Raw genomic sequence first — 72,089 nt, forward strand, 5'->3', positions numbered from 1 at the left:
AATACAAGTTCACAAGAAAGCTACACAAGGGACTTGTACGACGTTATGAGGGACCATTCCCAATCATCAAGAAAATAAGGAAGGTCCCCTACAAACTGGACTTACCCTCCAAGTTCAAACTTCATCCAGTCTTCCATGTCAGCTGCTTGAAGCCTTACCATGGTGATGAAGAAGAGCCAACACGAGGAGAGTCTAAGCGTGCACCCTTGGGCATAACTACCACTTTTGATAAAGAAGTAGAAGAAATCTTGGCGGACCGTGTCATCAGGCGAAAGAGTCATATGCCACGCCAAGAATACTTGATCAAGTGGAAGGGATTGCCCGAAAGTGAGACAACTTGGGAACCAAAGGAGTCGTTGTGGCAATTTGAAGATCACATCTGAAGGTTCCATGAAGACACCGCGTCAAGGACGTCGCGAAGCTTGGTGGGGGAGAATGTCACCACCTAGGGTTTTTTTGAGAATTTCCTAACCTTCTAGAAGCCTCCAAGTCCTTTGTAATCTTGTGGAATTGTGTAGAGTCATCTAGAAGGGGCGTTATAGACAATTCTAGAGTAGTGTTCTAGAAAGGGCATTATAGACAATTTTAGAGTAGGAATCTAGAAAGTTCTTTACCCTTGGATTGATGACAAGTGTCACAATCCTAACCATTCTTTGTACCAAGAGCTCCCTATAAATAGAGGGGCTCTCATTTGTATAAATCACCAAGCAATAGAGCTAACAAGTTCTCTAGAGCATCTCTCTCTATCTTCTCTCTCTAGCTTTGTTCTCTATTGTCTTGAGTCCTTTAGAAGGCTTACTTAGGAGCTTTGTGGAGAGAAAGCCTCCTAAGGCCGCACGGGTCGAGTGAAGAAATTCTAAGTCCGTGACACGTAGCTGTTGATCAATAACATCACTATAAGGTATGGTGCACAGTACAAAAAGATTATCGTATTAGCTATTGAAGTCCATTGTGATCATAACTTGGAAATTTCTAGCTTTTGAGCCTAGCATGATATAAAAGATTATCATATATGAAAATTCTGGATGATTTTGCAACATTTATGATCCTTCTTTCTTTTCTTTTCTTTTTTTGACACATTGGGATTATGAAGGAAATGGGTTTAGGTGCATACAGGTTCTCAATCTCATGGTCCTGAGTTTTACCAAGTAAGTTTATGATATGAATTGAACTATTATAAGAATTCAGGAAAAATTAGAAAAGGGAAAAAACAACTTATATATTTCCTATCTACTATACAGTAAAAAATAGAAAAAATTATATTCTTAAATCAGTGTATAAAGCACACTTCATAAAGTGTTTACATAACATAATTTGGTTTGAAAGATAAATTTTAAAATTTGAATATTACAAATTATCAAACATTATCATTTAAGTTATATAAATGTTGTGCTTATATCGATTTGAGAATAGAATAACTCAAAAAAATATATTTTAAAAAAAAATTCAGAAGAATGTCAAATTTTTTACCTCAACCTAACAAGCGAATTATGTTAATTTCTTAATTAATGCACGGGCTATATTGGAAACTATTCAAAACCACCAAGTTTGAAACATACAGTCTCTTCGAATTCAAATGAAAATGCTCTATGGAACTCATTTTCCAGTTACGTTGGGGTTGGAAAATGGCTTCAAAAGCTCATACGGCATAACCCTAGCTCCTACTCTATTCTTCAAACTATTCTTGGCATTCCTTTCATCAATTATCTGGTCAGGGTGTGTTAGTGGAGGACAACTCATTCATTCACGTTATTCGCAAATCACTTTACCCAACACAAGCATGTGGCCGACACTCAACATCATGCGTTGCCAACACGATGACATGCAACCATCATTCAACATGCCATGTACTATTCCAACCAATAATGTAGTTTGTTTCTTTCATTCATTCCAAGCTTGACTTCCCATCACGAGTAGTACTTGACGAATATTAAATTCACACGTCTATGAAGATTCCAAGCAACTTGAACCCCTGATGCTTGCTTTTATAACCATGCACTACTACAAACTTATACCACAAGATCAGGAGGAGATGATGATGTTTCACAAAGATTAATATTTGATGACTATTGCTTTAGAATCTTCTTGAGTAATAATATTTCCCTCATGACTTCAAAGCTTGAGCCAAAAAATTGTTGGGATGACAATTCAGGTAGTATATTGATAAGAGAGATGCTCATTATCTTCACATTACATGTAATTTATTCTCTTTTTTTATCGTTCTATTTAAGCACAAATATTGATACATCAAACCACATTGACAAGAAATTAAATTATGAGATCAAACCGGATTTGGTGTAAAAGCTTGCTTTACACCATCTAATAACAACACATTAGCCTTGTATTCATTTTAGAAACAAATGAGACACATAGGGTTAGGGCAAAAAATTAAACTAAAATCAAGTCGATTTCTCATCTTCCATTTGAGACTAACCTATCAGAATAACCAAGATCACTCTTTGTAAGCAAAACCAGATCTTCACAGGCTTGGTTGGGCTAGCAAGAGAGCGACAATTCCAATAACTAGCTATTCACTCTATCGCTCATCCGCATCACCTAATCATTTCTATTTTTTCAAAGAAAGAAAGAATGAATACTTTGCATCTCTCTTTTGTGCCCATGTATATTGTAAATATTGCTCAATTTTACTGTAATTTTCAGCTCACCTATGTTCTCTCCAAGTTTGTAAATGTCTTTGTTGTAAGGTGAGATAAAGGAAACCAAGAGTGGGTTCATGATATTTATATACTTATTAGCTAATTTATTAATTTTTGTGTTTTGTTAGCACTTTTCCTTCATCTCGTCCTGTTTATTCTCAGTAACATGTTAAAATTTCTTACATCGTTTGGATTTCTTTCTCAGTTAGTAGGAGAGAGAAAAGAAAGGGAAACAAATTTTTATTTTTATTTTTATAAAGAATATCATAGGCCCTCTTTAATTCTCAGTTTTGTGTTGGTTAATTTTTTATATATATAAAGAAAATTTTTGAATACCTATAAAGAAAACCAAAGGAAATAACTAAAAAAAATAAAAATAAAAAATAAAGTTTGTATATGAAATCCAAGGTATTAATGTTATCCAAAATCTTAGTTTCGCAACTTCAATTCCTTTTTCTAACACATATTTTCTTAACATCCAAACATTTTCTTTGCATGCCATTTTTATACAACATCTTTCCTATTGTTAAATTTAAGTTTAACTTAATTAAGTCTGTTCAAAAGTTGAGATTTAATTGAGGAGAGAGTGACTGATGAGCTATGTTTGAGGAGAAAGAGAGAGAGAGCGAGCGATGAGTGGGGAGAGAGAGCTTGAGATTCGTTGCATTTGCATCCATCGTAACAAAGAAAGAGAGTTGACATGGTTGTTTGCTATTGAAGGGTGTAAAATTTAGATTTTCACATCATTCGGTTTCTAGGCGGCCCCTTTTACAAAAGTTTTGAATATTTGAATCTTGTACCTGTAAGAATAATGTCTTCCTATAAAATTTAATCTATTTAATTATATAAAAGCCGAGTTACAACTGTCTAGGTGGCATTCATACCATACAAATTGGGAATGAAAGGATGGAAAGAGAGACTTGCACCAATTGATGCCACGATTCCAAAGCAGCGGTTCGGTCTGAAACTCCCGAAACCAAACTGCTTCTACGTATAAAATGTTTCAGATTTGGACGTATTGGTTGACCCTCACTTCCTAATCCTATGTCCCTTCCAAGCACCTCAACCCCACGACATGACATTGAAGAAAAGAAAATTCTTGCATTTAAAATCCTATTGTCTTCCTCTTTCGATCCCATTTTTCTTCATCTAGAACGTACTCGAGTCTCCAGCACTAACAAAAGTGCAGAGAGAAAGAGTAATCCCAGGACAACCTCTTCTGGCTAAGGCCGGGTCTAGTCAATTCGTCCATGTTAATGTCTTCCTCTTCTGTGATTGGGTGGGAATACCTTCGGAGTGAGATTTTTGGGTGGATGGAGTAGTAGTTGATTCAGAAGAGGAAGAAGGAGGAGGCTGATGAGTGTGTGACGACATAGTTTCAGTCTCTTCCACCATTATCTGAGAGTCATGTTTTAGTAGCATTCGATTTCAAGCGCCATTAGTTGGTTAATTCGAAATTTGCAAATTAGTTGAGTTAGCTTTTTCATTTCCTTGAAAGCGATAGGCAATGTCATCGGTGACGATTTGAGTTTCATTTTCTCTTCATTTCTTCAGTTCTCTCAACTGAACGGAGGCAATATTGTACCTCTTTTTATTCTCAATGTCTTTTTAGTGCTTGAATTATAATCACGAGATTGACTAAAAGACAAAAGGGGATGATAAGGATGATGTTCGGATGAGGTCAAAGACTCGAATAGGCACCCAAATGGTTTCCAGTGTCAGCCACCGACTCGGTCTGCATGAGGAGCCACATCTTGCTACTGTTGGAGTAGTTCTCGATGAGGGCCTTGACTCTCTTTGCAAAAGCACGTGCATTTCTTCGAAGCATAAGATGGCAGATGGAGAGAGAGCGAGGATGGGATTGTAGAGAAGAAGCTCTTTGAAAAGGATGCTGAGGAGCTTGGATTTGTGGATAAGGGAAACCAAATGACGCTTGAGAAGAAATTGGAAAAGTGTGAGGGATGGAATTTCTTGGGTGAAAATGAGAAGAGATTGGATAAGGTTCCAGAGAGTTTTGGGGAAATGAAGGAAGTGGTCGATAATGGTCGCCATTTTTTTGGCTGGAAAGCTTGGGGCGGAGATATAGCCACGAAGGACCAAAAGAAGAAACTTTGAGTGCCCAAGAGATTGAATATGATCTAGAAGAGAGGATTTGTGGTGGTCGATGGAAGAAAGCTGTGATCTAAGAGCAGAGGTGAAAAGAACAAAGTTGTTTGTTTGAGACACAAATATAGACTCTGGAGAAATAAAATGAAAAGGGGCTATAAATTGGAGAGAATTAAGATTGGTTGGTTTACCTTCAGTTTGAACTACAAATGGGCAGAACATGTAAAGCCATCAAAATAAGTCTTTTTTTTTTCCGTATTTAACCCCTTTTTTTTTACGTCGTTTCAGTATCAAAAGGCAACATTATTTTACGTTCAGTTTTTTTTTTTTTCATATCAAATAATTGTGAAGAAATCTCAAATTGTGTACTACATTAGGTAAGTACTGTAACTTGATTTTGTATAATTGATCAATTATTGATCATTGAATAGACTCTGCAGACCGTTATATCAGGGGTCATATTGAGTATGGATTTGAATTCTTTTTGTATTTTATTGCATTCAATATGTTTGTATATTACTATATATTAAAACTACATTTCAATGAGTTTAGAATCTAGATACATATATGCATGTAGGTTTTGAGCATTGTAGTGAATCAATGTTTTGATGGATCAAGTCTTCATGTCTACAACAGTGAGTCTGTTATTGTTTGAGTTGTTAAAAAAATCTAATGATATGTTTAAGATTCTAATTTGTTCAGATATTTGGCGATAGTAATTTATCATGAGTTTTGCTATATACAAGCACAGTCGCGCACTAATCTGTGTACCAACACTGATTTATTCATACTTAAAATTTAAATTAACATTGTTTTCAATAAAATCTATTTTTTGACCAATCACATTACATTAGTGCACAGATTAGTGCACAATTGTGCTTGCAACTATACTTTTCCATTTATCATATCGTTTTATTCATTACTTCCATTGTGATTTTAGTTTGCACAAGTGTCTGTTCTATGGTTTTAAACTTTATAGTTAACAATTGGTATCAACAATTTCTTTATATATTAGTTAAGTAATTAAGATTTAAATTATATAGGAGGCTTTATGTAATTTTTATGGACATTAAAGATAAAACTATACAAGTATAAATATTTAAAGATCTCAAACTAACATTTTTCATTTGATCACAAATAATAAATTGAAATTAAAAATAAAAAATAAAAGCGCTCACATTGTGCGGGATTTAAGCTAGTAATAATAATGATAAAAAGAAGGATCCAATTACTGATCAATGAGGATGGCATTTCAGAGCTATGTTATCTTTCTTCTCTACTCATTCACTAAGAGCACGCTTAATGGATTGTCCAAAGTTAAAGGAGAATTTTAGCTAATATGAAGAGGAATTTAGCTTTTGGCTATTTCATTCACATAAGTCCTCACATTGGAATAGTTATTTTTTTTTATTATATAACAATAAAATAATATAACAATAATTTGGCTTTGTCTATTCATATCAAATTCCTACATTGGATTATTCATTATATAGTAATGAGTAATTAATAATTAAAAAAGATTTAATTTTTTGTAATTACTAATTTAATTTATTTTATCATATTTTACCAGTCTATCTATTATATGTTAATTAATAATTATATTCTAATTAAATTAAATTACTAATTAATAATTAAAAAAATCTACTTATTCCTCATCCAACTATAGCAATTCTTTTTTATGTTGTTTCTATTTTTATATTTAATATTTTGGTTTCTTCTATCGGTAGCATTGCTGTTTTTTAGGACTCATTACATTTCTTCCTTTGCTTGGATTTAACTCTTTAATATAAATTGTGTTTTATGCAAATGAATAATAAAGGGGGCAATTGAGAAAATGAAAGAAAGAAAAATATAATAAAATACACATTTGGCCTATGTATAATGAGTTTCAAGTTTGGAAAATCTTTTAGAAGTAATTGTAGCGGTACTTTAGCTAATCCAATGGGACATTATTTCGGGGATTCTGATGGCAGCAAAAAGGAAAGATTGAGAGCTTTTAGTAACTACATTTTTTTTTCCTTCTCTTATGTGGTGTTTGGAGCCAGAGAGAATCAAAACAAGCCTAGAAAAGTAATAATCCTATCGATTCGTATCGTGAAGAGCATCACAAGGTAAGACAGCTCAAATTTTCCTTTTTTTTTTTATTTTCTTTTTGTTGAACTTTTCTCAGCAACCAAGTAGAACGTTACTTTTTGTGGATTTCTGATTTGCTTGTTCTTTATACCACTAGCATCCTTCATTCATTCAATCGGGGTTTGCATTTCTATGTTGTAAGTCGTTTTCTTTTTTCCGAATACATTTGTTTCTATCTAAGTTACTTTTTTCGGGGGGGGGGGGGGAGGTGATTCTTGAAGAATGAGGAGGAGGAGGAGGAGGAGGAGGAGGAGGGATGTGATTTACACAAACGAAAGGAAAAGAAAGAAATCAAATATTGCTTTCTTTTTAAGGGAAAAAAAATTGGGTTTTGATAGAAACTACGACTTGCACAATCTTTGATTCTTTTCATTCGGGGGCTGTTGTGCATTAAAGCATGCACATAAACCAGAATCGGTCGGTATAATGAGATCACTTTCAAAATGGCTTAAGCCCGCAAATGTTTCTTTCTTGTTCAATTATTGACTCGTAACTCACTTTGTTGGTCTTCTCAGATCCTGATCCTCTATTTTCTTTTGCTTCGCTTTACTCTTCCTCTTCGGGACCAACCTGTTTTCTGGAAAATCCAACAGAGAAACGAGGAAAAAGAAGAACAAAAAAACACTCATGTTCTCTCTATAGAGAAGATATCACCACTTTCTATCGGTTTGCATCGTTTTAAGTTTGATGTTTGGTTGATAGGCAGTACAGCGATTTTAGCACGACAATTGGTTTGGCTTCCTACAGCAATGAGAGTCGTGGGTGAAATGGTGAAATTCAACCCCGAAAAAATTAGACCCAACATGAGCAACACAACGATTTAAAATAAAGATAACTTTATATAGTTTCCCATGAAAGAGAAACGGTCCAAATTTGACCAGATTTTATAATAGAGTCACGATTTGTTAATCAATATGCTCCTGTTAAGCCATATTCACTCTCACGTTTGACTACCCCTATTTCATCTATTTTGTAGTGTTTTGCAGCTAGGTATTAGAAAGTATAATGGAGAATTTCGTAGGACTTGGATGATGTGATATAGCTATTTATAGATATCTGAAACCAAAAACGATGCTTTCTTTGTTTTTAGTAAAAAATCGAGTTTTTTTCTTGTTTCAATCTTATATCACAATTTAGTTTTTGATTTTCATATGATCACAATTTAGTTTTTGATTATTTGAGTGCTATTTTCCATATGGTTTAAAGCAACTCATGGCTAAAGAATCTCTCCTCTATAGACTAAAAAATAGTACTCAAATAATTTGTGATCAGGTATTGGGAATCTTAAGTCATAAAGTAGGCTAAAAAAAGTTTTCATTCATGATAGGATGCACATGACGAAATGCACTAAAGGAGAGTATTTTGAACAAGGACATTAGTCGATATGGAAACATTGAGCTGAGCCCTGCTGCTGGAGTTCTAAATTATAGGCAATTATGTTGCAGTTGATGTTTGCTTCAAAATTTAAATGTATGGAAACAAAGGATGTCTTGTTTGATTGTTTTTTATTTTTTTTTTAAAGAAAGGCTTTATTTTGTTGAATTTAGGTACTTTGAGTGCAACTTTGTTTTACCCTTCACTTGTGTAGCCTAAAGGAAACTTGTAATCAAATGAAAAATCTGAACAAGGACTATTTAAAGGCACGAAAGCATACATAAGTGAAGATGGACGCCTTCTTCTCTTTCGTCCAGAATAGAATGCAATTCGCATGAAAATGGGGGCTAAAACAATGTGCATTCCATCACCCTCTATTGATCAATTTGTAGATGTTGTGAAGCACACTGCCATAGCCAATAAGCGTTGGGTAATCTCTCTTTGTCTTGAAGAAAATGCCCAAGACATATGCTGCATTAACACTTCTATTGTTTTCGGAGTTACTTTTGTCAGCGGAAGTTTAAACATTTTTTAAAATATATGAATTTGTGGCATTGAATACAAACACAGGTTCCTCCTGCAAGGAAAGGGTCTCTGTATCTGAGACATCTGCTCATGGAAAGTGGTCAATTATTGGGTTTGGGTCCAGCGCTTGAATACGTATTCCTCATCCATGTTTCCCCTGTTGGAAACTATTTCAAGGTGGTGATATATACACATATCTTGTTTTTTTCTTTTGGGTTAAATTGATGCTTAATTTAAATCCTATTAATGATAAAATTCATGAAGTCCATTTCTTTCGTGTCTTGAAAATGATGAATCATAATTCTTGGAGATTTCAAATTATTTGACTTTCTTTTTCTAGCTTGGACCTTTCATCATTTTTTTTTTCGTGATCTCGTTTTCTTTCTGAATGGAGTAAAGATTATGACTTCTATATGCAAGATAGTCATTAATGCATATATTTCTGGTATTGATTTGTAGCAATTTACATTTTTGATTGACAGTTTTATAGGAGCTAAAAACTTTAGCAGTGGGGCAACATGGGAGGCACGTTAACTCGATTGAAAAAGTGAACGTGAGTAATATGCATAATTTTTTCTTTTTTAATTAATATTTTCAGAATCTTAGCTTCTCTTACATATATGTTCATGTGCAAACTTTGTAGGGAGTTTCAGCCTCTTATTAAATTCAAACGTGATTATGAGACTAATACTGTTTTCAACATTCTTGATCGACTGATGTACAATGGTGTATATTTGCTCAAGAAGATACCAACAGATTGTTAAGTTGCTGGAGAGTTCAACTATCTGAAAAAGAGCTCCTGAATTTTAAACCTTCTGTAAATACTGAATCTAATAATTTGGAGTGGCTTTCACAACTTTATGGTGAACAAAAGAAAAGGCAGATAATAACAAGTGATAAAGGTTGTGGGAAAGAAGGCTCCTTAGGATCTGATATTCTGAACAGCTATGAACTGTATAATCTTGTTTGCCAACAAGTCAGAAACTGGCTTGCCCACTGCTCCATGCAAGCTGCAACTTCTCAAAGATGCGCTGGGTGGGAATGAGAGATCCAAATTTTACAGCAAGTCTATGCAAAATGGGATTGGGAAAGGAGAGGAATCCCAAATTTACTTTTGTGGTCAGTATTATAAGATTAATGTTTATTTTTAATTTTCTCTATAAATTATATTGTGCATGATGGTGTGAATCCTTTTTATACAAGCATGTGGAGGCTAAGATGGCGTTGTAATGACAGGTTTCTTGTTTTGGATAAACGGTACGCGTGATGTTCATTTATAGGTTGTGAAATTTCATTGTTTTCCGTTCTGCTATGAAATTTGTAATATCTGAGTATTGAATACATGAAAAGGTTCGCAATTTCCACAAGACTTTCTGTGGCTGTACATGTAGGCTGCTACTTTGGAGGAATTGACTCAGAATTTTACGATGTTTTCTTTTCCTAACTATAATATTTTTTCCTCTGTTGATACATATTTTTCTGCACTCCAATAAATTGATTCAGAATTTTCTATTCTGCGACCAAGACCATGCTTTGATTTCGCTAATTTTAAATTTCATTTTACCACTTCTTGTTTTTTATTTATCCATATCTATGATCATCTGTTAGGTACAGAAACTGAGTCCATAAAAGATTAGTTTGAATAATCAATGATGTAAGAAATTAGTTTGTACAGTTGATCAAGCAGAATAGTTTGGGTTTTTAAAATGCACTCAAATCTGAATGTTCAAACTTTTAAGTATTAATACTGAGAGAAAGCAGTGCTGCTTGAACGTCCAAGGGACGTTTGCATATAGTTCCACTGGGCAAAAGGCTTTCAAAACTTGGTATATGTATGTTGCAGTTCAGCATCACCAATCGCTGCAGTTAGAAATTGACTGGTACTGGAATTCTGTATCACATGTAGAGAATTATACTGTATTTACTATATGGTGAATGCATAATAAATATTTTATAGTATCACTGATGTAAGATATTGTTGCTAAACAAATAAACTCTGGGTCATTTTCTTCAGGTATATTATTATAATGGATGCGTGTATATATATATATATATATATTTTTTTTTTTTTTGAGATGCATAGTTAACATATATGATTGTTTTGTTTTATTTTACCATCTATATTATTATTAGCTTATTTTGAGATGCATGGTTATGCCATGAATGCGCAAATATTGAGTACTACTGCAACTTGTGGTTGCTTTTATAACCATGCACTACTACGTCATCAGCACCTGACGTTTCATAAAAATTAAGAGTAATGTTACATACAGTTAGTTTTGCATACTTTCTGCGCACTCTACTGATGTAATTAGCTGGATTAATTTTTTTTTAATACATAACCAATCATATCACTGGAGTGCACAGAGGAATCCATAAAAGTGGCTGCAAATAAAATTTTTGAAAAATTAATATTTGATGACTATTGCTTTAAAACTTTCTCACGTGTATAGGCTGAAAATATTATATCAAGTCTGTTTCCACGCATACATCAAGGCCTAACAAAATCGAAATAATATATAATATTGTGAATTCAAAATATTTAAAATTTTATTGTAAACTTATATTTTTTAGTTTTTTGGTTTTATTCTTTTTAAACTAATTGAGTTTTTTTTTACTCATTATTTATACACCACATTTGATAAGAAAAAATAAAAAAATAAAAAAATTATAGTGTGAGAATGATAAATAGATTTTTTTAATAATATAAACTTTCTTTTCCATTTAAGAAAAAATGAACTGTTGGAAAATGGAAACATTTTGGAAGAAGATTTTTACTATTTATTATCTTCACACCTTATATTTTTTTATTTTTTTAAAATTTTTGTTGGATTTGTTCTTCTTAATTAATATATATATATATATATATATATTAATATATAGTGTATAAAGATGAAGAATAGAATTTTTATTTAAAAAAAAAAAAAAAAAAGAGAAAAAAAAAAGAAAAACCTCAAAAGGTATAAAGCAAGGGTAATGATACACTTACCACCCTTTTACCACTATTTTACCACTTGTAGTGTATTTATTTTTTTATCATTTTCTTTTAAGTATTTTTTTAACATCCTTAGCCATTAAGAAAAAATTTTAAAAATATATAATTTTAGTGATAGTCACTTGCTTAATCATTAAGTAAAAAAAAAAAATTAAAAAAATTAAAAATTAAAAAAAGTGGTAAAAGAGTGGTAAAATAGTGGTAAGGCTATCATTATTCATAAAGCAATACGCGAAAAAGCACCGATGGCGGGTGGCACGAGGATTCAGGTAGATAACACAACTAAGAGCACTAGCATTGGTTTCATCAAAAGCCAATGCATCTTCAAATTTTGATGAATTTACTTAAAATGAACCTACATTGGATTCATCAAATAGGTATTTGGGAAACTTTGAGCTACAGTAATTGTTGCTCTTCCTTCAAATTTGAAGGTCTACTATTCCACATTCAAACTAATATTTTATTCTAATTTTAATATGCAATGGTTTTATTTTATTTTATTCTAAATTAGTTGGAAATAAATTATTTAAGTACTAAATTAAACTATTAATGTCCATATGGCTAGTATAATTACAAAATATGAAGAAAAAAAATTAAAAATATTATTATTAAGAAAATAATATTATATTATTATTTTGATGAATTTAATGGCTAATCCAATGTGGAATTATAGATATGAAGGTTTTGAATTTATGAAAAATGTGTACTTTTCATCAAATTTTAAAGATGAATTTGATGAGTCCAATGCTAATGCTCTAATATTCAAACTCAAGCTAATGTTCAACTGTCACAGTCAGCAAACTCAAGTACAATCAATCCATTTTTTTATTTTTTATATGGTCAGTTATACCAATAAGTCTCATGCTTTTAACAACTATAATCAATTTACTTGAAATTCAAATGAAATGCATTTCTAATGCAGAACTTTTATTCCATTATATAGAATAGAGAAATGATATACGTGAGTATCAAATATATAATTTTTGTACAATTCTTTTATAAAAAATGACTCACCATGAAAAAGTGTAAGAATTTTATCTTTTTTTATAGGATAACATTTTTATAAAGGTTTGTACGGTGAAAAATGATTAAATAACTAGCCATTTACAATTTCTTACAACCTTTCAAAAAAATAATATTTTTTAAATATTTATTTTAATTTTGATTTTGATTTGATGTGTTTGAAATTTTAAAAAATATTATTTTATTGATAAATTGTAAATGAATCGTAGATGAATTATAAGGCTATCATCTTCCTTGTACGATTAGATCTTATAATAATAATAATAATAATAATAATAAAATGCCCAGCTACTGCCACTGATCACTGAGGATGGCATTTCAGAGCTATTTTCGCTTAGTTTTTCTCTACTCATTCACTAACATCATTGCTTCAACACCAAGCCACTACCATAATCATGTTGTACTCAACAGAAGCAGTTTTCCTGCAGGTTTCATTTTTGGGACTGCATCATCGTCCTACCAGGTTTGTCTTCTCTACTTCTTTGCATTCCTGTATGATTTTTTGAATTTCAACGGAGTTTTGCTTCTAGTTTTGTGACAAGAAAGCATGTAATTATTATGTGTCCATGTGTGTTCTTTTGAATTACAATTACAGTATGAAGGTGCAGCAAAAGAAGGTGGTAGAGGACCATCTATATGGGACACGTTCACCCATAGATATCCAGGTATCTCTCTCTCTCTCCGCCCCAAATATTATGAAGTTTTTATTTACAATCGAATACATATTAATGGTATTGAGTTAAATATCGATTCTCAAAAGAACAAAAAAAGGGAAAGAAAATCCCTCTCTTTTCGGAATTGTGACGGGAGTGAATTGCATTGAAGAATTAAAAATTGGTTGAATCATGAATGAAGTTTGTTTTATCAACCATACCCATATTGCGTTGTTTCCATAAACCCAGAATCCTTTCTCAGTCTTGCTTTGTTTAAAAAAAAAAAAAAAGTTGCAGATTATGTTTTATGGCTATCGCCATTGATATGGAAAATGGTGTACAAAAAATTAGAATTGGCCTTGGTCATTGAATTGTTGGAACTATCAAGGTTTTAAATAGGGAGGAGGCATTGGGCCAATCCATTAATTTCAGCAAAACCTCTATTCAGTTGAGCTGGAACATTTCGATTTGCTCCAAACAATCCATCTTCCAACTCCATAATGTTTCCTTCGCCCTTCCAAAAGCTAAAAATGTAGGCGTTCTTTTAAATCTCCTAACATCAAAGCCTGATGCTTTTCAAAGACCATCTCTCCCTTCGAAAACAAAATCTCAGCCTGGAATACCTAACTCCTCTCTCAAGCTAGAAGAGCGACTTTGATAAGGATAGTTGCATCCTCCATTCCCTCTTATGGTAGGCCCATGTTCTTTATGCTTGAAGATCGCTGTACTCAGCTTTCAACTCTAAATTAAAAATTTTATTTTGGGGTTTCAAATAATGGTTGTTGACATTTCACTGCAAAGGCTTGGGAATCTCTCTATACTACTAAAGCATGTGGTGGTTTGGGGTTTTTTTTCCCCAAAATCTCTGGAAAACCATCTTGCTTCGGTATCCATGCTTGGGTGGCAAATTTAGCTCATTCAGATATAACTTGAATTTGGGTTATGTCAGCAAAATACATGAAGCATTAAAATTTTTGGGGGGTTTATAAGTTCAATCTTGACTAGTGGTTTCAAAAAGCGATTTTATGTACTAGACATTTATTAGCAAAGGGTATCTGGTTTCAGGTTGGTTCCTGATCTTCTAACCATAATTAGACTGATCCTTGGATATCCAATATTCTCGATCCCAAATGGCTTCCAGAAATATCAGGAGTTATACTCTCCCATGTGTAAAATCTGCATTTTGATCCTTTGCTACTAATCAATACCCTCCAAATACTCCATTTTCGTATTCTGTAGGGGCTTAATTGTGGAGATTTAAACTTCACGAAATATTACAATTGCTCCTATGGAAGATTTGCAAGAACATTCTACCTGCTCATATCAATTTGTTTAGCCACACCCAAATAGGCTTTGGAAAATGCAGCCCAGCACTACTCATTTTCATACTTTTGCTTTGATCTGGTCTAGTGGGCAAAACTAATAATAAAAAAAGTCTTTGACCATATCTTGGTAGATGCCCTTTCGCTATCAGAGAAAATCAACTCAATGGCCAACAAGCATTTAAAAGCATGGAAAGAAGAGGAGGCACAAGTTCAGACTCATCTTTCGGAACCTTCCCCAACTGGTGTCATAAAGGTAAAAATTTGACACTGAAATCAAAGGCAATATCTATTTTACAGATGCTCTATTCATCTTCTGGAGCACAAAAGTGGCAAAAATACCCATCAATGACCACACTTTTGCTCAATTTTAAGAGCGTTATTTTGGAAGGGGACTCACTCTTGGTCATATCTGTGCTTTCAATATCTAGATCAGTCTGTTGTCTCTATTATACAGGACATTGGGAACTCGTTCATGCATTTTCCCTCTTGGTTTGTTAAAAAATTGCGGATCGCATCAATTTTGGTAATCATAATTTAGCTACAGGCACTGATAAGATAGGCTGCATTCCCTTAGCTGAATTACCTTGCATGCCAATTTTGAAATCGTAGGTCCACATGAACCTATCTAGATCATGTTCGAGATATTTGCTAGTTTTAGTTGACTCATAGTTACATCCCTAATTATTGTAGAAAAATACTCCTTTAATGTATTCTAAATGCATTTCAATGATGAAATTACAGATAGGATACAAGATGGCAGTAATGGAGATGTAACTGTTGATCAATACCATCACTATAAGGTATGGTGCACAATACAGAAAGAAAAAAGGAGAGGCACTCATATTAACCTTTGAGTACATATTATCTATTGAAATCCATTTTGATAACTTGAAATTTCTTGTTTTTGAGCCTAGAATGATATAAAAGATGATCAAATATGGAAATTCCAGATGATTTTGCAACATTTATGATCCTTCTTATTATTATTATTTTTTTACACAGGAAGACGTTGGGATTATGAAGCAAATGGGTTTAGATGCATACAGGTTCTCAATCTCATGGTCCCGAGTTTTACCAAGTAAGATAATGAATTGAACTAACCTGTTATAAGAATTCAAAGAAAAATGAGAAGGAAGGAAAATGGAAAAAAAAATGCATATAAAAATGGGCAACAACAATTTTTTATCTTGGTATGAAATTACATGCGGTAGTATTTATTCGATGTTTGTGTCAGATGGAAAACTAAGTGGGGGTGTGAACATGGAAGGAATCAAATACTACAACAACCTCATCAATGAACTTCTAGCCAAAGGTCATCATTCAATCCAATTATTTCATCATATATCATCTATTTTTTCAACTTCTCATAATCTGCCCTTGAGTTCATGATAATTAAATGTCAGGTCTAAAGCCCTTTGTGACACTCTTTCACTTTGATCTTCCCCAATCCTTGGAAGATGATTATGGTGGTTTCTTAAGTCCACATATTGTGTAAGTGACTCAGAAAATTATGATCATTTATCTGTCTGATTCGGTGGTTCTTAAGTCCACACATTGTGTAAGTGACATAGAAAATTATGGTTCTCTATCCGTCTCAATAGTAAATCACTTGTACATATCACTAGTAACATCATCCTAATTAAAAGTAAAAAAAGGAGAATCCATATGATGAATGTTGTTTACTATTCCTATTACTGAAGGCTTGAAATTTTGCCCATGGGTTTTCAAAATTTAGTTTCTTTACTGTCATTTCACTAAGACTCCACGACAGTCTATGACTATACAACACAAGATTCAAAATTTTCTTACTATATCCTGTCTGTTGTGAAGATAGGAATTGACCTTAGTATAAAGACCTCACCAGCTCTTTCAGGATTGAACTCTATCTGCCTGACTAACCTCATAAAGCATTTTTAAGTCATATAATTGAATGAAGCAAAAAATCGCTTTGCATCTCATTATAAAAAATTTCAGACTTTGGCCATAGCTTTAAATAATTGGATTTTTTTGTGTGCTCGTGCATTTGATAATAAAGGAATGATTTTCGGGACTATACCGAGGTTTGCTTCAATGAATTTGGCGATCGGGTGAAGCACTGGATCACACTGAATGAGCCAACGAGCTACAGCATAGGTGGTTATGCATCTGGGGTTATACCGCCAGGGCGATGTTCTGATTGGCAAAATCAGTATTGCACCAAAGGAAATTCTGGAACGGAACCATATTTGGTGATACACCACCAACTTCTTGCCCATGCAGCTACTGTTAAAGCTTACCGACAAAAGTATCAGGTTCAACATTTATATGAAGTTAAAATGTTGGGATAAAAAATCCTAGATAATATCCAACATGTACAGCATGTTTTTCAATGCATACAATATCTACAATATCATGAGTATGCATTATAGATAGATGATGAGAAATAATTATATAGTGTACTAGTTGTAGTAAGGACTAACTTAGCTATAATTGAAAGTGTGTTTCATTAAACGAAATATTTTTGGTAGAGTAATAAAAGAAAATTTGACCATAAACATGAATGTCGACTCAACCAAATTCTTAAAATGTTCAGGAAAGACAAAAAGGCACTATAGGTATATCGCTCGAGATAGGCTGGATGGTGCCATATTCTAAAGCGAGACATCATTGTAATGCTATGCTACGGGCTCTTGATTTCAGAATTGGATGGTAAGTACTGCTTGAATGTTCTTTTTGCATGTATACCTTTTCAGGGTTGGATTCTCTAAGATGTCTTGGGCTAGGGTTGATCATTGGACTCCAAGCGTTTAATAGTGCTATTGCACTGCTGCTTGGAGGTGATGTTCTGTGAGTGGCACTTTTAGATCAATGAGTTTTCTTATGGGTGCCTTTGGCTTTGTTGCTGCTGGTGTGATATGGTTGTCCAAATCAGTGCTTCTTGTTTCCCACATACCATGTAGATTTGGCTGAAGTGCAAAGCTTTGCCTCTATTTATGGTTGTGGAGTTGTTCATGGTAGTGACATGGAAACACATCAATGGGGGACTGTCAATGACAACCATGTGGGTGGTTTTGTTTGTGCTAGTTTCCCCTTTATATGTGATTTTGGAATGCTTTGGAGTTTTGTGATAGTGGCGAGGAAGCTTGTGGATTGTTCAACCTGGCACTTCCCTCTCTCTCTGTGTGTTAGTGATGCTAGTGGGAGCTAGAGATCTTGCTCTAGCACCATTGATGTCATCCAGCTTGATTCGTCCATGTAAACTAACGTGCTGGGCTGGTAGTTTGAAGGAAGGTTGGTGAAGTATTACAGGTTTCAGCTTGGAATGCATCGTGGTCACTGACCACCTACTGATGTTACTCGATTTGTGCACCAAGGAGGTTGGAGGGTTTGAGGGGATGGTAGTTATCCTCAAATGGCTCAACTATTTTCGTACTTTTCCATTCGATTGTGATGATCATAGGTTGAGCTTAGAACAATTTAGGCTTTTAATCACAGAGGAATTAGTTTCATGGTTTATTAAGGGTCAAGATTTGTAGCGGCCATAGACTCAATGTATATTTTAAGGGAGTAGGCTACTTATCTCTCCTCGATTCGAGGAGTTGGTTATTTTGTGTATTAAGGCATTGAATCCTTCATGTTTGCATTGGGCTCTTTTATATTATTCGACTTTTTTTTGGCTTAACGTTGACTTACCTTACTCAAAACACATATTATATCAGCCTATTAGTGAACAGATAGGGATCATGCCATATTGACCACCAAAGGTGGTTAAACAAAATCCAAAACAACTATAATGAAAATGAAAATAAGCAATAACTGTCCTCTTAGGATTTGATGACAAACCGACATTGTTAAGTATGTGGAATAAGAGCTTTCTAAGGGTTTACTCAAAAAAAAAAAAAAAAACCTGAAATTTTCTAAAGCTAGCAATTTCCATAACTTCCATGGGTTATCTACAATAAATGCCCAAAACAAGGATCGATTAACTTAAAGCTATCATGACATAGAAATTCTTGCCTTGTATGTAAACGTATGAATATTTGTTATGAAACTGTAATTTCAATGCATTGTTGCAGGTTAATGGACCCCTTGATCAATGGTGACTATCCACATAGCATGAGATCTTTGGTTGGAAACCGATTACCCAAATTTACCAAAGAACAATCTAAGCTCGTAAATAGGTCATTTGATTTTATCGGATTAAACTACTATACTGCTTATTATGCAGCCTATGCACCTCAACATAATGCTGGAAACGCAAGCTACTTGACAGATTCTCGTACTAATCTTTCAAGTAAGTGAAAACTCAACACTTGGAAGTAATATTTACGTTGATTCATGTTCCAATATTAATTATATAACATGTCTTTGCTGTGCACGGCAGCTGAGCGCAATGGAATCCCCATTGGTCCACAGGTGTGTTTTATATATGTCAAAATTTTTGAATTTTAAAACAATCATGGACCAAAATATATCAATTTATTTATTCTTTTTCCGAATAGAAATATCCTCAGCAATACTGAAGCAAGACCTTTGGGCTGACTCACTTTACAAACAAGCACAAATGGAAAGATTCAGTGTTAACCTCTGTTTTCTCTAAGTTGTAGGCTGCTTCAGAATGGCTTCATCTATATTCAAGAGGAATTCGAGATCTTTTGTTGTACACGAAGCAGAAGTACCATAATCCACTAATTTACATCACTGAGAATGGTAATTATTTTGTCTCAAATCTCAAGTTATCTTCTCGTCACACTCTAAAATTTGAAAGAAGTTGTAGTTATTACATGTCCATTAGAAGCTAAATGCAACTATGACTTCTAGGAATTGATGAGATCAATAATGCCACCTTGTCACTAGAAGAGGCTCTTGTGGACAACCAAAGAATTGAATACTATTGTAGCCATCTTTGGTATCTTCAGAAGGCTATTAGGTAATTGCTTAATAATAGTTCTCTCTCTCTCTCTCTCTCTCTCTCTCTCTCTCTCTCTCTCTCTCTCTCTCTCATTAATTTTTTGTTTTGAATAGGGATGGTGTAAATGTTAAGGGATACTTTGCATGGTCCTTGTTGGACAACTTTGAATGGAATTCAGGTTACACAGTTCGATTTGGCATCAACTACATAGACTACAAGGATGGATGTAAAAGACACCCTAAACTTTCAGCTCATTGGTTCAAGAATTTCCTCAAGAAATAGATTATAGATATGATGTCTATATGATTAACTTATGTGAAGGCCATTTCGTTTCCTTCTATATGCCATGCATAGACTCAAATGCATATTAAATTAATAATATATTCCTTAATCCATAATGTATCATGAGAAGGCACTTCAACTTTAACAATCAATGCACTAATTCTATCATCTTTTTATTCAGGGGTTCATCTAACTTTTTCAAATGTTTTCATCTTTTGAAATTCTGCAAATGGATCAAGGTAGTTATCTACTTTGTTGAATTTGATAAATCTTAACTATTATGCTACATTTAAATGGTTCAGATTTTAAAGTCTCAGCATTTCTTGAATGCGGTATGCGAGAGTTAGATCTATATATAAAAAATGTTATAATTGCAAAATTTGTACCATTTAGTTTGAAAATAAATGTTATAATTACACATTGTAGGAATAAATATTGTAAGACTCTCTTCATATATTAATATAAGTTCGAATAGAATTCAAGGGTAATTTTTTTTCCAATTCTCAATCCTCATATTCTTCAACAAAGTTATTTTTTTTTTTTTTTCTCAACTTCTATCTCTACTGTTCTAATTATCTGTAACTTATCTTTTACTTCATTGCTTGGATTGATGGGACCAATCCTCACATCCTTCATATATCGTATAAATGATTTCTTGGCTTGATTCATGTAGTGGAGAATGACCCACTTATTTTTGGTTGCATGTAATCTCTTGCTCCAAATGACCACTTCTATTAACCTAATGATTGCCTAAAGTCATGTAAAAAATACTTTTCACAAAAATTTAAATGGTCAATCCTAAAAGTAGGGGTGGGCAACGGGCCCAGCACCCCGTTACCTGGCCACCCGTCCACCCCACACCCCTAGCGCATGGTGGGGCTGGCAATCCCGCCCGCCCATGCTTAAGTAATTTCTTGTATTGTTTTAGTATTATTAGAAACCATTCAAAACCACCAAGTTTGAAATGTATAGTCTTTCCGAATTGATCAAATGGAAATGCTATATGGAACTCCTTTTCCAGTTACGCCAGGGCTGGAAAATGGCTTCAAAAGCTCATACGGCACAACCCCAGCTCCTACTCTATTCTTCAAACTATTGTTCGCATTCCTTTCATCAATTATCCGTTCAAGTTCCCTCAATCTCCCATGGAACCTCTCAAATGCCTCCTTTATAAACGGATCTTCAGCCCATGATGGCTCACTTTTCTCCCCAAGATATTCTTCGTCGGGTGAATGATTAGACAATATGTCCAAAACAGCCATCACTCTTGTTGCTTGAAGTTGTGAAGGGAAGCATTGCAAAAGTGCGCGTTCAGGTTTTTTCAAGAAAATTTTCCATTCTTCTTCAGTTGGGTCTTCTGTAGGCATATTGGTTCTAGCAATGGTTGGCCGATTTGGGAAGTAGCCCCCGTAAGCATATTGACCGAAGTTGGCGGCGGCATGGTGGCCGGAAGTCACCCAAGTGATCGTTGTGAGGATGTCGATTAGGTCTTTCTGGGTCTTGAGAACCGGCCACCACGGTTCGTCCTTCTTGTCGGCGTGGCCAACTGTTCGAATTTCCGTCCACCATGATTGGAGCTCTTGATCAAACTCCACAAGGCTAGGGTCAGGGTAGTAGTGATTGACATAGTCTGTGACCCATTGTTTGATGGCATCCCAGAGGATGAGACCATCATTTCCGTAGGGGTAGTCTTTGATTGTTAGCCTTAGTCCATGAGGAGCAGTTGGATCCTCAACGGCCATTCCCCTGCGTACAAAATTGCAAAAGAACCAATCGATCTTAAAATTTGATATAGGGGAATTAATTAGATTGTACACATCAATGAAAACCTATAATATGCCACTTGATTGCCAATAAGTTGCAAAACAACAAGTTTCCTGTTTGTTAAGAGTACTTCTACTTACAGTTGATGTGGATTACTCATCTTTTACGAATATAATAGGATTTGATTTAGGATAGCGTTTTCCTCCAAACTAGTTTGTGAAAAGTTTCCTCCAATCCCATATATGAAAGTGACAAGTGTTCTTAGAACATATGACAATTAATAAGCATATGCCTTTTTAAAAATCTAAATTTAAAAATGGTATATGATGTCATGTGTCCCTTCATTAAGAATATGTGTTTCTTTGCATGCTCAAAGGATACATGAAAAAATTTTAAATGGGTTGGAGGAGCGGTTTGGAAGAAAACTCTTTTATTTGATTTTTTATTTTTGAAAATCTAAAAGATTGGCTAATTGGAAACTACGTACCTGTTAATTAGGTCAGCAGGAAGTGACTCCTTGTCGAACCTCCATTGGAGATCATAGGCGGCAGAGCAGATTTCCATGGAATATTTACCAGGTGCGAATGCAGACTCAATGGTGCCACCTGCATTGATAAGTGCTTCTCGAGCCAGAGCATTGATCTCCATTGTGTAACGAAAATGAGGGTGCAACAGTCTGTAGATTGGATGCATCACGCTAAGTTGCCTATTTGTAGCAATTACGTAAGGCTCTGTTACACAGTGAGTTCTTAGCCTGGAAAAGAGATCAGTCAAATCATTTCCCTCATTAATGTAAATCAAATTGAGCTTTGAAGGAAAAACAATAGCAAATAATTAGTTTATAAAGTATTGGAAAATAATACATACCAGTGACTAACGAGCTGGTGATAGCCAGAGTCATGGGCAAGGACATGAGCTTTAGCAATCCTCCATAGCCAAACTTCAGTTGAATGCCAAGAAGGTGCATAAACTTGCTTCCACTGCGGCTTTCCGTCTATAGGTGGCCGAGTCAGTTCAATCGCCAGAGGCCTCAAGGTGCCATCTTTAGTTAAGAAGAATAGTGTACGTGAACCGTACAATGTGGTGCCCTTAAGCTGTCTTACTTTGCTGACGAATGGTAATAACAAGTCGTGATAATCTAGCATAAACAGCTTCTTTTCTTTTAAGGCCTGCATGCATACATTCATGACAATATAATACCTATAGATTTGTTTATGATATATATTTAGTTGAATGATGTCCAATATTCCTGCCTGAAATTTACACGATATGTGTTATATTCTTCTAACCTTGTCAACAGTCATTAGACCTCCAATCTCTTCCTCAATAATTTCTGTCGTGATGGCTGACTCTGGTGGACCGTAGATCTCAGGATCAAGTTTGCTCTTCAATGGCCACTCCTGCATAACTTTTTGTGCAACTTTTAAAGCATGCACGGAGTAAAGTAATTGTTTTCTTTAAACAATGCATGCTAGGTATGTAGCCTTTTCTAGTAAATTTAAGCAAATTAGTCCCAAATCATACCGTGACCAACCGTATGCTATATGGGTTGAGACCAGCAAGAGTCTGTCGAGCAAATTCGTCATCCCTAAACCAAAAGAACTTGTCCCCTGCAAATCCAAAACAGCACATCAATATGTATATAATTGTCATCATCAAGAGAGAGAGTGTTTGTTTGTTTGCATGTGTTTGTGAAGTTTAATTTGTGTTTGGTAAGGGGGGGTGGGGGTCTCACTGTTCATAGTTTCAGGGGTCTCAAAGCGGAGCACATCTCCTCCGGTTTTGGAAATGGTTTTAACAAGCCTGGGCATGATTTCTCTGAGAAACCCTTCTTGATCTTCTTCCGATGGCAAGTTAACCCCTTCGGTGAAAAGTGAGTCTATGGCTGTGAAGTATGGGAATCCAAGATCCCTATCCGAAATCACAATTCCTAGTGATGGCACCAATACTCGCAACACAGAGTATACGGTCTTCGCCGAGAATGTTAGCTGCTTTATCTCCGAGAAGCATTCATCTCGAGGAACATAAAACCTGCTAGTTTTCCTCGTCTCCGACTGTGGATCTGCATATATATTGACGCCGCGGATAGCATGCATGTTCAATAATCAATGCAAATAACTATGCGATCTTAAATACGATTACTGTTATTCTAAAATCTTTATACCACACATGGCTTACATGACATAATTTAATTTAAATAACCATAAATTTTACTATTTAAGTCATGTGAATGATGTGCACTTTACACACCGACTTGAAAATATAAGAACTCTTTAAATATTTAATCAAAGTGTGTAATTATTTGAGTGCTATCATGTTGGCAAATATGTGTATTTTAGGATCCACATATGGAATTAATATTCTCAAATGTAGGTCCTAAATTGATAAAAATACCTGCTTCGGAAAGGGGGCGTCCGGTCCTGCAACGTCGAGGATAGGGGTGCTCTTTGCCACCCAGTACTGGTCTTTGAAGTTCGAGGCTCTTATCGGGTTCCCCAAGATCATTGTACACATCATAATCGTATATCCTCTCAAATCTCTTAGGTTCTCCTTCACCGTTTCCTCGCAAACTCTCCAGGTCTTCTTCTCTTAGCCTCCGCAATCCACTTGGTGTTTGTGAGGGCAAGTATGACTGCTCCATTCGAACACGTGAACTCAGATACTTATAAAAAAGATGTTAGCTAGTTTTTTTTCCATGTTTTTGGGTATTTCTTATGTGCCTGATATATATGTTCTACGTGCATCATCATGATCCTTTAAGATGAAGATGAGGATATATATATTCAACGCACTTCATTTCATGAAAGTGAGTAAATATAATATTTATATAAAAATAATAATTATTTAATGGTAGACTTCACTATTTTATAAATGAAATACACGAATATTCTAGAACTCTATTTAGCATGCATTGTTATTCAAATAATTAATTGAGATGATAATTATAAGAACTAAGAATCTAGGTGATCGATATATATGTGTGTGTGTATATATATATATATATGCATCATGATGCAGTACGTACGCACCTTATTGGTGAAAAATACCCTCTTGACAGGATTGTCGAACTTGGAGTGAACCCAGGAGCAACATGTCACATTTATGGGGCCTTGAGGTAAGCCATGGATGAGTATAGTCTCTACGAACATCTCCCTGTGGTGCTCATTTTCAACCAACACAGCCCCAACCTCTCCAAAATCAACTGGCACTTCAAATTCCGTCTCGTACTTCACCCCCTCCTCCCCTTTCCCCGCCTTGTGTGCATATGCTTCAACCCTTTCTTTCTCTAATCCCGTCTCTAATTCAATAAACATGCACGTACGTACGTACGTACGCATGTAAATAATTAATTCACCAAATTAGCCTAATTATATATATATATATTAAACAAAACAGAATTAATATTAAAAAAGCTAAGGGGTCATCCTATTTTTCTTGTTCCATAATTAATTCAAATATTAGTCTTTTCGTTGACTTATTTTTATACTTCTTATAAATAATATGTTTCGAGATCTCTCTAATGATACCCGATAAATCCAAAAATGTATATAGTAATAATAATTCTGATTTTTACAAAACACACTTCTTATATTATATATTAAAATTAAAAGAGAGTTTTCCTCCAAACTGGATTAAAGAATTTGCCTCTTGTCCCCCACTCCGAGCTTGTAACATATATAAGATAATATTTTGTATTAGACTTTTGAAAACACACGCGCGCATTTACTGTTAATTATCACATGCTCAACAGGAGAAAAGATATACCCAAAACATCTTTCACAATAATTTACATAATATATGTTATAAAATAAAGATATTTTTGTAAAATGATATTAATTTTATAAAATAGTTTATAAAAATATCTCTCCTTTTAAATATTATTATGTAAAATATTATAAAATGTTATATGTATTTATCATTTTCCTTCCACAAAAATTCAGAATTCATTCTTATCCATGCATGCATAGAGTTTATTGGAATCATATATGTATATATATAGAAAAATTTTATATACTATATTATTATCCTACTTATATTTTTAAAAAAAATATAACTCGTTTATCACTATTTAAATATATATATATATATATACTAGGTCAAAACAACGTGCAAAGCACGTTTATTTAATTGGGTGAGATAAGATTTTTAATAAAAAAATATATATATAATATTTTACAAAAAAATTTAATTAATGCATAATTTAATGCAAAAATAAATAAATTTTAGGAAATATCTTAGATAATAATAAGTTAGTAAAGTATAAGATATTTCAATAGGTATATTTTGGCCAAATATCATAATGGTTAATTTACGCTTGTAGTTAAATTATATTTTAGTTTAAAATCAAATATACAACATTATATATATACATGTAGGTACTACATACGTTCAGATTATTTTTTTTCCTCTCGTCTTCTTTCTCTGATCTATTTTTTTTTTCTTTATGTATATATATATATAAATAAAAATATCAGCTAGCACATTTTGATCATACGATCTTTGTGCTTATAAATTAATTCCTATGCTTTGCATGCATGTCTTTTAATTAGCAATTAATACTTGTGGTATTAGAAGATCAAGGGGCAAAAACGTAAAAGTAAAAGCAGAATTTTTTATTGGTTTAAAAGTAAAAGCAACTCAGAGACAAAAACGTAACTACATAACAAAAATAAGAAAATTACTATTCATTACTGTTCATATGGTATAGACACGTATTATAATAGAATATATATATATTTATATATATGCTTAATCAATTAATCATAACATCGAACTTATCAGAAAAGATCTATACAAAAATATACTATTATTTAACAACCCATTTCACAATTCATCAATATGCATGATAGTTTTATTTCATAAAAAGTTATTAAGTTTTTTTAATTTAATTTTGATTTTTTATTTAGTTAAATTTCAAATTTTATTGTACCTTTTAACATTCACTAAATTGTAAAATAGTTATAAAAAATATTATGTATGTATTATTAATTTTTTTTCCTTTCAAGTCGAACACATTAACTATGATCTAACCATTATCGTACAAGAAAATAAACATAAATGATATTTACAGTATTGAATTGTGTAAACTTTGTATATTTTTTTTTAAATATTTAGAACCCATGTACAAAAACATTACTGTAAAAGAAATAATCAAGCTTTGAGAAATATTTTTAAAAGTTAAAAAAATGGTAGGAATTTTAACACTCAACCTGTCTATTTCTGTACTTTTTTTTTTTTAGAAGTTTAATATTAGAAGTTGAAAGTGGTGGGAGGAAAGAATGAGTAATGTAATCAAACTATCAAATTTTAAAACAATAGGGTGGAATAGAATCAGTATTGCTCAGACCCTCACCTAACTTCTTATCTCTACATTTTGGAATATTGTTCAATTTAATCTCAAGCTCAAAAACATTAAAAATAATTATAATAATTATTTAACTAAGATTAAACACAAAAAATAAAATAAAAAGAATTCTATGTATTAGAAGATCAGGATAAAAATTTTTAATTAGTAATTAATACTTATTATATTAAAAGATCATCAGATAAAAATGTAAAAGTAAAAATAGAGTTTTTTATTAATTTAAAATAAAAACCATTCAGGGGGTAAATATTCAAAACTGACAACTGACAACGTACATCTTGCCTATGCTACACGTCGGGACCAGCGCCTGTGTTCTCTCACTATTGATCATTTGTCTTCATCTTGTCGTTTGCTAGCTTGTGAAAACTTATACCGCGTACAAATTGAAGCTTAATTTCTAATATTCTATATTATATATATAGATATCTTTGTAGCCATATATGATCATTATGTGAAGTAGAAAAGCTTGCAATTATAAATATTAGTCTCTAATTAATAATTAGTTTCTATGGCCAATATATATTTATCAAACAACAGAAAAATCACGAACCCCTTATAGCTACTATATACCCACCCCATGCAGTAAATCCATTAAATATTTTTTTTCCAAAAATAAAGAAAGAAAATTAAAGAAATCTTTCAATATTATTGTCTTTAATTTCTCGAATATCCGTCGATCCTTGTGGATCGGAACACACCTTTTGCACCTTTATAATTTATAACTTATGATAAGTTCCTCGTGATCACGCTTTATATATATATATATATATATATATATACATATAGTACTTGATAATGAAACAAAAGCGATTGTACAAGCTGAACTAATCTCATGTCGTCCTGTTATTCGAACAGTAACGTCGCATAGTAACAACATCAAAACTCTCTGAAAAAAATAATAAATAATAAATAAATAAAAAATTAGCTGGAGAAAGACTCGATCAACCCAGGCAGAAAAAGTAAGAAATTAATAATTCTTAATCATCGCGGCAAGGTGCCAAAAGTTTCAGAGCTGAAAATAGTAGAGTTTTTGAACAACAAATTAAAGGAAACCTGCAGCGGACTGAGATTCAGACCAACAAGCTAGCTTTGATTATAAAAATAAAAAAAAATTCAAATACCATAAGGGAATTAAAAAATAAACATAAACATGCAAGTTTCAGTAGTAAATTAACCTTATTTTCCATTCGATATATTGAGTTAGTACGTCCGTAGTTGATAGCTTAGCTAATTAATTAATTAAAAGAAGACTTACCGGAATCAAGCTCGGAGCTAACTAACTCCAGGAGGAGTGTTTTACCAAGCAAATCTTTGATATCATCAAGCCCTCGCTGTATCCCAAGGTTTGACAGAAACCCACGAACCGTTGGTTTCACGATTACAACGGCTTGAACACTAATAAAAGACTTCTCGGTAGCCTCGGATGTCGTAGTTGTTGGAGTAGTACTAGTGCTAGCAACACTTTTTATGTTGCTAGAAATGAACCCAGTACAGTGAATGGCTTTGTTGTACTTCTTTCGGATGGAGGATTTTGACCAGATTGGAAGCGAAGAACTGACATCGATATGGATGAATGGCTTCTGCAACAGGCTGAAGAGGCCGGTTTCAGAACTGCGTGACTGGCAAATTCGAGGCAACATTGTTTTAGGGTTCACAGTAGAAGATAATACCCAAGTAAGGAACCAGAGATAATCAAGCTAGCTATATTATATGTAGTTCTTGGCCGGATAACTGGAGTTTAGTATGTGGTTGCTAAGCATGCACTGATCTCTGTATATATTGAGAGAGACAAGACCACGATTTCCATATGCTCTCATAATACTGCAAGTAATTTATTTCACGTGAAAATGATGATGTAATAATTTGGCAAGATTGCAAAAGGATCCAAATGTGTTTCATTCATGAGCTTGATGTACACATGACTATTCTACCTAGGAATTTGGTCCCCAACCTAGAACTCCCGAAACATCTAATATTTTTTTCAGCTTTTGGTTAATTTCTCTAGTTTGGTTGTTGGAATGTACTGAAATCAATTCAGTTCAATCTAATTTTAAGCTGAGTCTAACATCCAAACACATTATCATTAAATTACTAAATTCATCTTAATTCATGAAAACCTCTTTACACATGGACCCACAATATTTTTCAACTCAACACTTCTTTACACGTGGGATTCATAACATTTTTCAACTTCTTATAAATAGTATTAAACTCATCTTAACATCCAAACACATTTAAATTCATCTTAGATGGGCCCCACAAAACTCACTTCATTATCTCAGTTAACTACTATTCATAAAGAACTGAGTTCAGCTCAATATCTAAACGCAGCCTTAGAGTTCATAAAGGCAATTGGAATATTATAAGTTGGATATATACCATGTACACGTAATCTTTACTTCAATGCATACATGCTACTTCTTGGCTTCTAGTTTCGGCCAGTTCAAGTGTCTATATAGAGCGATAATAAAGAGACATACTTTAAGATAGAGATACACATAAAACAGTCTCACAATTTAAAAATACATGGAGTTATCTGACTTATATATATATATGTGTGTGTGTGTGTGTGTGTGTGTGTGTGTGTGTGTGTGTGTGTATCGAGGAACCTCTCCAAGGCAGGGTCCTTCGGACCCACCCCTGCAGATTTATAAACCCCAGTCCCTGCACCGCACTCTTGAAAGTTTCCTACACGGAACTGGTTAAATCGCTAGTTTTTAACCAATGATGTGACCCCAAATGATTGTTTACACCTGTGAGATATTGTTGAATCTTAGATCTTGAAGGGAGTGATACCCCAAGACCCAAGCATTCACTACTTGAACCAACCCCTTAGGATAATCTAACTTTAAAAGGCAAAGAATGAACCAATTTAATTAGTATTTAACCCTTATAAAATAAAATGGTACTTTATAAACTAAATTCGTATACCTTGAAGCATTAATTATTTTAATTAGAAAGATAATGGTACTCCATTTTTATTAATAAACCTACCAGCTTAAAGGATGATCATATCATAATTAATAGAATCTTTAAAAGAGTGTTAATAGTACTAGTATTTTGGTCTACAAATTAATCTCTTAGTTATAAGTAAATAGATCTTGTATGCCCTTACTCTTCTTTGTTTTTATATATGTTAGTACTGGTGCCAAATTAACGTTGAAAACATTGTTGAGCAAAGATGACATTCTGTAGCTTACATATAAGTGTATGTTTATAGTAAATTCGGGCTCGTTGTGATCTTCTTTTTAAATACAATAACTCTTGGTGAGTTCATTGCTCATTCGACTCAAAAAGATACGTCACTTGCTCTTGTTCCTTTTTTGTGACTTTGTCTCTTTGGGTTTGGAGATGTAAAGTACGTATGGAAGGTAAAAGGAGTTCTATGGGCTCTTTATGGGGATCGATCAAGGCTGCTATTGCCTGGGTGGATCTTCGATTGCGTGCTACTAAAAAAATGAATGATGGAGGCGAAAAATTTTTGAAGTTTTTTTCTATTCCGATTAAACATGTTAAGAGGTAGAGATCTTATCTTGTGAAATGGATGAAACCGGTCTCAGGCTGGTTTAAATTAAATGTGGATAGGAGTTCTTTGAGAAATCCGACTTGTATGGGTGTAGGTGGTTTAATTAGAAACGATGAGAGGAATCTTACTTGGGCCTTAGCTAAAGAAATGGGGCATGGTTCCAATAATGAAGCTGAGCTCATTGCACTTTTTTATAGTCTTCAATATTATAAGTACTTGGTAATTCAAAGAGTGGAGATTGAATTAGACTCTTTGTTAGTGGTTCATTGGTTAGAAAAAGCGCGATGTGGTATATGGTATCTTGAAGATATTGGAAAAAGATAAAAACTATTCTTGCCACCTTAGAAGTTAAGGTTCAACATATTTATAAAGAAGGCAATGCAGGAGCAGATTTCTTGGCACGCTAGGCCTCAAATCAGAATAATGGTACGTGGAATACTTATAATGAATGCCGCATTTGCTTAAAGGGATTCTCAAAGTTGATAAAATGGGTCTTCCAGCTATCCGCCTATAAGCGGTAAATAAGGTGCTTATGGACAGAATGAGAGCGTCAAGTGATTTATTCAGATGTTTTATTTGGTATTTTTTTAGGCTTGTTAGTTGCTGGTTGTTTTATTTGGTTTTTTGGTTTTTTTTTTTTTTTGACACTTGGTTTTGGGTTAGATTATAGCGTTCTATCTTGTAAACCCCAAGTGTAATGATATTATCACAGTATTCTTCCGCCACAAGTGAGGGTTAATTAATAAATTTGAGACAAGGCCACTATATGTGTGGCTATTGGCTCTTCATTAAAAAAATAGTTCATTGGTTACTAAAACAAAGAAGATCGGGAGAAAATGGTAATCTTCATATTTGGGCCAATTGCATGGATATATAAGAAGCTACCAAATCAAAATTAAAGAAGGAAATTTTGGCGAGATTTGGAGGATATATAAATATATATATATATATATATATATATTGTGCATAAAGTGTGCTCTACATACCATTCACATCATTTAAATAATAAAATTTAATTTGTAAAATTCAAATTTTACAATTTATTTTTCAAATCAAATTATGTCACTACAACAAATTTCATTTATTGTGACGGACAAAACAATCACAGAAAATAAGAAAACCGTTATAGAGTTGCAACATTTGAACATGAAGAGATTTTGTGATAGTTAAATTTTATTACAGAAAGTACATTCGAAAGTTGATAATAACGTTCAAACGTTCACCCGACCAAGTAGCTTTTGAAAGATAAATATCAAATGTTTGATATTTTTCATTCAAACATTAGATTTTTACGTTCAAACACATGTATGTTCATTTGTGATATGACGTTTGAATTTTACATTCGCATGTTATTAGGCAATTGTTCAAACGTCAAAGATTAAATGTTCAGGTGGTTAATAAATGCATTCGAATGCATCTTCTTTAATCATTCAAACATTAAGAAATATTCATTCAAATATAATAGAATACATTTGAACATTTGTAAAGTATATACGTTCAAACATAATATCTTACGTTTGAACTTATATATCACACGTCTGTGTAGTTATGTTCAAACGTTGTTTCAAACTTAAAGGTTGGTTCGAATATTTTTTGTTTACATTCAAACGTATTTATTAAACCTAATAATTTCATAAAATTAAAAACCATACAAATTGTATCATATTATACCACAAAGAGTATCATCTCATGAAAATGTTTTAGAGAGTTGCAAAATTAGACAACAAAAGTTTTAAACAATGATAGACTTTATTTCTTCTTCTTTCCTCACCTACCACAATCATGTTGCAATGACATTACATGTTCCATCTGAACCAGCATATCCCTCTATACTTGTTCTTAGATTTCAATGCGTATTCTTTTTTCTTGGTCTCTTTGTCGCTCTTGTAAACATGTCTCTAAATCAGACTATCACAATAAGATAGCCTTTAACTCCTGCTCTCTCAACTTCATCTACGTCAAAATACTTGATAAGATCACTACCTTCTGAAGTTTTGACCATGGAGGATGAGCCGACACGTTTAAAAGAACGTTTTAAACCTTTGACCAAACCAGACTTAATCCTAAGGACCTACGTAAATATGTCGATGTAATTGGGAGAAAATTCTTCAAAGACAAACTGCATCTCAATCATTTTTTTCTACAAGAATTAGTAAGAAAACCACATAATAAGTAACATATTAAAAGAAATAGTAAGAAAACATAATATCCATTCATATGTTGTGATAATTTATTCACACAAAATAAATGTTACTTACATAATTATATTTGTGAGTAGCAGCATAGTTATAAATGAGGAAGAAATTTTCAGGATCATCATGTTTCTAACAAAGTCACAGTAGTAAATTTAAAAAATAATGTTAGAACTTATATAAAGAATATGATAAAAATGACTGAATTTTAATAAATAATTACCATTTTATTGGCAAGGCATTGGAATGACCTTGAACCGTCGAGATGGTGGATTGTTAAAGATGTTCTATTATGTGAATTTACATAACTTAAGTGTTGTAAGAGAAATTAACAACATTAAATATAATCTATGAAACCAATATAAATATAAATAAGTTTTAAGAAAAAAATCTAGAATACCTGATAATTTGGGCTTGCGAAAAGATCACAATACTTCCTTTAATCGTCTAACTTCATTTTTTGAAAAAGAGACTAAGTAGTATATTCCAACGTCTCACAAATCAAAACATAATCACAAAATAAATCACAACATAATCACAATATAATCACCAAATTAATCATAACATAATCATAATATAATCCTACAAATTATCACAATATAATCACAAAATAAATCACAAATCACAATATAATCACAACGTAATTACAATATAATCCCACAAATCACAATATAATCCAACAATCAAGTTTAGAAATATACCTAGCTAAAATCACAAACTTTTTCTCTTACAACTTTTAATAAGCTCTAACAAATATTTCTTCAAAATAAACACAATAAATATTAGTTCAAAATAAACATAATAAATAAATAAACATAACAAATATTCCTTAAAAATAAAGAAATCAAAATAAATACAATAATAAATACAATAAACACATTATAACACAATAAATACATTCAAGAAATCTCTTCTTCATCTGTTCGTGCTCTCTCTCTCCTCCCTCTCTATCTTGGTCTTGGTCTCTCTTTCTACCTCTCTCTCTCTCTCTCTCTCTCTCTCTCTCTCTCTCTCTCTCTCTCTCTCTCTCTCTCTCTCTCTCTAACTTCTACTCACTCTCTCTCAATCACTCCCTCTCGTCGTAATAGGGAATGAATACCATTCCCCATTTCTTAAACACGTCCCAGAATTTATTTGGGAGGTTATCATTGTAATAGGTTAAATTAAACAAAACAACGGTATTCTGTTTAGTACAATCCACTTTTGCAACAATTTTTTAAATGCAAAGTCATCAAATCAAAATGCCGTAACGTTCGAATGTTTCAACAAAACGTTTGAACGTTTTTAAAATTTTTTCAATTGTGCTAAGTGTCCCGCTAAGTCTATTCTACGTACTATAACGTTCAAACATAACAATGTTGACATACGAATATAGATAAAATTAGGTTCCTTATACATGTCATAGAATTAATGCAGGAAAAGTCTCGACAATTTTTTTAAAAATGTTCGAGCTTCATTATTTTACTTTTGAATGTAATAAAATAACATTCGAACATAACACGGTTGAGATGCAAACATAGATGAAAGTTTCTTGTATATGGCATTGAGTCAAAGTGGAAAAGTTCCCGCCCATTTTTTTATAAACGTTCGAACATTCACTATAACATTCTAACGTAATTCATATCATGTTTGAATATTTATTTACTGTTCGAATGTGGTTTATATATTAATGTTCAATACTCTAATAAATTATATATCATATATTAATGTTCAATACTATAAGAAATTATAAATTATATATTAATGTTCAATACTATAAGAAATTATAAATTACATAGTATAGTAATATATATAGTATATATTATATGGTTACGCTATTGTGAGGGAAATTGCATGCTTTTGGGAAAGCATTTTTTGAACTATGAGTGGATGAACAATAAATATTCTAGTAATGGTTGATGATTTATCCCCTTTTTGTGGTAATTTGTTGTTGATGGAGGAGGAACGAAGTGGTCTGGTATTCCTGATAGGGGCGATTGTGGATACTCTGTCTAAAGGACACTACTGTCAGCTTGGCAAATTATTCATCGATAAAGTTATTCTTAAAAATTTAATATTGCTCTTATATTAATATTAACTCCATATAGCATTTTCTCAGTCTACATCTAGGGAAATATATGATATATAATATTTACATATACATATACTATATATAAAAAAAATATTAATTCCTTTAATTTTTGAAGATTTAAAACTAACATTCGAACATATTAGTTATAACATTCAAACGTTATTGTATATATGTAATGTGCCCAAATGTCGAACGGCATTTCCACCCACATCTAAAATTCAAACCGTCAAACTCAACAATCGAATCCGTCACACACCACTCTTAATCGCCACCATAACCATCACAAAAAAAGAAGGTTAGTGTCCATCTCTCTCCCTTTTATTGTGTTTTTTAACATTTCATACCCAAACCCAGTTAAGGCTGGATTTGTAACTTAATTTTTCGATCACTATGAGTGGTCAATGGCCATTGTAAATAGTCTACACTCAATGTATACTTCATTTTTACAATAACCATATCAAGATTAATGTCATATTTGAGAATGTCAAAAATGGCTAAGTCAATTAAGTCATTTCTGGGTTTAAACATTTGAACATGCTATTAACAATGTTTAAACGATTAGCTCAAAAAGAACGTTCCAAATTCTAAAAAAGAGAGAGTTTTACTCTGAACGTAAGTTGATTTACGTTCAAATCTATTGTTTTGTTCAAATGTAGCATTTTATTCTGTAACTATATGCGGTGCTTAATTCAAGGTATTGGAGGATGTTATCGCCAAGCTACTTGGGATCCATCGTGTATTTGAGGCATCAACTATAGTGGATGCTCAGGCTAAGGACACACCAGATTTAGGCACATTTGTATCATCTACTGGCCTAGTTGAGTCTATGGCCAAAGATGTAGACTGGTCGGAGGGTGGGGGGACTGATTAGCTTCAAGATGGCGACCGTGATGAGGATTTCTTCATTTTCACTAGGAGATACCACACATCATTTGATAAGAACACGTTCTCCCAAATGTTGCTACTGCCATTTTTCCTCATATTGCATCCAATAGTTACAACAAACATGAATCATGCGGCACATAAGGCCACCTTTAGTTAGACTTGCGACACAATTCCTCCTATGAGTGGCACATGGAAGGCCCATCGACTTGCCAGTGCGGATATTTGAGAAAATCAGTTACGAGACGAGCATTATCTCTTCTGACAACCTATCATATGGAGTGATCATTAGTCGGTTATTACTAGGGCGGAGGTTTGAGAGTGGCACTCCAAGCAGAGGAGTGGTTGACTAAGTAGATGAACACCTAGACATGACCTCACATCGTCAGAGCATTAGACAAGAAAAATGGCATGCTTGGTGTGAGCCTAGGCCTATACCAAATCTTGTTCCTCCGACCCAGTCTAGAACTGGTATTCCTCCCCATAGTGTGAGTACTAGTCAGTAGGCGATGGGTACATCTGTAGGGGATTTGCACCCTACTTGGGTTAATGCGATGATCTCAAATATTATTGAACACATCGACCAACAAGTCGCATCAAGACAACAGAGTGTCACCAAGGTTGGACATCAATTAGATATCCTAAAAGAAAATGTCAACACATTGACTAAGAAATTTCATATATTTGAAAACAACTCTTTCTGAGTTTTGATGCATTTTTATCGTATTTTGTATTTATATTTTAATATATTTCTTTTTCTATACTTTATGTAATGAACGATATCATTTAATATATCTAGTGTGTTTGTATTTCAATTCTTACTTTTCTTTAAATTTGAAACTTCATGTTTAATTTTAAAACAGTTCACATTCAAACATTATTGATGATTGTTCGAACATATACTAAATCGTTCAAATTGGAAGACAAAATGTTCGAATGACTAGTCTACATATTCTAATGTTCGAACGAATAACTTACATGTTCACACATTAGTGGGCTTAATGTTCAAACGTACATTAACATTCAAACGTAGTATTTTATATGTTCACGTGTACTCATTTGAAAATGACATCGTCTGAGTCACAATAGAACAAAACACTATTATAGTTGGAACATATAACCATTTCTCTTCTACTTTCAGTGACAGCTTTCTTCAACAGTAACAGAAAAGCATTTTTGTGACTATTTAATGACTGTCACAAATTCAAAACCATCACAAAAACTCAATTGTATTATAGTGTGCCATGTAAGCACTTTACTAAGTACTACTCTACATGCACACAGGCTAAAGAATCTCTCTCTCTCTCTCTCTCTCTCTCTCTCTCTCTCTCTCTCTCTCTCTCTCTCTCTCTCTCTCTCTCTCTCTCTCTCTCTCTCTCTCTCTCTCTCTCTCTCTCTCTCTCTCTCTCTCTCTCTCTCTATATATATATATATATATATAGCCCTTTGTCAACTAGCTAGAATATGTCTAACTCACATCGAATGAACAATGTCGTCTAATACCTAAACTCTAGCTATATATTTAGAAAATCCTATCCTTTATCCCCAAGTTCAAATTAGGGAAAACTGAAAAGGGTTATATATTGTTATCACTTAAACATGGTAGAAATATTTTAAATTAATAGACCTACACACATACATAAATCATATATTGTATAATTGTAAGATATAAGGTTTGGATCATAATGTTGGTAATGCCCATTAAGTGTATGTGATCAATAAAGTGACATAATTGGGCTATTGATAAATCTCTAAAAGTCCATAATTTTTGTTAGAACATTAAAGTGGTACTATTCTAATTTATATGTAGAGACCATTTAAAGACCCATATAAATTCATTATTTAATTATGATGGACAAGATTGGAATTCGGGTATTATATATATGTTATGGTCACCACTCCAAATTCATATGGACTCTATGCTCCTTATTGTTGTGGGTTTTTTTTTTTTCTTTTCTTTTTAATAGAGAGTGAACGTTGGACTTGGAAGATTGCTCTCTTTACCAAAATTTTACAACAATTTAACATAAGATTTTGGGATATTCGGATTCTCCAAATCCAAGAAAACAATTATTGCCGATAATATCTATACGATTTGGAAGATAGGAATAATCACTACAACATTTTGTGGCTTTTTCCACAGAGGAGAGTGGTCGGAAAAAGCTAAGATTAAGTGGCAAACAAATTTTTCTCACCAAAATTTTTCATGGGACGTTGGTGGCATATAATAAGTGGCGAATACTATTTTGCCACCAATTTTTTTTTTTCATGGAAAAAGGTACATTTTTTGCACGAATCCAATTTTTGGTAAAAACTAGTTTGGTTCGTGGCAAAATTTGTTTGGATTTAAGCCGTTATGGTCCTTTAAATTTATTTACCCACTAATCTTTTTAGTCGGAAATAATACAATTCTCACGATAATATTCATGAAAAAAATGGTGGCATTAAGTTTTTTGTGATGTATCTTTTTGTGCTAAAAACATGTTTGTAATAGATTTCGTGGTACCAAAAATAACACAATGATTTTTTGTTGTCAAACTCCATCTTTTCCCACCATCTTGTATGATTGCTAATGTTCATTTTTCATGGAAGTCTACAATTTGGTGGCAAATGCATATTAGCTACCAAGCATATAGTGGTAAAAGTATATGCCACGAGTTACATTCATGGAAAATGCTAAGATATTTTAGAAAAAAAATATACAAAAAAAAAAAAAAAAACAGATAAGAAGAAGAAAAAAGAGAGATTTAGCCAAAAATAATCATAACAAATAGTCTAATATAGGCTTAAATAAATGTATTCCAACATTAAAGATCAAAATTGACACGTATAATAATTTAAAAAGAAAATATTATAAAAATTTACATTTGTTTTTACAAACTTATCCATTCCCAATACATTCAAGTTTTAGAAACCAATACCAAATCATGTCATACAAACTGAAAACTGCTCCATCACTTAATCCCAACACTTCAAAATATCTTAGCATTATCCAACTCCATTCCATGCTCAAACATCAACACAAATGAAGCCAAATTACCTGTAAAATAATGGGTGTCTAATCAGCTGACCTACAAACAACTAAATTTCAAATACATCAATTAAAAAGAAACTAGCAAAAAATGAAGGGGAAAACAAATGCATAGAGAAAACAAATGCTACTTCTTCAAAGTGAAAAAGAAAGGGAACACAGTATCTTTGCAACTGCCTTAGGAGGGTAATCTCCATTAAGTCTGGTATCAACACACTGCTTAAGGTTGTCTTCACAAAGTTTTGGTGTAGCCTGACAAATTTTAAAACCTTCTGTGGTACTAGAGCATGTCTTAAATTCGGACCTTAACTCCAATTTCAAAATCCAACTCTACATTTCATCCCATTTGACTAAATATTCATATGGTTACATAAATATGACACATGTTGAACGTCCATCATGAAAATTCATATATAATATATAGCAAAACTTCAATAATCTCAATTTTTTGTCAGAAAGGGAGAGATAATATCTATTCTTAAATATATTGTTTGAGATCAGGAAGAGGTAATGATAAGGTTAAATATTAAATATAAAGTACTATTAATTCGTGAAAGGAGTACTATTATAATTCTTTAAGAAGTACTCTGCATGATCATGTATCACTATACTCCAAAATGATAAGGTTAAATGTTGTTAATTCGCTTTTTAAGAAGTGACTAATTAACACTATGCTCCAAAAAGATTAGGTCAAGAGGGAAAGGAACTTTTGATTGATTAAGAAATGTCTCGCAAGTAGTGTTACAGAGCAAAACAGAACCCAAATTGCCTAAACCAAAACAGAGTAGAATTTTTTATTACCTTATCAAGCAGTAGGTTGAACTAATTTCTCTTGTTTATAATAAAAGTAAAACAAGCTTTTCAAAATTACAAACAATAAATAAAAACAGAATATGCAAGAATACAAAAAGATACTGAAGTGAGCATTTAAAAAAAAAACTTACAGTGGACAACCCTGGATCAAGAGCTACTCTAGAAGAAACATCAATGCCTAGCTGTTCAATATCAACTTCTAACTTATATCCTGCTCTGGTACATGAATATTGGAACTTCTAAATTAATATAACATGCTCAACTAAGCTACTGCATCAATGATACTCAACTAAGTTGCTCCAGGAGAGTAAATAAATAGGATTGATATTGCTTTATAAAAATCACCAAGCTAGTCATCATTGATCCCATAAACATAAGTACTACAATAAGATGCTAACCTTGAGATGCCCTCTTTCATGGAAAACCCATTTGCTAAGTTCAGTAAAAATGTTTGAATTATACATGAACCTACAATTTTCAAGACAAAATATACTGCTAAATAAAACAGCTGCCAGTATTCTTTAAAAAAGAAAAAAAAAAACTAAGTTGCCAGCCTAGTACCAACATGACAGTTAGAATCTACTAGTTTGAACAAAATCGTTGGTTGCTTGCTTAGACTATTAATCTTGAAGAAAAGTGTTAAAAAATACAAATTCTCATATCCACTAGTTTAACACATAGTCGTAAAGGTTAAACATAATCAAAACTATTAATCAAATTCAATATTAAAAACAGAAGATCTTCTCAATATTAAAAAGAGTAGAAATAAGTATACAAAGTCTGAAATTAGTTAAGATAAACTACTCCATGTGAAATCTAAAGCACACCTACTTGAAAGAAAGTTGTAATACTTGCAGATGACTTTTCACATGAAAAATGGTCAATCCATCTGAGCCCATCAAATTCAGTATTGCCTTTGGGGTTGCCCCTATTGTCAATCATTAAAGAAATCATTAGAATAATGTAATTTTTATTCGAAATTTTAATGATGATTTTCCCTTAGTGTACTGGGCTACAGAGTGGACAATGCTACCAGTATTCATTAAAGTGGACAATGAAGCATGCATACATTAAAGTGGACAATGAAGCATGCATACATTTGGCCTACTCAGCATTACTTTGTCTGTTGCAGTTCTTGGCAGGCAAAGACATTAAAATTATAAACAATCAAACATCAATTATATAACAATGGAACTTTAAGGAGCAAAAGTTAGATGAATATTTGACTTTGCAATGGATTTAATAAAAAGAACTTACCTCTCCAGACCTATAGTGCCCTTCTTGCATAGGAGCAATATGGCATACAAATAAATAATCTGGGTGCCCCTGAAATGTTAGCCTAACACACACACATAGCTCACCTAACAGTTTTCTGCCATTAGACACCCAAACCACATCCAATAAAGTTAAGATATTAACTTTAGAATCTGAAATCCTTAAACCTTATTGAAGCACAGGAAAAAAATCCATCATTTTTGTCACATTTCAATGCAACAGACTACAGAAACAAGTAACAAGTACTTATACCTTCATGCTGGTCACACGAAACAATAGAAAGAAGATATAGAGTCAAACACCCAATCATGACCAATCGGAAAAATTGAAATCCCTATAAGCCTCATTACTCTGTAAATGCAAAACTCGTGGACCTTGATTCTCGTTGTGTTCAGTTCAACAACCAAAATTGCAATAATAACACAAAAATTAGAAACAGAAGAAATGTTCTTCGAAGAGCAAGAAACCAAAGTCCTTAATAATAGGCATTTGGGAAATATGTAAAGAAGCAATAGAGATTAGGGTTTCTTCCCCGAGTACCCATTTCTGCGTCTTGGAGCTTCCCTGCGGCTGAGCTATGTCTCTTGCAATGAAACCCTAGAAAAATGATTGCAAAGAGAAGGAAAAAAGAAATGGGCGAGGGTGGGGCGGCGCTGAAGGAGATAGTGAAATGCGTTTTGTTTTAGGGCTTGGGTATGCGGGTTGCGACAATGTCGTGGAGAAGTAGAGAGGGAACTTGGCCGGTCTCGAGGAAGAGGAGATCAGGGAGAGAGAGGCTTCGTGGGAGGCTGGGCTGAGGAGATGGTGGCGTGGCGCTGCAGTGATGGCGGCGGCTGGGCTGTGGCCTGAGGAGAAGAGAGGGAACACGGGAGAGAAGTATTGAGAGAAGTCTGAAATCGAATTGGGGAAAAAATATTGCACTTGCACTTAAACGGCGTAGCTTTAGGTGATTTTAATTAAAATAGAAAATATGTATAGCTTTTTTACGGCTAAAAATATTCGTGGGAATTACATATTTAGTAATAGATAAAAATAAATAAGCCACGCAGATGAGGATATAAATTAAATAATTTTTTGTGACGAATTTATTCTGCAGTAAAAAGACAATTTAAGTCGTGGCAATAACTATTTTTCCACTAAAAGCCCATATACTGCTCATGTTTATTATCCAGGAAACAAATTGGTAACAAAAACTACGGATGTGGTGGGAAAAAATTTTTTGCCATCAAACATTATGGACGACGACAATCTTATAGAAAAAGGCCTATATTTATTCTCTCTAATAATTTTGGTGGCAAAATGCCACTTTTTTCCATGACAGTAAATTGCGGAAAAAAAAGTCATGGCAAAAGCCAGTATTTGTTGTAGTGAATAGAACCTGTAGAGAGAATATTTTGAAGGATATATATATATATATATATATATATATAAATATTGTTCAGTAATAAACTTTGCATGAAAATCAAACTGAATTTCTCGTAAAAATTTTGATCATTTACTGCTATACGTACGTGATGTCTCTGCTGGCATAGTTTGGCTTTGATGTTGTATTATTAGTTGTGTGTTGTTTGATCAGATGCTACCATAATGATCATATATACTTAGGATTATTAGGACTGAATGCGCGCGACAGCGCTGCATGCATGCAATAACTTATGATTATTAGGACTGAAGTGGTGGTGGCAAAGACTTAATTAGTGCCATTAGTACTCGAATGTGTTGGGTGTTGCTCTTTTTGGTTAACCACCAAAGACTTAATTAGTGCCATTAGTACTCGAATGTGTTGGGTGTTGCTCTTTTTGGTTAGTCCCACATGAGTAGGAAATGAAAATGAGCAAAGCCCTTATGCTTATAAAATGAGGCTAATCCTCCTTAGTTTAGTGTACCAGTCACATGTTTAGTTAGTAACTTGTGATTTTAAAAAAATTCTTCTGTTATCTTTTTTTTGTAAAATGTGAAGAAGTGAGAGTTAAAATTTTTCTAGTAGAGAAGTTATATGGGTGCATTTGGAGTGAGAAGAAAATTTATACAATTATAATAATTTTTCACATAGTCAATTTTCTTATTTGAGTATGGTGGTTTTTCTTTTGTTTTAAGAGTTTTTCATTTAAAATATTATGTTGTTATTATTTTTCTATTTTTTTTTATATTTATGCAAAAGATATATCCTAGAAGGTAAATTTAAGAGGATCAAATTCCCAAAGAATGTTTTATTTTTTTATTTTTTTTCGCTTCACATTTTAGGTCCTATAATTTACTACTCATTTCAGGTGCCTACAGGAATTCAAGGCTGCAAATAATTTTGACTTATCTTGATTTTGGCCACATAAATTACAAGCTGTAAATAGGTTGAGAAAAAAAGATTAATTAAAAAATAATAATTTAAGTAAAAATTAATGATTAATTAACATTATAGATAATGTAGTTTAAAATATGAAAAAAACTATATATATTATTATTAAAAATATATATTATATTATTATTTTGATTAATCTTACATAAAATCTTGACTTTAAAAATTTTGATTTTATGGAAAATATATAATTTTAACTAAATTTAAAAGAGACGCTCATAGAAATTTGGTGACAAAGGCTACTCCCTATCTTGGTACACTAAAATATCTAGGTTGTCTTATCGTAATTCGGAAACCTTGAAAAGTCTACACGTACGCTACAACATCTTAAATGGCATCTTAAAACAACCCGCCATATATTGTCTTCACAAAAGAGAAAAAGACGAAAACAAAATAAATAAAAAGAAAAATAATAGATATACCGTACTTTTTACAATTTTTTGTATAATTAATAATATTTAAATGAATAATATTTTTATAAAATAATTTATAAAAATAACATCACTTTATATTTTTCTTTTAAAATATAATTATAAACAATTATAAAAAATGTTATACATATATTATTACTCAAATAAAAAACATACATTCGTACAAATAATCTATTCTCATTAATTTAGTTTTTAGTTATAAAAAATAATATTTATAATTATAAAATATGTAAATATCGTAATATTTTTATAAAAATAAATAAATATAAAATTTATAAAAAAATAAATTTTTAATAATAAATTTTATTCCTTTTAAAATGAATTTACAACTTTACATAATTCACAATTCACTCTTTGATGTCGTATTAGTCGTGTGTTGTCTAGATCAGATGCTACCTGCATCATGATCCTATATACTTACGCGGCTGTACCTACTGATACATATGCAACAAAAAGATGATAAATCAATATGAGGTGATGTGATGAGCTGTTAATCAGTGGCAATACGAGGCAAAGAGCTAGTTGAGATGTTATAATTGGTAGTCGTACGCCGGCCTTAGCCATGGAGATTGATGTGGTCTGTACGTAAATTGGGTGTTCGCGTTGTCCTAATATCGAATCATCGATTGCCATGTCGTCGGAGCTTATGCCGTATTCGTGATTGGGTTGTTTTGTCTTGTATTTTATTTTGCGGATTTGTCTGTTTATTTAATTTTAATATAAAAATATGCTGTTGGACTTTTTATTTATAATAATTGTTTTTCTTATTTATTTATATTAATAAGTTATAGTTATAATTTTGTTTATTGAATGAGTACAATAAAATATATTTATATTAAAAAAATTAATCCACGTCTAATTAATTAGGCGCGCATGCGTTATATATTCCCACGTGAATGCGACAGAGCTCTGCACGCAAGACATATTATATTGTACTGGACTTATAATTTTGCTGATCCTTTTGTCTTTGAAAGGACTTGAATCACGGGATCCATCGAGATACCATGGACCACCTGGGTGGGAGATGTGGATGTACAATGTACATTTTCCATGCATCCAGTTCATCAATCAATGCAACTGTTCTTACGTACGATCAATAGCTAGCTAGCTGTGGATCACCACATGAAACGAACGAATCTAATTACATCTTCTCAAATTTGTCATGGTGCAATCATTTTTATATTATTTTTATATAATTATTAAAAAATAAAATATATAAAAATAGTTGTATATAAAATTTTTGATACATGATCATCTACTCGATCCATCGATCATGATAAGTTTGTCATATATATTTATACATTCAAATAAGAGGCAAGTGACCTAAAACGTGTTAGAATTAAGTAATTTCACGAACGTATGTTCTTCGCTCGTTGGACGGCAATGAGTGTGGGTCAGCAGTACTGGACCACGACACGACCCGTCTACATCTGGTGCCTACGTTAGTTTTAGCAGTACTGCATCATCTACTGATCCGTTTCAATCTCGATGTTTTTATTATTTAGATTATAATTTTAAATTTATAATTAATTTTATAATTTTTATAAATATTATAATTTTAAAATTTAAGCAAAATTATATTAAATTTAATAAAATCAAATAAATTAATTTTAAATCTATTTAATTAATTTAAAATAAATAATATTATATCGTGTTAATGTGTTTTATAATATTTATTAATAGATTAAAAGAAATTAACACGACATATTATTTTAATAAATTATATTAAGATTTAAAACAATAGACTTAATAAGTAGCGTTAGAATTAATTTATATAATATAATATATATGATTTGAAACGACTTAAATACGAGTTATTAACGCGATTTGACATTAACACGTACGTTTGTTCTTCGCTCGTTGGACGGCAATGAGTGTGGGTCAGCAGCACTGGACCATGACTGTACGTGTAACGCCATTAATATATGCAACAAATGTTGGGTTGGTAAGAATAATCATGTGGTCTTGAAGGGTTGGCATGTTTAATTATTATTTGTTTTGTAGGGCAATCTTTTTCAGTTTTGTTAGAATCGACCATCAATTAATTAAGATCATCATCATCTTAAATTTTGTAAGAAAACATCACATTTTTCACTTTAATTTTCTATAAGTAACCATGCATTCATGAAGTTATGGCCACAAGTATTGACATGCATGACAAGACTGATCACATAGTTTACAAGAGGGGAATGTAAATATAATTTTGCCATTTCAATATAAATTAATTCTTCCTCATATTTTGAAAAATTTTAGTCGGTAATATTATCTTATAAATAAATTGTACGAGAAATGTTTGAAATCTCGATAATGGGTATTGAGCATTTCTCTTGATAATTTTTTTTATTATTTTTTACTAACTAATTAAATAAATATTTTTTATTAATATTTTGAATTTTATTTTTTTAAAATATTTTAAAAATACATTAAAAATTTATTATTATTATTATTTTTTTACACTTATTGGAACCGAGTCAGTGGCTGTAGAGCCACTCAAATTGGCAATGAAGTTGATCTTTTAATTATATGATAGGCATGTTATAATGCATGCGTGTCAAGTCAATAGTAATATACGTAGATGTTTCACTTGAGATCTCACGAGAATTTAGAACTTTGTGGCTTGCACGTTGTAGAAAAAAAATACATATAATTAATATATTTCTATATTTATATTTTGTTTTTCATTCCATAGGAATTCATGATGTGCTTACCGTTGTATTCAAATCCAGTTCAAACAAGTTTATGTTGTGATATGAATTATCTAGCTACTTAAAAGTTTCGAAACTGAATTTTGGTTTGAGTTTGGGCAAGTTTGACAAGTGAGATGAGATATAAAATTCTACTCTTATCTCATCTCATAGTGATTTCATTTTTTTTCAAATTTTTACATAAAATATAATAAACAATTCAATTTTTTCAAATTCTAAAATAATAATAATATTAAAAAATAATATTTTAAATTTTCATTCAAAATAAAAAAATTCTCATTTCACTATTCAAACCTACCAAAATCTTGCAAAGCTACTTAAAAAAACCTACTCGAATTTGTCAATAGATTAAATTCGGTTGGGACTCAATATATTTATGATTGTAGAATTTTTTATTTTTTATTTTCTTCTTAAAACTAGGAATCCATAATCCTAAATCCCAATGCACATTTCTAGAACGCTAGATTCACTTGGGGCCAATATGGAAACATGACAACTGTTTTAAAATATTTTCAAATTCACTATTATTTAAAAATATCACGAGATATTCTTATTAATCATCATGTTTTAAAATTTAATAAAACATCTTTATTTAAATTATTTCACTATTATTTATAAAATTTTTATTTTATATCATTTTCAAAACATCTGATCCTTAGTATCCAAACGAGTCCTTAATTAAACACAACGTTGATCCTCTTGTACCTTTCATGCATCCTATGTTGCTTGAAATTAACCTAAATACTAAATTTTCTTTGTCCTACCTTGGCCTATCATGTCTCCTTCTAGCCTAGTTCTTATCTCCGACTATAATTTTGTGAAGATAATATAGATTAAGCATTTCTAACCCTTTATCCATACAGAGTCAACTGCATCCATACGTGCATGCTGTTTCAATATATAACATAATTTTTGTAAATCTAGTTACGTTAGAGCACTGACATTCGCTTAACCAAATATCAGTTAAGTCTAATATTTGCCTCTTTTTGAGCTAAAACTCTTGCATCAGACTAACCACAGAAATATTTTCTTGACTTTGAGCTATGCACAGTAAATTACTCTCACTACGTCATATTTAACGATATAATGTAGAAGGACCAAATCAGTATTTTATTATATTAAATCCCGTCCAACTACCCCTCTCTCTTTTCTTTGTATTTCTCTTTTCTGTTTCAGGCCTGACCCTCACTTCTCTCTCCCTCTTCTGGTCTCTGTTTTCTCTCTTCCTCGTACGATTGTCTCTCTGTTCCTGGGTCCAAAAATTATGGAGTCCCTTTCCTCGCTGTTTCTTGTCGTTCTAGGGTTGTGCATGCTCTCTCTCTCTCTCTCTCTCTCTCTCTCTCGGTTTGGGTTTTGCCACTACTAATAAGCTCCATTTGGGTATAAATTAAGTTGTTTTGTATTAGCGCTTTAACTTGTGAAATGGGTATAACTTGAGTATTTTTTCTGAAAAACTAATTGCATGTCTTCAAGAGTAGAAAAAATACAATTATATGTGGGCGATGGATTTTTCTTGATTTGGTGTTTATGCATTTTTGTAGGGGAGTCAAGTAGTTGCTGGTTCTATTTATACTTGAATTTACTATGCACATAATTTCGTATTTCTAGTTTTTGGCTTATTACCCACTACAAGTGGGTTTAATTTGTCGATTTTAAGTTATTTTCCCAAAAGCTTAGTTGATTTTGTCTAATTATAGCATTGTTTTTTTTTTTTATTAATTTGACTAGTTTATTTGGAAAATTGTTTTTTAAAAATGATCTAGTCTAGGAATTACTCTCCATTGCCACTTTCTAATGCATTCAAGTTGTGACTTCTTTTCTATATCACGCATCTGCTTCATACATTGTCAACTATTCCAAGAAACATTAATTTTATTGAGCATACAAGAAACATTGCATGCTATAAAAAAAAAATGGTTTTTTGTATAATAATTTAAATATTAGGTTGAAGAAAAACATTAGTTGAAAAATAATAATTTAAATAAAAATTATATAATTAATTAACATATAAATAATATAGCTGTAAAATATGGAAAAAAAAATTCTTATTAAAATAATATTATTTTGACTTATACATCATGGAGTTTTGGCTTGAATGATTTGCAAAAATTAGAAATATTATTTATCCGGAATGATTGTATCTTCTTTTTTAAACATTTAGTAATTAAAGAAGTATTTTTAAATAATATTGTAATATTTTACTTTCTTAAATATTTATAATGATTAAAAAATACATAAAAAATAAAAAAAATTATAATATACTATTTGAAACATTTTTTGAGTGAATCGTTCATTATTGGTAGAAGAACTCTCGTAAAAATATGTACTTTTAATTAAATTTTTAAATCAATGTCTTATCAAAATTAAGACATCTAGAAGTCTACACGTAAGCTACAGCATCTTAAATGGCATCTTGTCTAGAAAGGTACCATTCCCGAAGGTTCAATCCTGTCGCCATATATCGTTCACACAAAGATGAAAAAGACATAAATAAAATAAATAAATAAAATAATAGGCATACCACACTTTTTATCATTTTTATATAATTATATTTTAAGTGAAAGATATTTTTATATAATAATTTATAAAAATAAAATCGCTTTATATAAATATTTTTACTTTAAAATATGATTATATAAAAAATTATAAAACATTTATACATATATTGATACTCAAATAAAAAACAATCTTCTATTCATCCTGAATTCGTGCAAACAATTTATTTTCGTTAGTTTAGTTTAGTTATAAAAAGTGATATTTATAGTTATAAAGTATGCAAATATGACATATTTTTTTAAATAAATAAATAAATATGAAATTTATATAAGAAAAATTAAATTTTTAATAATAAATTCTACTATTTCTTAAAACGAATTTATGTTTGCACAATTTACAATTGTATCTCATTACTTGATTATATCATCACTTAAAAGATGAGATGAAGCAATTCCTTGGACCATGGCCCTAGGATCACCCCATATATGGTTCTTGTAGGTTGTCTTACAATGGGGGATGCCCATTGCCCTCTATCTAGTTTGGCCACACACATGCATTATCTAGTCACAACGATAGAGAATGAGTTTTTGGTAGGCTAGTTACTTATACATTTGGAATTGTGGGTAACATCGTTGGTAGAAACTTGAGCAATACTTGTGTCTGATTAAGTTTTGATTTTGTGGGCAACTTTTGGAATACTTGTGTCTGATCAAGTTATGATTTTGTGGAGAAAAATTGATGGTATAAACTTGAGCAATACCAGTAAAAACTTTTAGAATTGTGGACGTGCATTTGAGATTAAGTTATGATATCTTGCTATCTTTGTGCATGGCTATACTTGAGCAATACTGATATGTTAAGTTGGTTATATTAATCTACTCATATTTGTTAGGAGAGGGTTGCTGCTTTTATGGCCATTGAAGTGTTTTAGCTTGGTCACTAGCGTGTGGTTGCTTTGGGGACGAGTAACTTAGGATTATTAAGATTGAAGTGGTGGTGGCGGAGACTTCATCGGTGCCATAAGTACTCGAATGATTGTTGTTTTTTTTTTTTTTTTTGTCCTTTTACTTTACATTTCTGTCCTATAATCTACTCCTCATTTCAGCTGCCCACATGAATTCAAGACTGAGGAAAAATATTAGTTAAATAATAATAATTTAAGTAAAAATTAAATGATTAATTAACATATAGATAGTATGTTGCAAACTATGATAAAAAAAATAAAATTATTATTATTAAAAAATAAAATTATATTATTATTTTAATTAATTTAACATAAAGTTTTGGCTTGAATAATTTTAATTTTACGCAAAATATATTATTTTAACTAAATTTTAAAAATGATTTTATTAAAGTAATGCCAATACTTAATGACAAAGGCTTTATTCCTTGAATAATGATAGGTTTACCACTATCTTACCATTCTTTTACCACTTTTTTTAATGTTTTAATTTTTTTTATTTTTTTATTTTTACTTAATGATTAAGCAAGTGACTATCACTAAAATTATATATTTTTAAAATTTTTTCTTAATGACTAAGGATGTTAAAAAAATACTTAAAAGAAAATGATAAAAAAATAAATACACTACAAGTGGTAAAATAGTGGTAAAAGGGTGGTAAGTGTATCATTACCCTTATTCAGATAATGTAAATTATCTAGGTTGTCTTATCATAACTAGGAAACCTAGAAAAGTCTACGCGTACGCCACAGCCTCTCAATTGGCACCTTGCCTAGAAAGGTACTGTTCCAAAAGGTTCAATCATGTCGCCCTCACAAAAAAGAAAAAGACAAAAACAAAATAAATAAAAAGGAAAATGTTAGAAAAATAATACTTTTTTTGACAAACTTTTTATAACTATGAATTTAAATGAGGGAGATTTTTATAAGTAGCTTATAAAAATAATATTATTTTATATAAATATTCTCATTTTAAAATATGATTATATAAAAAAAGTTATAAAAAAGGTTCTACATATATCATTATTCAAATAAAAAACTCTCTATTCATCTAGTGAATTCGTGCAAACAATTTGTTTTCGTTAGTTTAGTTTTTAATTACAGAAAATAATATTTCTAGTCAAAAAATGTATAATTATCGTATTTTTTTTAAAAAAAGAGTAAATATAAAATTTATATAAAAAATTAAATTTTTAATAATAAAATTTACTTCTTTTTAAAACAAATTTACAACATTTGCATAACTTATAATTATATCACATTACTTGATTATATTATCACTTAAGAATCAAGATGGGATGGAGCAATTCCTTAGACCATGGCCCTAGGATTACCCTATATATGGTTCTTGTGGGTTGTCTTAAGATAGGGGATGCCCATTGCATGCCCTCTATCTAGTTTGGCCACAGACATGCATGCCACGGACATGGGGGATTATTGGGGCTCCAGGGTACTGTGCCCGGTCCACTTATTCCATCAGTATTGGCATTGCTTGGGATGTTGATAAAATCCCTCTTAATTGAGTTAATTGATGGTAATAATCGGTCTCTCTTAAGACCTTAAAATTAGGTTCAAGTTTGCTCTCAACAAAGGAAACATCAAGTACTTTCAAGCTATGATTTTTGTTATTTGTTAATTAAGATCTTGCTGATCACACGGGCAGATCAATCACATGAATTTGCATATTATATATAATGATTCATAGTCTCATGGAAGTTTAAAAGGTATGTTAATTACGATCATCGGATCTTCAGTTGAAACTGTCAGTCGATGGCTTCTACTTTAAATTACTGTATTGGCTTAATGTTATCTAACTACCTTGTTTAAGGATTTTTCTCTAATATTCAATCACCTTACAAGTAATGGTAGATACAATTATGAATTATGCAAGTGTTGCATATTTTTTTTTAAAGAGTGTGGTTTACAATTTTTTTTATATCAGTCTCGTATTTATTAATTTTATTTAAAAAAAAAAGTGCACGACACTTAGACACTCTGCAAATATCATTTCTCATTTACTAATTAGACCTTTGGTAACCATGAACAATTCTCTATACATGATCTAGAAGAGATGGGTGTGCTTAGCATCCGTGCATATTCCATGCGCATTCATGATACTCTACATTAATAATATAGGTTTGGCTTAAATATAAACATTGATGGCTTTTCGTCTTATAATAATATCTAAGTTTTCACGAGATGTTCTGAATAATCCCCAAAGTAATTGATTACCCATGCAAGTGTGGTTTATAATTTTAGGCATATCGTGATCATGATGATCATTCTATGTGAAGCGTTTTAATTATAACATATTTTCTGAAATCTTTCCCAATAGTTTTATCTTCTTTGATTCCTTCCCGATTAATTGCTTATATTGAGACATTCTTAAATTGTAGCAAGTTAACTTTATCCATTTTTTAACCTCTTAAATTTGTTGAAAATCGACAAAAGAAAAAGTTTTTGGATGAAAAAGTACTGAATACTGATCAATTTCTGATCCGACTGGTAGATTAAGGGAATGTTTGGATTAAGAAACCATCTCATCTCATCTCTTTATTAAAATTTTTTCAAATTTTCATACAAAATATAATAAACAATTCAACTTTTTCAAATCTCAAAACAATAATAACGTTAAAAAATAATATTCTAATAATATTTTATTCAACTTTTAACTTTCATCTAAAACCATGTCATCTCATCTCATTATCTAAACAATCCTTAATGCTTATTTAGAATTTTTCGCATCTTGCTTTTGACAATTTTTTGAGGGTTTCATTTAATGAAGGGAATGCTAACAAAATGGTTAAGGATGTCGTGTAAACCTGCTAATGAAGTTGGTATTGACCAGCATTCAAAACACAATGTTATAGCACCTGGTCATGATTTCTCATTAGTTTTGCATCATGAAAAGTATGTTATCAATATGTTTTCTTTGGATGTTATGACTCCAACCCTTCATTCTCATGTTTGAAATTCAATTTGCAATTGCCCCTTTAATCTAAAAAAATATGTAGGGATCTATCACTCATAGAGGTCTAGAAAATGAAGTATGAGATTTACGCATAAATTTTACAAAAATAAACTTACAATAATATAATTTAATGCAATATATATTAAATTTATAATTTGACATATCATATAGAAAATATCGTCATTGCACAAATTGGTAATAGCACTTAGCCATCCACTTGTTAAAGTTATGAAACATTTTTATCATTAAAAAAGTGTAATGTTAAGGTGATTATCAAATGTGCATACTAATACAAATAAGTTTTTTTTATTCATTTTTTAAACATTCTTAATCATTAAGAAAAAATTAAAAAAATAGAAATTCACTAATAGTCACTTTCTTAATTATTAAAAAAATAAAAAAAATAAAAAAATATGAGTGGACATTTTTAATAGTCATGGTATCATTTTCAAAAAAAAAAAAAAAAAAAAAAAAAATCAGTTGAGGAATGTTGGACCGTTTGATAGAAATAAACGTCAAAATAGACCAAACGACGACATCATCCGCCTTGAGAACGGCCACACCATAGTTAAAGTGGCCGTTCCTAACTTCCTAACCCTCGAGGGAAAAGACACCCCTCTAGGCTCTAGCTTTCAGAGTTGAAATTCTTCGCGGCATTTCTATGGAGACCGGAGGTAGCAGCGAGAGCCCAGCGGAGCCTAAGAAAGGCAAAACCAAGACCCCCAGGAAACCTAAGGAAAGCCTTCTCAAGCAGAGTCAGTATCTCTCTCTCTCTCTCTCTCTCTCTCATGCAAACTGTATATGTATTTATGTACCTTGTTCATATCCCTTGGGATAATTTGGTTTGCTTGTCGCTTGCAGAGTCTCCTGCTGAGTTCTTTGCAGAGAACAAGAACATTGCTGGGTTTGATAACGTTAGTCTCATTTACTTGTTTTTCTTTTAATTTTCTTTCCTTTCATTTTAATTTTAGTAAGCTTTAAGCGAATTTTTTAGTTAACGATATCAACAAATTTGATAAATTTGAAAAAATTTGTTCTCTATGTTAATCTGATTTTTGGGAATTGGTTGCGGTGTATTTTGATAGAAAATCCCAATTTTGAGTGTGGAAATTAGAGTCGGAAATTAGCAATTCACGTTTTATTTTATTTTATTTTTTTATAGTTTCTCATCAATGTAGTTTATGATTGACTCAAACCTCGTCCATAAGGAAAATTACTGTTTAACATTTTATAAACCTGAAGTTTGTTATACGTTAATGTTCAGAAGTTTGGGCAGACCGGATGTAGGCCGTAAATTATTCGGCATTTCCATCCCTATTGAAAACCACTGAGTTTGAAGTAATGCTTGCTTGTTTTTGTTTTATCTTCCGTTCTTCTAATTCTGTTTGTCATTATTATTTTGCGAATTTCAGCCTGGAAAATGCCTTTACACCACTGTTAGAGAACTTGTTGAGAACTCACTTGATTCTGCAGAGTCCATATCCGAGCTTCCCTTGGTAGAAGTAACAATGTAAGTCTACTTGTTCATGAACGGATGATCATGCAAAGCGAAGGGAATTATGCATAATAATTGAAATATTTGTTATACTTGAGAACTTTTGTATGTAACTTCACTAATAAATGATGTGCCTAAGAAGTATGGCTTTCGCTGAGTAATTTCAAACAGAAATGTATGAGTGTGAATCTACGGTATGTTATCTTGGAATTGACTTGGCTGTTGCAGCGAAGAGATACGGAAAAGCCAGTTTAATTCCATGATCGGTCTTGTTGATCGGGAACGAGTTGATGAGGAATTATATGATGACTATGAGACAGCTAAGGCTCGAGAGGTGTGTATGCTTGTATTTGGTCTTTTCCTTTTTTCTCCCAAATTTGTAGAAAATTCATCATGTTGTCTTTTGTTTTCTGGCATGCAGAAACGTTTAGCCAAGGAAGCTCGAGCTCAAGAAACACAAGCAAAGAATGCCACCCTTGGGAAGAAAGTCAAAGAGCCTCCAGTTTCAAAGGGTATGAAGGGTCGAGGTGAGGCTTCGTTTTACAAGGTGACATGCAAGGTGTGACCAACTTTCCTTCTCGACCTGCTTCTTCCATGCAAATGCTTAATTTGTTCATTTGTGTGGTCTTTAGTTTGCTGATTATATTGGTCTGATTAGTGGACTGATTCGAAACTTGTTTCTGAAGCTGTAAAATCACGTCTGTAAATGATTTTATTTGTAGGATAATGGGAGAGGAATGCCACATGATGACATCCCAAATATGTTTGGACGAGGTTTCGTTCTTGCTTGCTAGCTCAACTTTCCATTTGACAGAGATTTGTATGCGCATGGGTTTCAATTTTTCTCTTAAATAGAAGAGCACTTGATACTTTGTTAAACCTTGTTGCAACTGTGTTTATTCATGCAGTTCTATCTGGGACAAAATATGGCTTAAAGCAGACACGTGGAAAGTTTGGTCTTGGTGCAAAGATGGTGATTTTTTACTTTTTCTTGCAAACATGCATGGCTTTTCATCTGTTGTACCTGTAATTGTTAATTTACACGGTCACACAGGTGTATGCATAAATATTTACTATATGCAACTATTTTGCTTTGCTCTCCAAATACAGATCTCAGCTTTATTTTCTGCACTTGCCAATAGCTTTAGGGTGCATTAAGCTGTCCCATGGGAATTTAATGACTGCACTGATTTTACATAGAAATGGAGTTCCAAGGCATACTTTCGAGGAAAAAAAAAAAAAAAACACACAGAATCCCAAGGTATGAATGAACCACCTTGATGCTAGGGGTGTGCTATGGGTGAATGACTACATGGCTGCATGGAAGGCAAATAAGGAAGTTAAGACTTTATGGGAAGATAAACATGCATGTTTCACATGAGCGTCTAGGGCAAGGAACACATGGACACGTTTGTGCCATAGCTGGATAAATAAATAAAAAAGATGGATAAATAAAAGAGTCCCAAGGCAGCCGATCTTCCAGAAGAGTCCAGTTTTTAGTCCAGTAAAGATGTTGTGCATGCTACGTATTCTTTTATTTTGGCTTGTCAATATTAGATGAGTCTATTGTGATTTGAACTCAATTGTTATTCCATTCTTACAGGAACGTTGTTAATTGTTTTTATTTTAATCATGGGGACTGCAGGATGAGAATCATCAATGAAGTATTTTCCTTTCAAACCTTGTGTTCGATAGAGGCTAGATTACCTCTAAACAACTTCTCATTTCATATTTTCAAGCCAAAATAGGTGATAGACGTGGCAAGGATCTGTCATGTTTTTTTTCGGTCAACGTCTATACATTCGATCTATTATGCAGTGTTGTAACAGGGTGTATGTTATACGTTAAAATGTCATAAAATTCCAACTTTTATTATTTCTAATATCGGCTATACATTAATCTATTTTCATGTTACATTCTCTTGTTAAAATGATATTAGGGCAATAGGGTATATATAAGACATCCGATGTGTGCATACAAAATACAGTGCAAAGGAAACCTACTAACTTAGATTCCCACACAAAGAGAAGCTTAATTGCATCCTCTAGTTGGTATGCTTGTCGCCCTGAAGTTTAGAGTAGCGCACAATATAATTCAATTCATATTTGCTTATGCAGGCATTAATTTGGTCTAAGATGAGTACTGGACTTCCTATAGAGATCTCATCATCGATGAGGGGCCAAAATTATACTTCATTCTGCAGACTTGATATAGATATTCAACGGTATGACTTTGCTTTTTAAAGGTCACCAAGCTTTAACAAACTTTGTTTTTTTGATACATGGGGGAGGGGGATTTGATCCTTGGTTCTCCTAGTGAGAAACCAAGGTGTTGCCAATTGGTCTGAAGGACCTCGGCAGCTTTAACAAAGTTAATATCTATGTGACATCATGAAGTTTTATCTGAAGTTCCATGTAAGTATGTTTGGTCATGGCCCATGGGACTTGTTTTAAGCTTCAAACATTACAAAAATGTTCTCAGTGGTTTAACTCATGTTCATAGTCATAAAAAGATGCCTTATGTAATTTTTCAGGAATATCCCTCACATTCATGTACATGAGAAACGGGACAACATGAATCAGTGGCATGGAGCCGAAATTCAAATAGTCATTGAGGGAAATTGGACAACATACCGTGTATATTTCTTTACCATTTTGAATATATCATCCTAGCTTCAGAATTTCTGGAGTACTCCAAACTTATGCTATATGATTTTATCATGTTTGACAATAATGATTGAGAATGTTCACGGGGGCATCTTTATGTTAACTAAAAAGTTTTCTATGGGTGTGCGCAGTCCAAAATCTTGCATTACATGCGACAAATGGCTGTTATAACCCCTTATGCCCAATTCCTTTTTAAGTTTGTATCAGATACACCTGAGTAAGTCTCTCTCTCTCTCTCTCTCTCTCTCACCCCATTACAGATGCACATAATTATCTTAATTTCTTTCTGTTGTACATGCATGTTACTTTTTTCATGTAGAAAGAATGCTACCATAAGATTTTCTCGGAGAACAGACGTAATGCCTCCAGTTCCTCTTGAGACAAAGCACCATCCCTCCTCTGTTGATTTGCTACTAATCAAACGTCTGATTGCGGAAACTTCAAAACAGAACCTTTTGCAGTTTCTGCAGCATGAATTTGTGAATATACCTAAAGCTTATGCTGAACGATTGATTGGTAAGTATCAGCAACTAAGTTTTTTTAGTTGATTGGTAAGAACACATGCTGCTCTGGCTGTAATTTTATGCTACTATTTTACATTGATAATGAAGCAAGTTTTGGAGGTATTTGGTTCATTCGACTTCTGGTAGATAAAGCAGCTATTAAAGCTATGCCTGTCAATTGAGTTGGTGATTTTGGATTAGCTGCTAGGATATTGGGTTGTTTTACTCTCTTTCAATCAGTAAACTTTTCAACCATCTTTGCTCATGCTAGTGCCCCCAGAATTTCTTGGATTTCTTGCAATATGAGACTAAATGCCATAACATTTATTTTTATTATGCCTCTTATTGGTGCTGTTGGTCTCCACAGAAAGAGATTCTCCTTTATTGCTAAAAAGCAGTTAGAATAGAAGTTTATATTGTCCAACTTTTATGGTGAATGTGGAGATCTTTTGAACAGAGCAGCTATGTTCAAGAGAAGAGCATATTCTGTACAATTGTATGTTGTTGAAACTGAGAGTTGGCACAGTGGCAGAACTCAAACAATTATATCAATATTGGATTATAGGGGAGCAAGAACAATTGATTAAGCTATGTTCATATATGCTTTACTTATCCCCTGCCTTGTGAGTTCATATTATAATGAACAGATACTCTTTTTTTTTTTTTTTGATAAGTAAAAGATAAATATTATTGATCATAAAAAAAGGCATGGCCCTTGTATACAGGAAGTATACATCAGGTACCTAAAAACATTCTACGAGCTAGGAAACAAAGACAAGAAATCATGAACACTGTCCCCATTTAGTACAATAGCAGAGAACCAAAGCAATAAAGTTTGAAAGAAAAAGTTCTTTAGCTCCTCCATAGTGCGTTCCTTGTCTTCAAAACAACGCGCATTTCTTTCCAACCAGGTACACCACATGATACATAATGGAATCATCTTCCATGCTGCTGCCACTTGTTGGCACCCTTGTATCTTCCTCCAACTCCCCAGCATGTCCACTACTCTCAAAGGCATAACCCAAGCCATGTTGACCCTTTGGAAAATCTCATCCCATATCTCCCTTGTGATCTCACAATGTAATAGAAGGTGATCCACTGATTCTCCATTTTTTTTGCACATATAGCACCAATCCATCATTACACACCCCCTCTTCCTCAAGTTATCCGTGGTCAAGATCTTCCCAAGTGCTGCGTTCCAGACGAAGAAGGCTACTTTGGAGGGTACACGCGACCGCCAAATATTCTTCCAAGGAAACGGAGGGTGGTTTTGTGTGGTCAAAATTTTGTAATACTCCTTTACTGTAAATTTCTTCTGATTATTAAACCTCCACTTCACACGGTCACACTGTGCCATAGGAGTCCCCATGGAGTATAGAAGGCTGAAAAGATCTGAAACAGAAGATAATTCCCAATCATGAAAGTCCCTGTTGAAGAGAACATCCCACTGAAAAGTGCCATTATAGAGAGACCGCATATCCGCAACCGAAGCCTCTCTATTAGCGGCAATACGATAAAGGTTCGGAAAAGCTTTTTCCAATGCATGCTCTCCACACCACACATCCCGCCAAAAACCGATTCTATTGCCTTCTCCCACAACGAATCGAATATGATTCTCGAAACAAGACCACCCCCTCCTTATAAACTTCCATAAACCCACACCATACCCCCCTCTCCCTTCGTTGGAACACCAACCGCCCCAAGTATCTCCATAGCGAGCGACAATGATTTCCTTCCACAATGCATCCCCCTCCGATTGGTATCTCCATAACCATTTCCCTAAAAGAGCTTTATTGAAAGTTCTCAAGTCACACACTCCCAGCCCCCCCTGTACGACTGGATCACAAACTGTCTTCCATCTAACCAGATGAAATTTCTTCTCCTCCCCCATGCCACCCCAAAGGAACGCCCTAAAGAGTTTCTCAATTTTGTTTCCCACCCCTGCTGGCAAAGGGAACAAAGATAGAAAATAAGTGGGAAGGTTCGTCAGGGTGCTCTTAATAAGAGTGAGTCGACCCCCTTTCGATAAGTACATCTGTTTCCAACCAGCCAGTCTTTTCTCTATCTTCTCCACTACCCCATCCCAAATCGCTCTAGCCTTAAAAGTAGCTCCTAGAGGTAGGCCCAGGTATTTCAAAGGCAATGAAGACACCTGGCAATCCAAAAAACTAGCTAATCTGCGTATATTTGGAGCCGCACCCACTGGAACCATCTCAGACTTGCCAAGATTCACCTTGAGCCCCGACACTGCTTCAAAGCAAAGTAGCAATGCCCGTAGAGTTTGGATCTGATTCCTATTTGCTTCACAAAAGAGTAGGGTATCATCTGCAAATAATAAGTGAGAGATCATAACCGTGCCGTTACCCACCTTGAAGCCAGATAAGAAACCTCCGCTAACAGCTGCCTGAACCATTTGGCTAAGAGCCTCCATAACTATAAAAAACAAGAGGGGAGATAAAGGGTCTCCTTGCCTCAGTCCACGAGAACTGTGAAAGAAACCAGCCGGTGTACCATTTACTAAGACTGAGAATCTAGCTGTTGAAATGCAGTGATGCATCCAAGCAATCCATCTATCGCCAAAACCACTCCTCCTAAGCATATACAGAAGGAACTCCCAATTCACATGATCGTAAGCCTTCTCCATGTCAAGCTTGCATAAAATACCTGGTTCGCCCTCCCTCAGTCTATGATCCAAACACTCATTTGCAATGAGCACCGAGTCAAGAATTTGTCTTCCACGAATAAAAGCATTTTGAGGCTTGGAGATAATCTGTTCCAGTGCTGGGCTCAAACGGTTGGCAAGGACTTTCGAGATAATCTTATAAACACCACTAATCAAGCTTATAGGGCGGAAATCCTCAATAACCGAAGCCCCGTGTCTCTTAGGTATGAGGGCAATGAATGTCGCATTAAGAGATTTTTCAAACTTTTGAAAAGAATGAAATTCACTGAAGACTTGCAAAACATCACCTTTAATGATGTCCCAACAAGTTTGGAAGAACCCCATTGAGAACCCATCCGGCCCCGGCGCTTTGTCTTTGGCCATACCAGAGATGACCTTGTAAATCTCGTCTTCCTCAAACGGTCTCTCCAAAGCAATCACACTCTGAGAATTGATTGTTTTAAAGGACAGGGCATCCAGCTTTGGCCTCCAACCAGCCGGTTCTGAGAGGAGACACTCATAATAATTCCCAATATGGTTTTCTAACTCTGAAGCAGAAGATATCACCTGGTTATCTGAGTGTAGAGATTCAATGGCGTTGCTGCGCCGGTGTGAATTGGCCACTTTGTGAAAGTATTTCGTGCACTTGTCACCTTCTTTCAGCCAAAGAGCTCTGGATTTTTGGCGCCAGGAAATCTCCTCAGACAACAAGACCCTCTCTAGATTTGCCAAAACCGTACCCTTCCTCATAAGTACCTCCTCTGAAGTCTCTCCCAACAGCTCCCTCCTCTCAAGTTCCTGCAATTCCTCCAAGAGAGTAAACTTCTGATTATCAATATGGCCAAAAACTTCCAAGTTCCACTTCTTCAGATCTTGTTTCAGTGCCTTCAGTTTACCTGCAAGAATAAAGCTTGGAGTGCCAATGAACTGATACGAGGCCCACCAAGTACGGACCATCTCTACAAACCCATCCGCTGCAAGCCACATGTTCTCAAACTTGAAGTACCGGCCCCCACTATGAATACCCCCACAATCTAAAAGAATAGGAAAATGGTCTGAAAATATTCTGGCTAGCCGTTTCTGACAAACCTCCGGATAGTGTGCTTCCCACGTAGGAGAAACGAGGAATCTATCCAATTTTGACCAAACCCGACCGTTTGACCAAGTGAACTCGCCCCCTGTAAGGGGGAGATCCATGAGATCCAGCTCAAAGATGAACTCGGAGAACTCCTCCACGGCCGCAGAATTCCGGTAGTGCCCTGATCTCTCACTGGGGAAGCGAGTAATGTTAAAATCCCCCCCCATGCACCATGGTACATCCCACACAGAGTGCAGACCTGCCAACTCTTCCCAAAGCCTCCTCCTTTCTCTATCCACATTCGGCCCGTAAGACCCTGCAAAAGCCCATGCCCACCCGTCAACCACATTTTTGAAAAGAGTCGCTACCGTATAATCCCCGACACACTCCTCAGTCGCCTCAACCACTCTTTTATCCCACATTAATAATACTTCGCCTGAAGCTCCCAAAGAGGCTAGATAGGCCCATCCCACATGCGAGCACCCCCATAAACTCCGCACAATTCTTCTATCAATAAAACTAAGTTTAGTTTCTTGAAGACATACCACATCCCCCTTCCACAACCGCAATAAAGATTTGATACGGAGGCGTTTGTTGCGATCGTTAAGCCCCCGCACGTTCCAAGATATAATCTTAGGCTGCATGTAAACCGAGATTACCCCTCCCTTTCACTCTATCCCTACCACTGCTTCCCTCCTTTGCATCATAATTAATGGAGCAAGTTAGCCTTTTAAACTCCCTGTTCTGCTTAGTCTCTGACTTTGACCGCCTCTCTTCAATTGCCATAAGAAGGGCCATAAATTTATCTTCATCTCCTTCATATGAAATCCCAATAACAGCTTGTATCTCCTCCACCTTTTTGAAAACCCAATTAGATGGGCATTTATCATATTTAAAACTAGGTGGGATTGTGCATAAAGGGGTTAGCACAACCCCCTCCCCATCAGAGCAATCTTTATCAACCAACGCCAACTGAAGGGACCCTAAATCTGCAACTGCATCACATTTTCTAACAAACTCATCTCTGGCTATCTCAACGACTTCAGAAGGCTTCACTATATCGATAGAATTGCTCTCCTCCACTCTAAGACCATCCTGCTCCTCTATTACTCGAGAAAAACCATCTGACGGAGGCCCCAATACCCACAGACCACTCAAAATTTTTTCGGCCGGCGTCAAAGGGACGGCGAGGCCTCCCTCCATCTCGGTCGACCCTGTCTGTGCACTTTCCGGTGCAAAACTGGCCACCCCAGGTTCAGTCGCTGGCCTCTCTTCCCTTCGTACAACGGCAAATCTAGCTTCTGACCTTTCCGGCACATCCTCCGTCACCTCTGGCCTCTCCGGCGAGACTTCCGACCCCTCTGGCCTCGGCGGCGAAACCCCTACCTCCGGCGTTAGCCCCTGACCCATACCCGAAGGTTGGTTTGTCGATGGACCTATGGAGCTCGACGGCGTCGTATCAGGCTGAAGGGCAGACTGAGCTACGTGTTGGACCTGGGCTTGGGCCTGGGCCTGGGCCTTAGTCTGGGTCTGAGCTTTGGCCTGGTTTGTAGGTTGCGATTGTTGGGCCTGCGCCTGGGCCATGTGAGGAGTTTGAGCCTGCATAAGTGTTTTACCCGGGTGTGGACCTGGGTCTACATAAGATTCCTTAGGCCCTTGTGGCCCATCTATTACCAGGCCCTTCCCCTTAGCATTAGATCCCACATTTACAGGGTCTTCATAAGCCGAAACAAACTCTTGTTCATGGTCCAACTCGGCAAGGGTGCTTATCTCCTCAACGCAGCGTTTCAACACTGCCATATTCACCTGCAGAGTCCCCATCTGTTTCTCCATTTCAGCCAGTGCATGCAGCACGTTTGCCATATTAAGCCCCGACACCCTCCTGTCAAACTTCCCACAAGTCTGAGCTATCACCATAGGGGATGGCTCGCCTGTCCTCTCTACAGGTTTTGGGGCTCGAGACAGCACTTCCCTGTACGAAGGAAAGGGGCCCTGCGGCGGAAGTAAGGGCTGGGAGGATGAAGACCACCACTGTGATTTTCCTCTGTTTTTCCTTTCCACGACAGAGGATGCTGCAACCATATCCTTCAATAAATCTCCAAGGTTCCTCCACCCTACCCCCCTTCTCCCTTCTGGTATCACTAGCATACCACTTCTCTTCCCTTGACCAAACTCTGATAAAGATAAAAACCTCCCATTAGAGTTATGCTGCCGCTGCAAGACCAAAACCTGAGAACCACTTCGTCTTGATCTGATGAACTCAGAAGAGCCCCCCCCCCCCCCGCCTAGAACTTCCTGCACTGAGGCAGCCAGCCAACCCATGGAAGCTTGGGCTATGAAAATGTGATGCACTGTACGACAACTACTCTCCGTGCATCTCCACCATCTCTCGTTTAATTTTTCAAACTCAAAACACTTCTGTTCAATCATAACATTTATCAATATCCCCATCCCAACGTAACTACTTCTAGAATAAAACAAACTGTAACTAAACACCACTACACATCACCATCATCAAAGACATGAAAGTAATGAACAGATACTCGTGATTGGCTGATACTGATTTATTTCCTTCACCTCAGGATTCAAGTCCATCTTTCTTAACATTTTTTTCTTCAACATATACTGAGGAAGCTCTTGGAGCGTTCCTTATTTTGACTGGGAAAAAATAAGAAAAGAGATGATATTGTATTGTGGCATAAAGATCAAACCCCTTCTGCCAACATGGTTGGTAGTGGACAGTGGGTCAATGTTAAAATTCTTTAGACATCCATTTGTGTCAGGTCTTATACAGGCACTGGAATTGGATAAGAGCCATTTAAGCATCTAATCAGAAATATCATTCTATCAAATAAATGTTTTACTGGTTCTTAGGAGTTCTTAGGAGAACATATTGACCACCTTTTATCCATCTTGGATAACAAGAATGTATTTTTCATCCATGCATTACTTTTTGATAGTAACTGATCTTTTGCTACCGATCAAAAAAGTTACTGAGCTTTTGTGGTTTATGAGTCCTGCTAAAAATGGAAAAAAAATAGAGGACAGCTAAAGTTTTTGTCCTCTAACAGCATGTTGTAGTGATGTGTCATGCTATGGCCAGGTTTGTATAAGAACCCTACGGCAAATATGTGCAGAATCTGTGCCTTTTTATACCACCATTTTTGCTACATTTGATGCTCCATTTTGATTGTTAAAACTGTGGATCTGTTGCTAAATCTGAATAATTCAGCCTAATTGTCAATAAGTTTGAATTATTTGTGGCCTCCATTATTGTTGCTTTTGTTGTTAGATGCCGAAGTTGATTTATTGTGTGGTGATTTTTCTCAGGTGAGATGGGCCCAGAGTTTAACCCCAAAATGCCTATCAAATCTCTAACATCTCAACAGATAGTTCGCATTCATCAGTTGTTTCGTCAAGCTAAGTTTGATGACCCTAGTGGTGATGTAAGCCTTTGATCAGTAGCATTCAGCTATTCTGTTAATTTCATTTCGGTCTTGTTTTAGTTTCTGATATGTTATGTTGCTTTACATATTCATACCTTTACACATTATTTTTCTCATTTTTCGTATTACTTAGAACCTGTTTTCAGTGTCTTAGTCCTGCAGGTGAATACAATCTTCGTCTTGGGATTATAAAGGAGCTGCAACCAGACATGGTGGCAACTTATTCAGGCAGGTTGTATTTATACCTGAGTTTTCTAGATCTGTTATTTTTTAAAATTTCTTCTATTTTTTTATGAGTAACCAAATACTTTATTAAAATTAAAAGGGTCTAGTCCAGATACATAGGATATAGTAAATTCCTTGTATATAGTATAGTAATACATTTTATGTATTTGAAGGAGTGTATATTGTCAGTGATAGATTGTTGTCCTGCTAATTGATTTTGATATATTTACTTAATATACTGCTATTTAGTAAATGTGATTTTTCTCTTTTACCATTATATACAGTGCTCAAGTTTTTGAAGGCCACCCGTTTATTGTGGAAGCTGGTGTTAGCGTGGGAGGCAAAGATGTTAAGCAAGTATGTGAGATATACTGGGGACAAATAACTAATAAATCAAATCAGTTCTAGAAGCTTCAAAGCTGTTAGATATGATATTGTTCTTCATTGTGTTGGTTTGTTAAAGACATTCTATATGAAATATCTTAGTCATTACAGAATTTAATTGATAAATAAAGTGGAAAAGGAGGCACTCTTCTCTTATAGTTCCTACCTTAAAACTTGTTTTCTTCACAATGAGGGACTGGTTGGTGTTGTGTATAGGTGGAAGTTTTGGCACCCGTTCACAAGAGGGTTCTGTTGTTAGTGTTGCATGTATCTAGACTTGCACACGTGACAGATTGCAGTTTTACTGTATTCATCTGTACTTTAAATGAAGTTCATATTGCAATAATTAGTAAGTAGAGAAGGTGCTTTCTTCACTTGGACAGCGGCTTTAGGGAAGATTCTTACCTTGGACAATGTGAGGAAGAAAAGGGTGTTGTATTGATCATTGGGTCTTGCATGCTTGATAAGAGTGGAATCTGTGGATCACCTTCATTTCCACTATGAGGTTGCAAGCCTTCTAGGGAGCATTGTTTTTTAGCATCTTTTAGATTGGGTTATCCCTTCTGAACCGGTGGATCATTTAACATGTTGGAAATGACAGCTTGGTAGCCATCAATGCGAACTTCTATGGAGGATGACCCTGTCATGCATATTTTGGTGTCTTTGGAGAGAAAAATGACTGTAATTTCAAGAATTGCAAGAAATCAATTCTGGAATTCAAGTCTTTCTTTCTTTACACCCTATTTCATCAGATTGTGGCCCAAATTAGTGCTGTTTTATATATTCGTACTTTTCAAGATTACTTAACACCTTTTCATTTTGCTATTAATTAGGTGGATCTCTAGTAATTTTCCTGTATACTGGAGTAACACTATTTCTTGTACATAAAATTTACTGTGTTGAAAAAATGAAATGAGAAATATATATGATCAAAGTAAGAATAGCCTATGGACCCCCCAGGGGTTGGCTCAAGTGGTAAGGGCCTTGCTCTTGGTGCTATGCTCCCTTCAAGTCTAAGGTTTGAATCCTCTTGGGTGCAAAAAATTTCTAGGGTCCATCGGACTGGGGGAGTTTTCCCTTTCAATACCCGGGGGTGCACCAACCCTCAGCAAGGAGTTTGAATAGCCTATGGAATACAGTTCTTCTGGCAAGTTTCTTATACTAGAATATGATGTTATGTCAACCTGCTTTTAGCAGCTGAACAATATAAGCGGTAGGATCGGTAAAATATAGAAGAATTTATTCACACAATTGCACATATTGACTGTAACTTTTGGATGTGACTAGCTGAGTATAGGCATATGCATTCCAACTTTTGTTTTCTTGAGCATGCCATGTTGCTTAACCGTTAATTGGGCAAAGTGGAAAGCTCGTTAGATAGCAATGTTCATATTGTTGCTTGCTTTCTCATTGATTCCATGTTTACGAAGCATATTTTCTGTTTTAATGGCAGGGTTTGAACATTTTCCGATTTGCAAATCGGATTCCACTTCTTTTTGAGCAAGGTGCTGATGTTGTCACTAGGACTGCCCTTAAGAGAATCAAGTAAGATATGGTCAGCAGTCGAATAGTTTCTCTGGTTATCTTTCTTTTCACTTCTTTATATATATATATATATATATATAATTTGCTCTTGGGGTGGTGGGGTCAATTATTGTTGTCATAATACCTCTGGCAATGGGAAAAGGAATGAGAGTTTTGAACAGAATCTCACTGAAACATCTTTTCAGTTGGGGTAGCTACAAGATCAACCACATACAAGATAGAATCGGTGTTTTTGTAAGCATTGTGAGCACCAAAATCCCCTTTAAAGGCACTGGGAAAGAGTATATTGGAGATGATATAACTGAGATATCTACTGCTGTCAAGGTGGGGAGTTTTCAGTTTTTGTGTAACTCCATCACAAAAGGCTTAAGTAAACTAACAAGCATCATGTCTCCAGTCTGCTATTCAGCAATGTTGCATCCAGCTAAAATCCAAAATAGTGAAGAAGATGCAGGCACGTGAGCAGCAGGAGAGAAAACGAAATTTAAGCAAGTAAATCCAATGCTCATCTGTCCTGTGTGAATGAGTCTACTAAATGATGTTATTGTCTCATTTGCATGAATTTAATCAAGTTTGTATCCATTGGCAGGTATATCCCAGATGCTACAGGTGCTGTGTATGATGTTTTGAGAGAAATGGCGCAGTCACATGTGTCCAAGAAGAAACGTTATGATGATGAGGATGCAGAAGTATTAAGCAAAGTGTCTGCTCGGGTAATTACAAAAGAAACACTGAGGGAAAAGCTTGCTCAACACGTTGAACAGGTGAGATCTCAACTTGGATGGTTCCTGAAATTGTAGGAACTTGTGATGAACCTCAATGTTCAACAATACAAATTGGCTTCTGGAGACCTATTAAATTATAGGCCCTCAAGTGTATGGGTCGGGTACTCCCTAAGACAGTTCAAAGCGAAGTACAAAATTCGGCTTTTTCAGATAAGGGATCCCTCCAGTTGAGCACAGACATCCTTCACTTAAAATTGAAAATTAGATGGATTGGTTGCATCATTTTATTATGTCTTTCAGAGGAAAAATAAATGCTTGTTTATGGATCAAACCTCGTGAAAGAGACATGCACAATGAAATGTTTGACCAATCTGAAATATATCTAGCACCTTAGACCGAACCAATGTCTTGTTTATGTATTAATATATGGGATATTTGGTAATTAAATTTGACCAAGTTATGACATCTTCAAAATTTTCACTTGGATTACTTTGGGTCTCATGACCATGGTGACAACACTTTGGCTGAGGCGTTTCTTGTGCATGTGACAACTTTTGTTACTTGGGTACAAACAAATACTTTTTAGTTCACATAGCTACTACTCTTAAGTAAATTATTTCGCATATAGGGAATTTTATTTACACCGTGTAATGATATCTTAAAGAGTTAGCTAGCTTTTATTATGCGTGCATGCTTCTTCAGCAAAAGCGTTTCTGATATGTTACCAGATGTTTGTCTCTTCAAGGGACCGGCCGGCCTTGGTTCCTACAAATCCTGAATACCAAAATCCTTCTCACACAAACACAGGCCAACATTCTTGGACATGATATGGCTCTACCTTGTTGCAATATAGTTACTAATACTATTTGGAAGATTTCTAGTTTATACACACGTATTTATTTACTTTCGGGGAAGAAAGACGGGGAAAATGTTTGAAGTACATACGTGATCTTTTCACCTGTATTTGCAGGTGGACTATGAGATGGCATTGGAGTATGCTACACAGAGTGGAGTGACTGAAGAACCCAGAGAAGCGATATATATAGAGTCACTAGAGGCTGAAAAGAAGTTCATCGACTTGCATAGTCCCATCTTCGTTTTCAGACTTTTCACCAACTAACATCTAGGATATTATTTAGCTTTTATTTTTTATTTTTTATTTTTTTGCAATTCTTTACGATTAGACAAAGATTTTCATTTCTAGTTTCTTCTTAACCCCTAGGGGTTGGCTCAAGTGGTAAAGGCCTTGTGCTTGGGGGTATGTTCTCCTAGGTCTAGGGTTCAAATCCCCTTGGGTGCAAACAATTTCTAGGGGCCATTGGATTGAAAGATTTTCTCCTTGAATTACCCGAGGTGCACTTATGGGAAACTCTTTGTTCCTGAACACCTGGTGCTAATAATAAAAAATTTCTTGTTTCTTTTGGATGTTTCTGCCATCAACTAATTACAATGTATTGAATCATTAAAAAAATAAAAAAGAAAAAGAAAAAATATTGAATATTAGATGCGGAATGCAACTTTGTATGGCGTGTTGTGATTTCAGTATCATAAATGATAGAATGCGTTTATTCTTTGCATGTTTGAAACGCTGCATCGATTCTTGGAGCGCTACATACATTCAGCTCTTCTGATACAGTTGGTGAGAGCTAAGCTGGCATGTGGTGAATAGTTAAGGGCATGTGGTGAATAGTTGAGGGCCTGTGCACCCTCAGGATTAGTCGGGACGTTATTCTTGGACACTTGGTGCCAATAAAAAAAAATTTCTAATTTCTTCTAGATGTTTCTTCCATCAGCTAATTACCTTGTATTGAGTCGCTGAAAAAATAAAAAAGAAGAAAAAATATTGAATATTAGATGCGAAATGCAACTTTATATGGTGTATTGTGATTTCAATCTCATAAATGATAGAATGCGTTTCTTCTTTGCATGTTTGAGAATGTTGCATCGATTCTTGGAATGCTATATATATTCAGCTCTTCTAATACAGTAGGTGAGAGCCAAGCTGGCCTGTGGTGAACAATGTTGGTGCCGACAGAATTGTTACTCATACATAGAATCAAGCCTGGTTTTAATCGATAAAATGCTATGGGGGAAAGGTCACTCATTACATTGCAAATACCTTTCTTCCATAGATAGCATCTTGACAAAGCTATGCGGCAATCTCAACATGTCTAAGAACCACTAGGTCATCTTGCGTCAACCTAATTGGATCTAAACTATTTCTTCTTTCCTCGTTTATACAAGGCTAAAGCTGCATTCTAAAGATAGGAATTAAAGTTAAATGTCCCCCACATTACAAGACTAAGGGTTGTTTGGATGTCAAGAATATATTAGAATATCTGTAAATAGTAGTTAACTAGTTTGAGTTAGGTTTTATTTTCTCCTGGCTGTCTCTTTTTTTCTTTCTCCTCTCTGTGTCTTTCCTCTCTGTTTATCTCGGTCTCTCTTCCTCCCTCTTGGTTGCTAACTCTCTCTCTCTCTCACTCTTGCCACTGTGTCCTCTTCTTCTCCTCCACCTTCTCCTCCTTGAAGCACCAATGGCCGGGGAACCATGGCCACGAATGGCAGTGGGTTTGCAAAGAGATTGCTGGCCATTCGTGACTGTGGTTCTTTGTAAAGTTTGCTTAGAAGTCAAATTTGTTACGTTTTGGATTTTTTTTTTTCAATTTGTTGTGTATTTGTATTTTGTTGGGGATTTGTTATGAATTTTTTAGTGTTTTCCAATTGTCTTTTCATCGTGGATGGGTAGTGAGAGGGGTGGGGTGAACGGTCGTAGGGGCCAATCTACCCCTCGGCGTCTAGATGAGGGCACCAGCCAATCAGAGGCGGTGCAAGGCTACGGTGGTGGGATACGGGTGAGGGCCACCCCTTGTCGCCCGGGGGGAGGGGGGGTTTGGTGCGGGTAACACCCCTAACGCCCAGTCCTGTGCATGCAGTTTGTTGGAAACACAAAATTTAATCTTGATGATCATGTCTTAATTATAAAACTTGAGAACATATAAAAAATGGGAAAAATGACAAACACCAAAATAAAAAGGACAACAGGTTGAATGCTTTATTATTGATCAATTCCTCAAGGAGCTTTCCCTTTTCATATATATTATTCAACTATCATTCCAATCAATATTATTAAAGAAAGATAACGACATTATTTGAAGATCACGCAGATGGAGAAGAAATGATCATCATCGATCTTTTGCTTATTTGTTAATGGATACCGTCAAAATGTTGACACAGCTAGCGTTGATAAAACGATCGAACATCTTCAGTTGGATCTAATATTTCTTGAGGAAATTCTTGAACCAATGAGCTGAAAGCTTTGGGTATCTTTTCAATTTATCATTAAAATCTATGAAGTAGATGCCAAAACGAACAGTGTAACCTGAATTCCATTCGAAGTTGTCCAAGAAGGACCAAGCAAAGTATCCCTTCACTCTCACGCCCTCCCTATTATATACATGAGGTCGCCAGGTAAGAAAAAAAGTTAAACACAGGCCATAGAATAATATTTGAGAGAGAGAGAGAGAGAGAGATCAGTACAAGCGCCATATAATCATTTTGAAAAAAGTAAATAAATATGAGACCTACAGAAAAAAAATAATTTTTTAATAATAGATCTTAATCTTTTTCAAAACGACTACACGTCATTTGTATACTCTACTATTGTATGTAGCATTAATTCTCATATATATATATATATGAATTAGCATGAGTACAACTTACTTGATAGCCTTGTTAAGATAATAAAGATGGCGATAGTAATAATCAATTCTTTGGGTATCCACAAGAGCTTCCTTTAGCGGCAAGGAGGCATTATTAAACTCATCAATACCTGCAATTAATTAATTAATTATATGCAGCACTAATATCAGGATCATATATACAGGTAGGGGAAAAGAACGAACAAAAGAATCAATAGATCTGGAAATTACCATTCTCAGTTATGTAAATTTGTGGATTATAATACTTCTCCTTTGTGTACTTCAAAAGATCACGAATTCCACTCGGATAAACATGAAGCCAACTTGAAGCAGCCTGTTAATTAATATTGAAACCGAATGGAGTCATTGAAATTTTTACTTGATTAATTACCAGTTTGAAATTAGAGAGATCTGGTCATTTTTAATTGAGAAATTATGCAATTTTTCATCTTAATTAGACTTTGTCGGTCGGTTTCAAACGTGAATATTAGACAAGATTTGAGACAGAGTAACATGATTCGAGATGGTCGATTTTTTTCTTGATTTTTTTAATACATTTTTTTATATTCTTAAATATATATTTTTTTAAAATCACAACATTATTAAAAAAATACTTCTTTAATTATTAAATAAAAAAATCAATCGATAGCCTTGGTGACTGTAGCTTTATTCTAGTTTGATTCCATTCTGTACTACCATAAAAACAAATTGGTACGTACAATGGCTGCAGTCACGGCCATTACAACGGTGCGTTTTATATATTTCAAAAAGTGTTGTTATCATATCATTTTTTGCTAGAGAATTATTACAATTATAAAGAGATTTTATGAAAATAAATATTTAAATTAATATAATTTCAT

At 33.9% G+C, this 72,089-nt stretch overlaps 4 protein-coding genes and 1 long non-coding RNA gene across 13 annotated transcripts in view; 3 read left to right on the forward strand and 2 right to left on the reverse strand.

The window, feature by feature from the left end:
• The first annotated feature begins 6,419 nt into the window (after positions 1 to 6,419).
• On the forward strand, positions 6,420 to 10,229 carry LOC122294216. 5 transcript variants are annotated; one of them, XR_006237569.1, is made up of 6 exons: positions 6,420 to 6,874; positions 8,224 to 8,366; positions 8,485 to 8,700; positions 8,841 to 8,972; positions 9,278 to 9,348; positions 9,439 to 10,229. It is a non-coding gene; the product is annotated as an uncharacterized LOC122294216 (long non-coding RNA). The 5 variants fall into 5 exon arrangements; XR_006237570.1 differs by lacking the exon at positions 8,224 to 8,366 and having other exon boundaries at positions 6,431 to 6,874; XR_006237567.1 differs by lacking the exon at positions 8,224 to 8,366 and having other exon boundaries at positions 6,433 to 6,874; positions 8,444 to 8,700.
• Positions 10,230 to 13,079: 2,850 nt separating this feature from the next.
• LOC122294212 (beta-glucosidase 13-like) lies at positions 13,080 to 22,549 on the forward strand. Of its 4 annotated transcripts, none has more exons than XM_043102782.1 (14): positions 13,204 to 13,276; positions 13,409 to 13,478; positions 14,941 to 15,044; positions 15,533 to 15,591; positions 15,794 to 15,869; positions 16,026 to 16,103; positions 16,195 to 16,282; positions 16,827 to 17,082; positions 17,364 to 17,479; positions 18,847 to 19,064; positions 19,155 to 19,186; positions 19,378 to 19,480; positions 19,592 to 19,700; positions 19,796 to 22,549. In XM_043102782.1, exons 3-14 carry the CDS (start codon positions 14,978 to 14,980, stop codon positions 19,962 to 19,964), a joined length of 1,371 nt encoding a protein of 456 aa, XP_042958716.1. In that variant the 5' UTR covers positions 13,204 to 13,276; positions 13,409 to 13,478; positions 14,941 to 14,977; the 3' UTR covers positions 19,965 to 22,549. The 4 variants fall into 4 exon arrangements, with proteins under 4 accessions (XP_042958713.1, XP_042958716.1, XP_042958714.1 ...); XM_043102780.1 differs by having other exon boundaries at positions 13,206 to 13,276; positions 14,923 to 15,044; XM_043102779.1 differs by lacking the exon at positions 14,941 to 15,044 and having other exon boundaries at positions 13,080 to 13,276.
• Positions 20,867 to 28,895, reverse strand: LOC122294211 (linoleate 13S-lipoxygenase 2-1, chloroplastic-like). The gene is made up of 9 exons (XM_043102778.1): positions 28,349 to 28,895; positions 24,758 to 25,026; positions 24,123 to 24,360; positions 23,464 to 23,790; positions 23,253 to 23,338; positions 23,018 to 23,128; positions 22,596 to 22,897; positions 22,216 to 22,482; positions 20,867 to 21,710 (listed from the first exon to the last, which is right to left on the reverse strand). The coding sequence occupies exons 1-9, from the start codon at positions 28,731 to 28,733 to the stop codon at positions 20,951 to 20,953; spliced, it is 2,745 nt and encodes a 914-aa protein (XP_042958712.1). The 5' UTR covers positions 28,734 to 28,895; the 3' UTR covers positions 20,867 to 20,950.
• Positions 28,896 to 53,347: 24,452 nt separating this feature from the next.
• LOC122294489 (DNA topoisomerase 6 subunit B) lies at positions 53,348 to 68,953 on the forward strand. Of its 2 annotated transcripts, XM_043103267.1 has the most exons (19): positions 53,348 to 53,554; positions 53,661 to 53,713; positions 54,212 to 54,309; positions 54,523 to 54,628; positions 54,716 to 54,853; positions 55,017 to 55,068; positions 55,203 to 55,267; positions 56,412 to 56,518; positions 56,828 to 56,930; positions 57,092 to 57,177; positions 57,280 to 57,476; positions 64,534 to 64,649; positions 64,796 to 64,881; positions 65,159 to 65,231; positions 66,712 to 66,803; positions 66,989 to 67,127; positions 67,201 to 67,295; positions 67,393 to 67,567; positions 68,499 to 68,953. In XM_043103267.1, the coding sequence occupies exons 1-19, from the start codon at positions 53,461 to 53,463 to the stop codon at positions 68,646 to 68,648; spliced, it is 2,025 nt and encodes a 674-aa protein (XP_042959201.1). In that variant the 5' UTR covers positions 53,348 to 53,460; the 3' UTR covers positions 68,649 to 68,953. The 2 variants fall into 2 exon arrangements, with proteins under 2 accessions (XP_042959201.1, XP_042959202.1); XM_043103268.1 differs by lacking the exon at positions 68,499 to 68,953 and having other exon boundaries at positions 67,201 to 67,291.
• A 1,605-nt stretch (positions 68,954 to 70,558) lies between these two features.
• The window catches only part of LOC122294490 (beta-glucosidase 12-like), a 4,609-nt gene continuing 3,078 nt past the window's right edge, over positions 70,559 to 72,089 (reverse strand). Inside the window, exons 11-13 of the mRNA XM_043103269.1 lie at positions 71,461 to 71,563; positions 71,252 to 71,360; positions 70,559 to 70,975 (exon numbers count right to left, since the gene is read on the reverse strand). Coding sequence (XP_042959203.1) covers positions 70,804 to 70,975; positions 71,252 to 71,360; positions 71,461 to 71,563 — 384 coding nt within the window. The 3' untranslated portion in view covers positions 70,559 to 70,803. The remainder of the gene's footprint in view (positions 70,976 to 71,251; positions 71,361 to 71,460; positions 71,564 to 72,089) is intronic.

The sequence above is a fragment of the Carya illinoinensis genome, chromosome 14 (genome assembly GCF_018687715.1).
Source record: "Carya illinoinensis cultivar Pawnee chromosome 14, C.illinoinensisPawnee_v1, whole genome shotgun sequence".
NCBI lineage: Eukaryota > Viridiplantae > Streptophyta > Magnoliopsida > Fagales > Juglandaceae > Carya > Carya illinoinensis.

Bases quoted from the DNA above. Each gene is read 5' to 3' on its own strand.
- LOC122294212 (XM_043102779.1), top strand. From the start codon at position 13,124: ATGGCATTTCAGAGCTATTTTCGCTTAGTTTTTCTCTACTCATTCACT. The intron at 17,083-17,363 runs GTTCAACATTTA...TAAAATGTTCAG, and splicing joins CTTACCGACAAAAGTATCAG to GAAAGACAAAAAGGCACTAT. The intron at 17,480-18,846 runs GTAAGTACTGCT...GCATTGTTGCAG, and splicing joins CTTGATTTCAGAATTGGATG to GTTAATGGACCCCTTGATCA.
- LOC122294211 (XM_043102778.1), bottom strand. From the start codon at position 28,733: ATGTTGCCTCGAATTTGCCAGTCACGCAGTTCTGAAACCGGCCTCTTC. The intron at 24,361-24,757 runs GTGCGTACGTAC...CGAATGGAGCAG, and splicing joins GGGTATTTTTCACCAATAAG to TCATACTTGCCCTCACAAAC. The intron at 22,483-22,595 runs GTATGTATTATT...TCTCTTTTCCAG, and splicing joins CACCAGCTCGTTAGTCACTG to GCTAAGAACTCACTGTGTAA.
- LOC122294489 (XM_043103267.1), top strand. From the start codon at position 53,461: ATGGAGACCGGAGGTAGCAGCGAGAGCCCAGCGGAGCCTAAGAAAGGC. The intron at 54,310-54,522 runs GTAAGTCTACTT...TGGCTGTTGCAG, and splicing joins CCCTTGGTAGAAGTAACAAT to CGAAGAGATACGGAAAAGCC. The intron at 54,854-55,016 runs GTGTGACCAACT...TTTTATTTGTAG, and splicing joins TTTACAAGGTGACATGCAAG to GATAATGGGAGAGGAATGCC.